This window comes from Gymnoscopelus microlampas, assembly GCF_963454915.1.
Source record: "Gymnoscopelus microlampas genome assembly, chromosome: 6".
In the NCBI taxonomy this organism is placed as follows: domain Eukaryota; kingdom Metazoa; phylum Chordata; class Actinopteri; order Myctophiformes; family Myctophidae; genus Gymnoscopelus; species Gymnoscopelus microlampas.
The window spans coordinates 8,492,220-8,564,308 of NC_139943.1; the positions used below are offsets into that span (position 1 = coordinate 8,492,220).

Consider the following 72,089-nt stretch of genomic DNA (forward strand, 5'->3'; position numbering starts at 1 on the left):
GTTTACTTTGGTCTGCTCTTTTTTCCCTCTACACCTATACCTCTTTGCCCAAAATAGACGATCTACAGTACAAGCAGATCTGCTATTTTCAAATCACCTATGTATAAAATAGGGCTAAAGTGGTTAATGTATGTTTCGTAATAGCATAATTTGCATCTGAAAAGTAACTAGTAACTAAAGTTTTCAAGTAATTGTAGTGGAGTAAAAGTACAATATTTGCCTCTGAGATGTAGTGGAGCAGAAGTAAAAGTATTGGAAATTGGAAATGCTCGAAATACCTCAAAATTGTACTTAAGTACAATAGTACTCACTTTCGAAACTGCCCTAAAGATACACCTTCAGGAGGCTGCAATTCGAAAATGCCCTCTGTCTAAGTCTTAACCTACCCCCCCCCCCCCCATTTATTTTTCTTCTCTCGTACATTTTCTTTCACTCTTCGTACCAGTAACCTGTAAGCTGATTGTATGACATTCTGTATAGTAGTGTGTATATCTGTCTGTCTCTTATATGTCATCATGATTTGTGTGCATGGGGATCTCATCTTAAACAAGCTCAGTGCTTAATGAGTCTCCCAGTTTAGCAGACCTTGTATTGTGAATTTTGTACTTCCATGTACTGATGTTCTCATGTCTTACTAAATAAAGTACATCAATCAATCAATCAATAGTTACTTTCCACTGACTGTAAATAACTGCCTGTCCTTCCAGATACCGCCCCGCCCCCACCATCAGTGACGACGACGTGATGACGCAACACGCACAGCCTCAGTAGCCCCTCCCACATCCTGAATGAAGAGAGAAACCGCTATCCAATGAATATACTCTGATCTGAGTGAGTGAGTGAGTGAACGGTAGCAGCAGCATTGTTTATGGGCTCTTTAGTCTGCTCCTCCATGGCTCCTCAACAGCAGCAGCACTGAAAAACAAAGACATGCCGAGAAGGAGATAACACCTAGTCCTGTCTGTCTGGTCCCTGTCTGTCTGTCTGCCTGTCTGTCTGATCTGTCTGTGATGGAGAAACAACAACAGAAGCTCTTATCCTCTCAGCTGCATCTGAAGAGCAGCCTGTTCTCCGTCTGCCTCAGCCCGGTGTCAATGACATGGAAGGAGCTGCCTCCGTCCGGGAAGAAGAGACGTCTGTCCGGAGGGATCTACCACCCGTTCAGACTCAGTAAGATGTCTATTATTACGTATTATTATGAGGATTATTGATTAGCTCTGGTCCGTAGCGTTAGAAGGAGTTCTCCTTTAACGCTATGGTACTCTCGAGTCGATGCCTGAACACCCGCCGTAGCGCAGGCTGCGTAGCCTCTCTTCTTTAGTTAAAAATAAAAGACACACTTTCGCTACTGACCAAAACAAAGACGGGTTTAAGATGTTGAACGCCTACTTTCCTCAGTGGCAACACTCAGGAACCCCCACCTCACGTCTAAAATACACTTTTTGACCAAAATGTGAAATAATCCTCCGGATGGATCATTCCAGTGCGCCCCCTACAGATCCGGTCAATGGGATTGTTCCGTTATCCAGATCTGTAGGGGGCGCAGTGGAGCAACTAAAACATTTTTCCGTCTGGTGAAATATTTTCTGTTTCTGGCCAAAAGGTGTATTTTAGACGTGAGGTGGGGGGGGGTCAGAGTGTCCCCACTAAGGAAGGTAGGCGTTCAACATCTTAAAACCATCTTTATTTTGGTCAGTAGCGAAAGTGTGTCTTTTATTTTTAACTAAAGAAGAGAGGCTACGCAGCCTGCGCTACGGCGGGTGTGCGGGCAGCGGCTTGAGAGTACCATAGCGTTAAGGAGAACTCCTTCTAACGCTATGGACCAGAGCTATATATTGTTATGAACCCTGGCTGTCCCGTTTAGACTCAGTATGTTATTGTTATGATGTATTGTTATGGTGATCAGTGTGATAATATTGACTCTGCACGGTGAGGCCGAGCAGCAGCAGCAGCCATGAGGATACAATGTAGCGACAACAACATCCCTTTGTTGATCCGCTACTTTGTCATTGTGCGCATGAACACAATGTAGCGACGCAAAGAAGAAGTGTCGCTTGTTGTGAGTGTGACCCCTAAAAAAAAGAACCGATCTATAAGCTAAAAAAGCGTCGCTATAGCTTGTAGAACAGTTCTTTTGCTGCTTGGCAAGCGACACCTTCGTGAGATGGGGATTTAAATATTAATTTGAGTGTGTTTCTGACGTACAGTAGCCTACTACGTATGCTATGCTGGATTGGATAGGTAAATAAAGCGCTGTCCCTTTTATATGATGCTGGTACAGTCCAGTTCATTCATAACATTTGGGGGCTGTCTGCGTATACAGTAGTAGGCCTACGTTACTGTAGTAGCCTTGGATCAAGACTATCATCATAGATGCATTTTTATCAAGTCTGACTTTTACTTTCGTATTCATTACATATGCAAATGTAAAAATCGATAAATACATCTATGATAATCTTGATCCAAGGCTAACGTTACTGAATCATTCATGCAGTTTGTTTGCGTACAGACAGTCTGTCCTACGGTGTCCTTATGTAAGAGCTTAACTGTCTGCCTCCATGTGAGGAAGAGAGCGTGGCCCTGTTGACATTGGCAGACAGCTATATATGCCATAATATGATCATCATCATTATTATTATCATGCATGCAGTAGAAGATATGGGCCTGCAGCGTGTCTGGAAGAACCTGTTATCCATGCCATGCGGGGTGGAGGGGTCGCACACGTGTGAAGCTGTAGGAATGTAACAACATACGACCCCCCCTCCCTCCCCCCATTCCAGCAATGCAAGCATTTTCTAGGCTATTTATTATGACTCACTGACAGCCAGGGCACACAATGCAAAGTAACTGTTTTGAATATTATTCAAATTAGGCAGGGCTGGGTGTATAATATAGAATTCTCTACTTTATGAACAACATAAGAAAAAAATAACATTCATAGGCCTATTGTCATTGTTTAATGCAATAGTAAAATACAATAATTAAACAAACACATACATAAAAATAGTCTTCGGTCTCCTGTCTAGCCTGTATGTTTCAGGGCTGGTTTATGTAAATAGAGAGGATATAGGCTACAACAGGGAGAAACATTGAATTGTAAAAGGAGGTGAAGAGAAAATGTTACAGGGCCGGGTTGAGGTATTTTATGGTCCTCGTATATAATTCTGTCATCAAACCAACTTGACAATTAAAGCCTTAAATCACAATCATGAACTGTCATGAACTAAAGAGGATTAGCTTTTTATACAGGCTCATGTAGTATTACCCACAGTAAATGTTCAAAAGAAAGCATGAGCTCGGGATTAAGCTAAACTTTATATGCCCTGGTCTGTGTCTGGTGGCAATTCAAAGTCCAGGAGTTAATGTTTGACTTAGATTGAGGATTATTAACACAGATAGTGTTTCACACGAGAGGATGCTTATTTTGTAAAACCTGTAAAAAATCCAGTGTCTTATGAGGTTTCTCTTTGAAACACTCCTATAACGCAGGTAGTTCTAATTCATGTTTTTTGCACATTAATTTTGATTGATTGATTGAATACTTAATTAGTCAGAAATGTAATCAGCATGTGGTACAGTAAGACATTTAGGCTAAAAGGATAACACAAAAAAAGTGCTGTGGATGTGTTCCATTGTGATCCTATGTATTCAATTCATCAAACATAGTATACAAATTTAACACAATAATACATGTCATCAACAAATAAACTCTATAAGTACAAAAGGGGGAAAAAATGGCGGCAGTGAATGACAACTCCTTTCAATGGGAATTTACATTGACCTCCCCTTGTGGTCTCCTGATAGATGTTTTTTCAGGCCAGTTTTGAAAGAAACCAGTGATACACATCCTTTAATGGATGGTGTCAGGGTATTACACATTTTGGTGCTAACAGTCTCAACGATTAGACAACCAGGGTTAAAGTGTGATTTGATGAAGTTATTCATAGTCCTGCCCTTAGGGCTGGGGCGGTATGCATTTTTAGTTATCACAGTAATATATCACTGTTTACCGACAGTAACACCGTATCTCCCAAAAAAAAGATAAATAAAATAAAATAATAATAATAATCTCGGTTATGAACTCGACTGCATTACACAACCGCGGTATAGTATAGTATAGTATAGTATAGTATAGTATAGTAGTGGAATACTATTTCATCCAAGCCTCCCACCTGTTATCATTATGATTGTCACATGCTGTGGTGACATTTCTCCAGTTGTCACGACACTTTGACATTTCCAGGGAAGTCCTGTGATCAGCGTTAGTGTCAACCAAAGGGCAGCAGATGGCCTGCTGATTACCCTCCCTTCTTAACCCATGACATGGACCATACAGTAGGTGGCCAGTGCCTTTGACCAGTTTCACTTTCAAAACCTTTGCATCATGCATCATGTCACACAAACAGAATCCGGCACACAACACCAATGGTTTTGATAATGTGGATTGTGGAAGGTAAATGGTGGATTTGTGGATAGGACTCTATGAACAAACTTGTTATATCAACAAAACGCATCGCATTCTGTTTGTGTGACATGCATGATGCAAAGGTTTTGGTCAAAGGTTTTGGTTTTCTGGTCAAAGTCACTGGCCACCTACTGTAGCATCCCTATTCTGAGGTGAACAGACACCCAAAATAGCAGATCTACAGGTTTGTAGATCGGCATTGATCGGCACCTTTAACGACAGTCATTTTTTTAATGCAATTTTTAAAATCTTTTGTAAGCCTATAGCCGAAAAATAGCAGTCACTGTGTGACGCGTTGTCAGCTTGTAGATCAGCTATTTTTCGGTGCATGACGCTGGCACACAACGCTGGCACACAACTAAGTATAAATCATGTTTAACTCAATTCCAATCCCTAAACCTAAACTCTAAATGCCTAATCCTAACATAAAATAACCATTTTTCTTTTTGAGGACCAGGAAAATGGCCCTCACAATAGTAACACACACACACACACACACACACACACACACACACACACACACACACACACACACACACACACACACACACACAGACACACACAGAGACTTAAGTATCCGTTTAAAAATGAGAAAATGGTCATGCCTGAGCTCGTGCAAGCATTCAAAGGTCAGCTCTGTGAGAGGCCTTGTCTGTTTCCACACCAAAACTCCCCAAATCGTTTTGATCTCCTCTTTGTCTGTGGTCGGCTAGAATTAGTCTCACCAGTTACACCACAAGGAAGACTGAGAGAGAAATGTCAGAGGTTCAGCCTAAAATGGAACACTGGAGCACACAAATGAAACTGTGTTTGCACTTGTCTGGAACCCCAATTTAGATGCTAATTACAAACATTGTGTTATGTTGGTTGACAGTTGACACATGCTGGGCTGGCACTAAGGAAGAGTGGGCACCTCGATGTAAAATTGGCTATTTGTTGGTATATAAATAATCTAAAGCATACATGATAAGAACCTGACAGTAACTTTAGGTCTAATGATGATAATGATAGTACCGTGCGTGTTCACATCATACACTTTACATTACTTAATTTTTCTAATATTCTTTTTCTTTTTACATTTTGGACAAAACGGGAAATGTTACATCGAGGTTCCAACTCTTTTTATTTTAGTAGCACTTGGGAGGGTTCATACAGCTTATACTCCAAGCTCTGGATAAGCTGCTCAGTGCTTAAATTGTAACAATGAGCACAACTGTTAAAAAGACATTCCAGCATTACCGTCACAACCGGGCCCATTGTGCTCCTCACATTTTCCCTTGCGGTCGCGAGAAAACCACAATTAGATTGACTTCCTTGGCCTGCTGGCAGCGAGGGCAGGACACTTGGCGCTGATGGCTGTAGTGGTTGTGAGATAAGCTGCGGACTGACTGACTGACTGGCACATACTGTACAGGGACACTTCTTGATTAATAGAATACACAGGACCACACAGGAAACAAGCCCTCAGGGCTTTTTTTGTGTTATCCTTTTAGCATTATTGTATAACTGTCTCTCATTCTGTACTTTTTGTAATCAATCAAGTCTCCTAAATCCCAACAGTTTTCTGAAAAACGTATGTTTCTATATCAGTGGTGCTCAATCTTTTTCATGTCAAGGCCCCCCCCCCCCCCCCCAAAAACTATATGTATTTGGCCGAGGACCCCCATCTCAAAATATTTTGTTCCAGGGGGGTCCCAGAAGCAAAGATTTGAGTTAAAAATGTTTGCTTTCAAAATATATATATTCAAAGATTTGCACACATTTTCAAGATTTTTCAAAAATAGCAGATCTACAAGCTCATAGCACGGCACTCGGTGCCGCGCTATGAGCTTGTATATCTGCTATTTTTGAATAGCCAAAGTGTAAAATAATGCCTTTTTAGCTAAAATCTAAAAATGACAGATGCGTTCCAGGTCTTAATGGGTTAAAGGCTGTTACAATCATGAAATTCTACTTGACGCTTAATTGTCATACCAATAATTGCGATTAACAATTGAATCGTGTTTTTACATTGGACATTGAAACATAACAATAACATTTTTATATCGGTTCGCCTTTTTAGGCTGTAACTTCAAATCGCACAGGGCATAGATATAGACAAATATAACTTCAGGCGGCAGCAGCCACGCAGTATAAATGTAACAGGATGCCAGTGTAGTGAAGTTATTATAGGTTAAGCACCACTTGTGGGGTAAATGAGTCGTTGAGTCGCTGAGTGCCTGTATAGCTGTACTGACACACTAACCTAGTGTGATGAGCAGCACTTGAACCTACACGCTCCACAAGCCACGCTCCTTGTTGGTGTTTCCCTCTAAAGCTCCATGAATATTTGATGATCATTAGATTGACCCATATCCCGATGACTGTCAGGTCACATGATATGTCATAGGGCATAGTGAGGCTATGTTTACATGAACATGGACAACAAGAGAACAATGGTGCGTAGAAGAAGTGCTTCCTTATATAGCAGTGGTTCTCAAGAGTGCGGTTCGGGGACTCCCAGGGGTCCTTGAGAACCAAATGGACCCTTATAGGTCTGTAACTTTAGAGAGTGCACAAAATGAATGGAAACAAATGGACCCTTACAGGTCTGTAACTCTGACAGTGTACACAATAAATGGAACCAAATGGACCCTTGTGGGTCTTTAACTCTCAGAGTGTACAAATGGAACCAAATGGACCCTTACGGGTCCATTTGGTTCCATTTGTACACTCTGAGAGTTATGTGGGTCTGTGGCCTATTATAATGGACACAAAACTGGGGGTCCTTGAAATGAAAAACAGTTTGAGAACCTATTAGCAAAACAGCAGCCTGTGCTCTTCCACCGATTTAAATGCTCATGTCAACTCCTAAAACTGAGTTGGTTGCAAAGGCTTTTATTAGAGATTTGCTTGCCTGTTATGCATGGTTTGGATAATCTGACAAACTTGAACATAAGAAGGGTTCTTTTTGAGAAACACTCCGTTTTGAAGAAAGAGAAATCTTTTAATGTTCATTAATCCATATATCTTTACCCACTTAAAACAGCCCGTCTGCAAGCTCACAACATGTCACATAGTACTGTGTTGTGTGCTTGCAGATGAGCCATTTTCACTACTTTTGAAAGTGAAGAGTAGTTTTAGGGGAAAACAATAATTGCTGGAAAGATTTGCTCAAAATAGGGTCACCGTGGTTAATATATGGGGTCTGATTTGTCATAGTATTATGATTAGCCTATGTCAGCCAGTGCTATTTTCTTTAAAAGGAGTTGTCACTTATGATTTTTGGGGAAAAATACTACAATTTGCAAAGTTCTTTAACAATAGCCACCACAGCAAATTGGGTAGCCTGGCGCTACATGATATTTTAATGTTTTTTTTAACCCATTAAGACCTGGAACTGTGTCATTTTTAGATTTGCGCTAAGAAAGCATTATTTTACACTTTGGGCTATTCAAAAATAGCAGCTATTTTTGAAAATTTGTGACAATGTGTGCAAATCTTTGAATGTATATATTTTTAAAGCGAACATGTTTAACTCAAATCTTTGCTTCTGGGGGGTCCCTGAAACAAAATATTTTGATGGGGGTCCGCGGCCAAATACATATAATTTTGGGGGTCCTTGACATGAAAAAGATTGAGAACCACTGATATAGAAACAAACGTTTTTCAGAAAACTGTTGAGATTTAGGAGACATGCAGAATCGGCTTCAGGTCTCAATGGGTTAATGGTAGATAGGCCTATATTGAGTCATCTTTGAGCTATCATTGTGTATTTGTGACTAAACAACACCGTGGCCTGTTGTCTCAGATGCACACAGTAGCATTATACACTTTATATAACATTGTGAGTCACCTCCATCGAGATGATGGCTACGGCAGTGGATTTATACAGTTATCATAACACAACTGTAATTATCCTGTCATTTCCTGGGTAATAATGGAGCTGCATGTGGACTCTATCGTTGCTGTCGGGTGGAAACCTCGTATGTCCAAAACCGTTACTATTCAGGAAATGGACAAAAAATAAACTGCGTTCCAATGGGTGCAATGTAGTTATTATTTTGTCACAAGCTCTTGTTAACCCATTAAGACCTGGAACGCATCTGTGTCACTTTAGATTTCTTTGGCTATTAAAAAATAGCAGATATACAAGCTCATAGCGCGGCACCGAGTGCCGCGCTATGAGCTTGTAGATCTGCTATTTTTGAAAAATCTTGAAAAAAAATGTTTTAGATTTTTTAGGATTTAGAAAACTTTTTTTTTTGGCTGCCAAAGACGCAGATCTGCGTTTTGTTTAAATTAATTTGACCCAAAGACCAAGGAGATATGATTTTTCGAAGATTTAGACTCCCATCCACTTCCTTGTTAACTTAAAACTTAAAAATTCTGTATCTCGGCTCCTGAGTACTTTTTTATTTTCATTGAAAAAGTCTGGCAGTCTACTGTAGAAAAAAAAATGCTGGCAGCCAATGTGTTAAGAATCGCCTTAGGTCTTAAAGGGTTAATACCCTAGTAGGGCATTTTTTAATTATTTTTTTAAAGCGTGAAATATGGAGATACAAGGTTTCTGCCCGACAACATACGACGACATGCCTCCAAAGATAAATAGTCATTTACCCTATACCGCTAGCTTATCTGTGTGTCATGTTACTTCATTTCGCTGGCCCACACTATCTACCATCTAGCATCTGAAGTTGTCAGGCTCCCCCCCCCCCCCCCCCCCCCGTTTATTTCCCCGATATATGGGCTTTGGACTGAAGCCAATTCATCTCCCAAGCTGAGAGGCAGCAATGTTCAGCCAGAGATATATCTGGGGTGATCACAAGCCTATAAAACGGGAGAAATCTCTCAAAACGAGGCAATTCAAAGGACCTTTTAGTGAAATAATCACCTCCGCAGATGAGAAGGGAAATGGAGGTTTGCGATAAAATAACCTTTCCTTTCTTTTTTTTTGTCGTTTTCCGTGAAGCCTCAGGGCATAATTGATTTCTCTTAGATTTTTTTTTTTTTTGTGAAAGATCATTCTCTGACTGAGGGGAGGAACACGACCCCGAGGTCTCACCCCATAATTGAAATTTCTGGATTAACCCTTTAAGACCGGGAACACATCTGTGTCATTTTAAGATTTCTTTGGCTATATAAAAATAGCAGATATACAAGCTCACCGAGTGCCGCGCTACGAGCTTGTAGATCTGCTATTTTTTTTTTAATTGTGAAAATGTGTGCAAATCTTTAGGTTGAATATATATATATATATATATACTTTTTTAAAGTGAAAGTTTTTTAACTCAAATCTTTTTCCAAATTCACTAAAAAAAAAGACCTCAAAATTTTACAAATGTCTTGTAAATCCTAACATTTTTTTTTTCCTAAAGTTTTTTTTACTTATGTTGCTCATTAATATTATCAATGGTTTTCAAACTTTTTGTGTCAAGGACCCCCAAAATAATATGCATTTGTCCGCGGACCCCCTCCCATCTAAAAATATTCCAGGTACACGATTTTTCTAAAAAATAGCAGATCTACAAGCTCATAAGCTTGTAGATCTGCTATTTTTGAATAGCCAAAGAAACCTTAAAATGACACGCATGCGTTTCCTTCCCGGCCTTAAAGGGTTAAATGGCGCTGCCACTCAATTCCTGTTCTACAATACATGTTTAATATAAATAGACGCTGCGGGGGCTCAAATCAAACAGCAAACACAAAGAAAGATGAAGTGAGGTGCCGAAGGCTGAACAGAAATATATCTTTCAAGACCTTGGACGAGAGCCAGCAGCATTCAGTCAAAAGGTGAACACGTGGCACTTTTATCTAACAGGCTCCGTTTGCATGTTTTTGAGTTTACTGCCGTTCAGTGCTGGCATTTTGCATATTGCTTTCTTTCCCAATACTCTGGCAGTGTTGCCATGTCTGCTTAATATAAGCGACTTTGGACTTGTTTTTCTGTAAAGTCACTTTTTTTTTTGGGGGGGGGGGGCTTGTTTCTGAAGTGTAGTTGCTTATTTGGGCTTGTTTCCTAATGTTGTTAAAACCAGTGGATCTTAAACATTTTCATGGCAAGGATCCACAGATTAATATGTATTTGTCCGCTGACCCCCCATCTGAAATATTTTGTGCCAGAATGTAGATGGGTCCCAGGGACATTTTATGAGTCCCACAAAAATTCACACCCTACGTGGTGCCTGGTCACGGTGCTTGGACCTGTTCGGTGGCCCCCGGGACGGTTTTGTCAAGGGGGGGGGGGGGGGGGGGCAGGGGGTTCAGTGTGGACCTGCTCCTGCTTCTCAAGACCGATACAGACCGATACCGATAACCGATAATACAAATATATATTGTGCTGCTGCTGCTACAACGTGTGCGAGTCTCCACACAGCGGTGTCTAACCGAGTTATACTTCTCCAGTACAACGGTGTCTAACCGAGAGTTATACTTCTCCAAACAACGGTGTCTAATGGAGAGTGTCCATGCAGCTGATTCACAGCTGACAAATATTATATATTATCGGAGCTATTATTAATCGGTTTTATCGGGAAGACGTCATAATTCCTGATATCAAACCAATAATTATCGGGCCGATACTTATCGTGCACTACTAATTTTACCGCAAATTATTTTTATATTTTTCTTTGTTGTTGTTGACAACTCCAGTGCGTCCCATGGACGCCACAAGGGTGTCATGAATGCGTCCTTTCACAATATTGTGCGTCAGCGACGCAGGACGCAGGCCTATGAGCATCTCTGCTCTGGCTATTCCCTCTGTTCCCCAGCCCAGTCCCAGCTAAACATAGAGCATTATTTATTCTTGCTTTAACAGTGGTTGACATCTCGAACAAGTCGAACACACACAAACACCCACATATGTAATTAAAGGTATAGGATGCAACTTTGCCCTGTGTTTACGTAACAAAACAAGAAATACATATTGTTTTTTTACCCATCATTTCCCTCAGTTATGGACCTGCAGTTATTATCAGCCACTGGAGTAGTGTGGTGGTGTTTACCAGCAGAAACACACTGCCCTCTCACTGTGTTTTGGTGTTTTCACTATTGTTTTGGTAGACGCCTAGACAGGGACGTTTTTGCGCAAACAAAACAAACAGTGATAATCTGCTGGTATAGAGGGAGATGATGGGTAAAAGAATATATATATATATATTGTTTTGTTATAAACACAGGCCAAAGCTACATACTCTGCCTTTAACATGAGTTGAAATGAGTTTCCTTTCTTCTACACGTGTGTAAGTGCTGAGAGACAAAGGACACAGGACATTTTACAAAGTCCTTTAACTGTAGATAAATAGACGTGTTGTTGTCGCCAACCCTCCGGAGGGAGGGTCACAGGTGTCAAGGAGATGCAAAGGAGTTTCCCTTTCGTTGCTCAGTGACCTTTCTTTTCCTCAGTAACATTCATTGCCCTTCTCCTGCAGGTTTCTGCCCTGCTAGGTTCCAACGCAGAGGAGAGTCAGGTAGGAGAACACCTCTTGACCACCATGCTGCTGTGTGGTCAAATAACATGGGCCATTAACACCCTCTGCAGTCATTAGTGGAGAATTAACTGCGTGTTGCTTTTAGTGGAGAAAAGTGCTTCCTTCTGTCTGCTGTATTTGATGAAGTAAAAAAAAAAAGAAGCTACAATCCAGGACTTATCTTAATGAATAAAATGAATGCTAGTTTAAGTCTCCCTACTGTTGCATTGAGACATTTAGACCCTGTTGTCGGGTAGGACACAGACTGGTTGACAATGTCATTGAAGCAGAGGGCGCACATACCCGATTAACTGGACACTACTAGATCTTTAGGACATTATAACTCTCCATTGGGAGAGCATGGGACAACGGAAATGAAACGTAAGGATTGTAGCTTTTAACAAGGGAAAGTTTCATTCAAGGAGTAGTTCACCCAAATAATGACTTATTTTCTATCAATTACACACCCCATGAAGCATTGAATTCATGGAGACTTTTTTGTTTTTGTCGCATTCCTAAGCCAATAATTTGATACCAGTAGGATACAGTAGCATCTTTCCGCCAGTAATCAAATTATTGGCTTAGTCCATGAAATCGGTGCTTCATGGGGTGTGTAATTGATAGAAAATAAGTATTTTTTTGGGGTGAACTACTCCTTTAATGGCCAAATATTTTTGTTTTGGCTCATACCTGGAATTTGTCCTCTGCATTTTAAGCCATCCTAAATATTGGGAGCAGTGAGCAGGGCCAGCGAACGGCCCTAAGGGAGCAGTTAGGGGTGCCAGTATATCTTTGCTCAAGGACACTTTGACACCATGCCAGGAGGGGACGACTACTCAACCTCCTGAGCCACCGCTGCCCTGGAAAGAAATGTCTATGCAGGAAATTAGGTTTTATTTTTTATTTATCGTTTTGTGCCAGATACCCCCCAGAAGAGAAGATCTGTGTTTAACCCATTAAGACCTGGAACGCATCTGTGTCACTTTAGATTTCTTTGGCTATTCAAAAATAGCAGATATACAAGCTCATAGTGTGGCACAGAGTGCCGCGCTATGAGCTTGTAGATCTGCTATTTTTGAAAATCTTGAAACTTTTTTTTTTTTTTTCAAAAAACTGTTAGGATTTAGAAAACATTTTAAAGAACCGACTCAGGTCTTAATGGGTTAAAAAAAAGTCCAAAATAAATTCATAATCTTCCAAACATTGTCGAGATTTTTCAAAACAAAATAAAAACATATCAGATGAACAAGCACTGTGAGCTTGCATATCTGCTATTTTTGAATAGCCAACGTATAAATAGATAAAGTGGTTAAACTGATTTCGTTGGGGACCCCCTGGAACCCCCTCCCAGGACACCTGGGGATCCCCGGAGAACCACTGGACTAAACCACATGACCCCTATAGCGTCTCTATTCTGGGGGTGACCATTCGGCGACGATAGTGGATTTACAAGCTCACAACAACGTGTCACATTGAAACATGTTGTGAGCTTATCGGCTGTTTTTGGGGCAAAGAGATTTGGTGTAGACTCGAGGGGCGAGGAAAAAAAAGTGAGGGACGTTGGTCACGATATATAGGGTTCGAGCGGTCGAGCTCAAAACGTGCATAAAACCCCAAATTGCATGGTGTGTCCTCATTGGCATACAGAGTACCAGGGCCAGAGATAGATAGTCATAATAATTATATTCCCCTTCAAACATCAAATACAGCAGAAGCCTGCTTTTGTGAGTGGTTGGTTGTGGTTTGGTTTCTAGTGCAATGTGTGTTGTGACTTGTTGCTTATACTGTACTGTACTCCTGCCAATAACAGGGCCATTTTGGTCACAGTTTATGAAGCTTTCATAGATGCCTTCATAGACTTGTTTGATAGCAATATCATCAGTGTTGGTCAATTCATGCTTTCTGGTTTGTTGTACTTATCTTTTCTATTAATGTTGGATTCATGTTAATGTGTATTTTCAGACCCTTAACCCCTGATACTTAGCGAACCTGACCGTTACTTGGCTCTGTACTTGGTCTGCTCTTTTATCCCTCTACACCAAACATCTTTGCCAAACATAGCCGATCTACAAGCTACAAGCTTGTAGATCGGCTATGTTCGGCTCCCTCCGAATAGGGATTATAGGGTTCAAGTGGTTAATGTAAAAAAAAAAAGTAGTTCCAATCACACAAAGATTTGGAGACCCTCCCTGTAGTAACTCTGAGGACCCCATGGGAGTCCTGTCCTGGACCTCCTGTTGAAGACCCCTGTTCTAATTGCTTCCACTCAACAAAAGCTGTGAGACTTTCCTCAGTCTCTAGAAGCTGAGAGAAGTGTTGAACAGAGACTTGTGAATCAGCTGAAACAACTTTCCACTGTAACAGTGTGGATGTGACACAGTTTCATGCCGGGCCATGCCGGTACATGACTGCTAGGCACGTGCGTTCACCCACGTTGAGCTTTGTGCGGACATGCCCGGGCATATGCTTACAGTATGCTGAGGTACGCTATTGCACCTTTCTAATGTAAGCAGATCTCATTCACTAGGGAATACATTTCAAACACAAGTGTTTGAAATGTATTTTTATTTTACTAAATGTAATAAATAAGGCAATAGTCAAAACAAACTGGTATTATTACTGACTTGCTCACAGTCACACCTCATTAGCAAGTCGGTAATCAGTCATGTCTGCAGTGTATGGATGACATTATGGAATGTGCTGTGTGGGTGTTGTATAAAAAGGTGCAAGGCAACCTAAACAAAAAGGGTCAAACAGGCCTGGTAGCAACCCAAGCAGAACCACCTGCCTCTGGAGAGGAAATACAGAGAATGAGAGGTTTCTATCAGAGGTCCTTCTATACTCCCCCCCCCAAACCCATAACCCTCAGGTATACTCAGTTGGTCGTCTGACGGCCTGCTCCACTCTGGCTATCACCAAGGCTGTTGCTAGCCAACAGTGAGGTGGAGGGGCAGGGCCGTCACAGCGGACCCAAGCAGAGTCCAGAACCTGTACAGTACGCCACGTCTCTGAACCATTAGAAACGTGTCCCTGTCAGTAGGATGAAATAATTAGCATGTGTGTCATAATTGCTATCTTTATATTTTTACAGCATAGCATCATGCCAAACATATGTCTTTAATTCTGAACAATCTTATGACCATGTCAAGCTGCCGAGAGTAAAAACCTTTTTGGCCCGTCTTCTAACCACTTAAATCCTATATACTGCACTTTGTTTACTCTGGGTCCTCAGGGGGTCTTATCTATACTTGACCTGGCTAGCTTGTAGATCTGATCTGATCCTTTCACTGAATCTTCGCCGATAGGCCCAGAATAGGGAGGGATGCTAAGTGTACATGTGTTTTTAACCTTATGTCTTTTCATCAAATTGAGTGACTTGAGTTGCACAGCGATCTGCTCCTGAACTATTTGTTTTTTAGTATCTTGTTCTGACCCGACCTAGTTTTCTCTTTAAGAGGGATGTGGTACCTTGGGGCAGTTTGCCGGTGTCAGGTTTTACCTCATAGTGAGCAGCGCTGTCTGTAAACCGCAGAGTTAAATGTCTCCTAAGCCCTCTCTCATAATAAAAGCACGAACGTGGCCTTGGCACAATTTATCCTTTTAATCTGTTCTGTTCTTCTGAGAGTAGCAGGCATATTGTTGTCCCTTTTGTCTTGTGGAGTGATCGTTTAGCATTGTGGTGCTGTCCGGCAGAAACGTCCATATTCTAACGTTTTGTTCAAATTAACGCCCTACTTGATGATAGTACCATACTACAGCGTCACACAAAAGCATCAAAAATAGCAGATCCACAAGCTCACGATGCGTTTTGAACTTGTAGATTTGCTACTTTTGAATTTGAACCCTGAAAAGTAACAGTTCTGGACATATGAGGTTTCCACCCGACAGAGACGATTTGATAAGGTAAAGTTTTCATACTGGGCTTCCTGTATCTTAAATCTTTAAGACCGGGAAAGCATCATTTGTGTCATTTTAAGATTCATTTGGCTATTAAAAAATAGCAGATATACAAGCTCATAGCGCGGCATGAGCTTGTAGATCTGCTATTTAAAATAAATTGTGAACATTTGTGCAAATCCTGGAATATATATAATTAAGTGAACAGTTGTCAAATATTTTGTTCCAGGGACCCCCAGAAGCAAAGATTTGAGGTATAAATGTCTGCAAAATGTGCACAAATGTTCATGATTATTCAAAAATAGTAGATCTACAAGCTCATGGTGCGGCACTCGGTGCCGCGCCATGAGCTTGTATATCTGCTATTTTTGAATAGCCAAAGAAATCTAAAATGACAGAGATGCGTCCCCGGATTGGATGAGTTAAAACGGCAGTACAATAGTTTCCTCTAGGCCTCAAATCATTAAAACTAAAAGGCCTTTATAGTCGTATTGGCATACTGCCTTTTTAAATGCATGAAAGATGCAGTCATTTTAAAAGCCATCAAAGTTACATCATTGCTTTGATCGTGGGCTCTTGTCTTTTTTTTTTTCAGTTCTCCATTTCCTCTCTGTATTTAAATCACCATACAGAGAGGCCTCTTTGTGAAGCACTGCTATAATATGAGTCTCTTCTCCATTCTCTGTGGACAAGAAAATTTGATCCGCTCATTCCACACCCATGCTGCGCCGTGTGTTATTGTATAAGCGCTGTGGAGGCATCACAGAGGCCATCCCCTCAGGCAGGGCTGCTACGTTATGTTATTTTATGTTATGTAAGCCATTATTATCGCATGTCAGTGACTCATCCCAGTGCTTTGCCTGTGCAGTAATAAGGAAGAATTGTGGCCTGTTAAAGGTAGGCTAACTAAAAAACGTTTGGTTAAAACATGTTTTTTTTTTGTAAAAAGGTTAAAGCACTATATTCTGATAGTAATCATTGCTATGGAGTGTTTGTTCAGTAACAGGGGTATGCCTGTCTCTCCAGCTCTTTAATAAACAGAAAATACATTTTCAGGTAGGTGACACAATGTCAGCCAATCAGGAGAGAGTACCCATTTATCATTGTTCCATTTCCAATTTTGTCTGCTCATTTCTTTGTGTCATCACTTCCAATTTCACTTCCATTTTCTATTTTAATAAAGAGCTGGAGAGAGATGAAGACCCCGGTTACTGAACAACCACTATATAGCAATGAGAACGATCAGAATATAGCTATTTAACACTTATTTTAACCAAAGCAAATCACTTGCCCTACCTTTAACCTGAATATGAATGTGATGAATTGATTCTAGGGGTTTTATTTATTAATTCGTTTTAGTTTTTGCTTGGTTTATGATACGCTAGGCTCAGTATATTGGCCCTTTTTGCTTAAGGTTTGTCAGGAGGCAGAGCTGGAGGTGGCAGAATTGAGGACGCTATGCTACGATTCTCATTAGGAGTGTCAAGATAAGGACAGGATCAGCCTCAGGTTAGAGGGTTTGGGGATCCAACAAGAGAGCTGAGGTTGAGATGTTTTGGACATGTTGCGGAGGAGGGATGATGGGAACTTTTGGGAGAAGGATGCTGTAGATAGAGAGAGCTGCCAGGCAAGATAGTCCATGAGCCAGACAAGATTTCATTATCGAAAGAGTGGGCAAAACCATACCTATATTAAATTGTTTATAGGGTCAATAAGAGTAAATAAATATATGATAAGATTTCCACAGGAGTAGCTTTTTCATGGTTATCACACATTTTCTTATTTTCCCCATACGTACATGACAGGTGAAAAAATGTCAAAATTTAAAAAAGAGTTATCAAAATGAAACTTCCTGAGTTGATTACAATGATTTATCGTATTACAAGTTTTCTGAAATTGTATATTTAAGTATGCAAATTAGCCATTACGAAAATATGCCCAAATTTGTATAACTTTCCAGAATCAACATTGGAACATTGGACAAAGCTAGAGCCATATGAAATCCGTGTTAACGGAATCGCGGACGGAATCGCGGAAATGACCAATAAAAATGGAATTGGAATAAAACACGGAATATTGCAGAATTTGAAAAAAAAAAAAAAATCGCGGTAAAATATTTTTTTTTACCGCGAATTTTTACAAATCCACGGGACACCACCATTTTGCATGGCCACATCCTACTTTATAAACAGTAAAATCCACGTAGAAATAGTCTTAGAAAGACGATAGAAACAATAATACATGCGCGACGCCATTTTGCGCATGCTCAGACCGAAGTCACCGAATTATTTTGGGAACATTTTTGCGTATAACACAACAAGGGCCATGTATGGACTGTTATATCTTGAACATTTATTCATTTCCACTTACCAGACACTTTTTTTTATGGTAAAAATGAGCATAAAAAGCAAAATACAGAATTCAGAAATATTAAAATGGAAAAAACAGAATTTGGGAAAAAATAAAACGGAATTGGGAAAAAAATAAAACGGATTTCATATGGCTCTAGACAAAGCCAGAGTCAACATACTTATTTCCTTTTGTTAAGATGTTGGAGTCAAAGGTTTTTAACGAGGGAATATTCAATATCTGGCTCAATTTTGGGGCTCTGGCTCATGGACTAAGAGGAGAAGAGGAAGACCACACAGGAGGTTTGTGGATGCGGTGAGAGAGGACATGCAGGAGTGGAGTGACCGAGGAAGATGCGGAAAACAGAAGCAGACGGAAACAAATGATCCTCCTGATGGGAATTAGCCAGAAGAAGAAGAAGGGTTTTTAACGATTCCGGTTCCTTAACGATTCCCTCTTTAACGGTCAGATTCCTTAATGGTTCCCTTTAAAGATTCCTATGGGTTCCAAATGGACCCTTACCGTTTTATAACCCATATAAGTATAAGTGTACAAATGGAACCGAATCCCTTACGGGCCAATTTGCATCCATTTGTACACTCTCAGAGTTATTGTGGTCCAGTTTGAGAACCACCGGTATTATTATTGTGTAACCAGCTCTGACAGTGTGAACCGATTCCCATTCATCAATGTTAAGATCCGGTTCCTCCGGTTCTGGATCCTAACCCTAATTATGATGATTATTATTATTATTTTTATTATTATTATTACTATTATTAATGTACCCTTACAAAACAGCAGTGACTAGTACCATCTCGCAGAGAAAGGCTCCTATTCAGCACTTATCTCAGGATGTCTCTTGTGACACACCGACCGTTCTGTGTCCTGGCCTCTTGACAAAGACAACGTCCGCCGCTGTTCCTCAAGCTCGACTGAGCCGCAGCAAGCAAGGTCACAGCCATAAAGCAAGCTAATTCCCTTTTTTTTTTAAGGTGCATTTTCACTCTTAACACCTGACCGTTAACCCTTTAAGACCGGGAACGCATCTGTGTCATTCTAAGATTTCTTTGGCTCTATAAAAAATAGCAGATCTACAAGCTCATAGCGCGGCACCGAGTGCCGCGCTACGAGCTTGTAGATCAGCTATTTATTTATTTTTAATCGTGAAAATGTGTGCAAATCTTTAGTTTGAATATATATATACTTTTTTTAAAGCGAAAGTTTTTAACTCAAATCTTTGCTTCTGGGGATTTTACAAATGTCTTCTAAATCCTAACGGTTGTTTTTTTCCTAAAGTTTAAAAAAAAAAAAAGTTTTTGTTTTTACTTATGTTGCTATATTTTCAATGGTTTTCAAACTTTTTTCATGTCAAGGACCCCCAAAATAATATGTATTTGTCCGCGGACCCCCTCCCATCTAAAAATATTTTGTTCCAGGGACCCCCAGAAGCAAAGATTTGAGTTAAAAATGATTTGCACAAATTTTCACAGATTTTTCCAAAAATAGCAGATCTTGCCGCGCTATGAACTTGTGTATCTGCTATTTTTGAATAGCCAAAGAAATCTTAAAAATGACACACATGCGTTCCCTTCCCGGCCTTAAAGGGTTAAAAGGACAACATAAAAAAAAAGCCCCTGCGCTCCTAAACGCTAACAGATTGCTCTTCCCTTTGGAGATAGAGGTAATTGCTCTCCAGCGAGCGTATCCTAGCGTTTTGTCAAGGTTGGCCCGCGCCGCGCAGTTTCTCATTCAAACACTCCTTAGCCCCCCCCGCGCCCCCCCTCGGGACAACCATTACCCTGCTTAGTTTACTTTCATAATGAGCCAACGGTTGCCTGTTGTGTGAATTGTGTAAAGATAATGCCGCATGTAATTGCCCAGAAAATAATGTCTTTGTGGGTGGTGCAGGTGAGAGCTCTAGAATGGTTTTACGGCTGGCGAGTGCTTTTATAAAAATGTCGTGACAATACAAACAAACTGACAAATACACAGACAGAGAATATGCATATTATACACCCCCCAAGCACAGTGAATTCAACCTTTTTAATCCATTAAGACCGGGAAAGCATCGGTGTCATTTTAGATGTCTTTGGCTATTCAAAAATAGCAGATATACAAGCTCATAGTGCGGCACCGAGTGCCGCACTATGAGCTTGTAGATCTGCTATTTTTGAAAAATCTTGACAATTTGTGCAAATCTTTTAATATACATATATATATATATATATTTTAAAGCGAACATTTTTAACTCCAATATTTGCTTCTGGGGGTCCCTGGAACAACATATTTTGAGATGGGGGTCCTTGACATAGGAAAAGTTGGAGCACCACTGATATAGCAACCAAACAACAAAAATGATATGTATTTGTCCGCAGACCCCCATCTCAAAATATTTTGTTCCAGGGACCCCCGTAGGCAAAGATTTGAGTCAAAGATGTTCGCTTTAAAAGAATATATGTATGTATATATATGTATATATGTACAATCAAAGATTTGCACAAAGTTTCGCACTCGGTGCCGCTCTATGAGCTTGTAGATCTGCTATTTTCGATGCGTTCCCGGTCTAAATGGGTTAACACTACAGTACACCGCATGCATTTTAAGTGCATTTTCAGAGCATTTTAATAATAAAATCAATCGACTCTGTTCCGGCTGGGATCAATGGAACTAATGTAGTAAACGTTCTCGGTATCACAAAGAAAACTCATTTGTTTTTAAAGAAAAAAATACAGTGACTTACAGTGAGTCAGTGACCCCAGAAGGCATTAGAAAGTACCAGGGTTTTAACTTTTTTCTTCCTACAGCTGGCTCACACACTAACTTCTCTTTCTCACTTCCGCTAAGTGAAACTCTGTCCCATGGTGCCTAAAGTTTGTTTGTGTGGATGGAGGCCTGAGCCTGCCATTCACACTTACATCATCACGTTGTTGACGGTAATAATAACTGATGGAGTGTTTACGACGAGACGGTGACCGTGTTTGACAGCGGCTCGTGATTTGAATCAACAGGCGATCTGATCTCCCCCCGCACCTTCCACAAGGTTATGTGTCCTCGAACGCTATTATAGGTTGGTTAAAGGGATAGTTCACCAGAAAAAAACGCGGAACCACTGACTGTCATCGCGACCTCGTTGACATTAATTGTCTGCCTTTAAAAATAGCATGTCTTACCAAAAATACATTGTAAAAATCACACCCAGTGTGAAGTTAGCGGTGCTATTTATGAGTGAAGTTTTAAGTTAATTTCATCATGTGTCTCGCTAGCCAATCACAACACGTCCTACAAAGATAAGTATTCGGACCCTTTGCTGTGACACTTGTATATTTGCACCGCTCGGTGCTCAAAAACAACAGTGGTCATCACAGTGATGGAAGCTCACTTAAAAAAAAGTATTTTTTTTTAAGTGAGTGGTGATATTTATGAGTTATTAATTTCATCATGCGTCTCGCTAGCCAATCACAGTACGTCACAGCCAATCAGCCAATCACAGTACAGCGAAAGACACATTTTCACGACGGAAAGAAAAACTTTCGTCACGGATGGGTCCCAAACCCACTTATAGGAGCGGCTACACCGCTCAAAAAGAGAAGTGCAGGCCTAGACCGTGGCGTCGCGGTCTAGGCACCCTGGTTGCAAATCCTTAATAGCAGTGTGCCGCGGGTTCGCGTCCCGTTCCCGTCGGCCTTTCCTGCATGTCTTCCCCCCATCTCTCTCCCCATTCTTCCTGTCAGACTACTTTCCCTGTCCCTCTCCAATAAAAACAATAAAAAAATACCAAAAACAAATCTTAAAAAAAAAAAAAAAAAGAGAAGTGCACAGGAGCCGAGATACAGGATTAAGTAATAAGTTAACCAAGAGGTGAATGGAGCAGCAAATCTTCGGATCACAATATCTTGGGTTCTCTGTGAGGGAGAAAAAAATGTTTTACGTCAGTGGCAGCATTGGTAAACGGGAATAATTACGTTTTTTACGTCAGTGCCAGTGAATGAGTTTTAAGGGGTTCTCAAGGTGGGGTCCGGGGGACCTCGCAGCGGTCCTTGTGAGTGTTCCCAGAGGGTCCCCAGCAAAGTGTGTTAATAATAATCAAATTGGTTTAACAGCTTTCAACCCTATTCTATGCTAAGGCTTTTTAGAATTGGCCGATCTAGATTTATTTTCAAAACATTTAGAACATTTGGGAGACATGTAGAAAAAGTTTGCATTGTGACGCGTTGTGAGCTTGCCTTGTAGATTTTCACTATTTCTTAAAACAGGGGTCTTCAACAGGGGGTCTGGGAACCCTAGGGGGTCCTCAGAGTTACTACAGGGGGTCCGCCAGAAATCTTTGTGTGATAGGATTTTTCTTTTTTTACATTAACCACTTGAACCCTAGCATCCCTTTTCTGAGGAAAGCTAAAAATAGCAGATCTACAAGCTCACAACGCCGCAAGCTTGTAGATCTGCTATTTTTGGCAAAGTAGGAGGTGTAGAGGGAAAAAGAGCAGAAAAAGTTTATCTGAAACACAATTTTATACAATATAGAGGGGGTCCCTGCTTCATCTCTCTCTCAGCTAGGGGGTCCTTGGCCTGAAAACATTGAAGACCCCTGTCTTAAAAGAAATGCATATATTTTTTGTTATATATTTTGAAAACAGACAGACAATGCACGTGAAACATAAAAAGTCATGAGCCCAAAAAAATCTGTCTGTGACTCAAAAATGGGTCCCAGCCCATTGTTTGGGAACCCCTGCCCTGCTAAAAGAACCCGGCAGGAAGAAAAGCTTTTAATGTGACCCTTTAAAGGAAGGTGATCAAAGCTTTAACTGTGTCTGCACTCTGCAACAATAGATTAAACATGAACCATTAACATCTCTGTCCTCACTTGACTGTTCCATTGTTTATGGTTATAATTCCAGACCTTTTATTGTTCCTTCTCCAGATAAAATCACCTTCATAATCGCCACATCCTCATAACATCCCACCTGCAGCAAGCCTTTGTTTTCAGCGTTGCCAAGTCTGATTATTATAAGCGACTTTAGTCTTGTTTTTCTGTAAAGTGGCGTGTGACTATTGGTGGTTGCTGTTTTTTTTTTGGGGCTTGTTTCTAAAGTGTAGTTGCTTATTTGGGTTTGCTTTCTAATGTTGTTTAAACCAGTGGCTCTCAAACAGTGTGTGTGTGTGTGTGTGTGTGTGTGTGTGTGTGTGTGTGTGTGTGTGTGTGTGTGTGTGTGTGTGTGTGTGTGTGTGTGTGTGTGTGTGTGTGTGTGTGTGTGTGTGTGTGTGTGTGTGTTTTCCTTCAACATTTTTTTTAAATCGCAGATTTACAAGCTCAAGATTGTTGATTGGTTATTTTGACCCATTAAGACCTGGAACGCATCTGTGTCACTTTAGATTTCTTTGGCCATTCAAAAATAGCAGATCTACAAGCTCATAGCGCGGCACCGAGTGCCGCGCTACGAGCTTGTAGATCTGCTATTTTTGAAAAATCGTGAAAAAATATTTTTTATACTTTTTTTTCAAAAAACAGGTTAGGATTTAGATTTTTTTTAAAGAATCACCTCAGGTCTTAATGGGTTAAAATAGCAGATGTATATAAGGTTAAAGTGGTTTATTGGGGACCCCCTGTATGTACTCATATGGCCTACAGTCGCTTCCTTTTGGCTTGTTTTCATAGACCTAGTTGCTTGTCTCTCTCTGGAAAAATATGGCAACTCTGCGTGCAGGATACACTGCCTTCCATTCTCTTCCACTCCCCCCCCCCCCAACGCCACCCCCCCCCAAGCCAGCGGTCCCCCAGCTATAGCTGCAGCCGTACCCGCCTAGCGCCCAAATCAAACCCTTAATTGCTCCATTACAGTTTCCATCTCATCACATTAAAGTTTATTGGCCAAAAAGCTCTCCGACAGGGGTAATTGATACAGTGCAAGCAGGGCCTTGTTTGGCTCAGGCTGGTGAAAACAGGCCAGACTATGGGCTGATTGTGTGTGTGTGTGTGTGTGTGTGTGTGTGTGTGTGTGGGGGGGGGGGGGGGGGGGGGGGGGGGGGTAGAGGGGTTGGGGGTTGCTGTGTGAAATTTCAGACATCTGCTGGGTGAACTTGACTTTTTTTGGAGCATTTTGGACGACTTCCAAAAAAAGTACCACTGGGGTCATTTCTGCCGTTTAGTAGTGTCTTAACCCATTGAGACCTGAAGCCGATTCTACATGTCTCCTAAATCTCAACAGTTTTCTGAAAAACGTATGTTTCTATATCAGTGGTGTGCTCAATCTTTTTCATGACAAGGACCCCCAAAATTATATGTATTTGGCCGCAGACCCCCATCAAAATATTTTGTTCCAGGGGACCCCCCTGAAGCAAAGATTTGAGTTAAAAATGTTCGCTTTTTAAAAATATATATATTCAAAGTTTTGCACACATTTTCACGATTTTTCAAAAATAGCAGATCTACAAGCTCGTAGCGCGGCACTCGGTGCCGCGCTATGAGCTTGTATTTCTGCTATTTTTGAATAGCCCAAAGTATAAAATAATGCTTTTTAGCTCAAATGTAAAAATGACACAGATCCAGTTCTTAATGGGTTAACTCTTAACCACTTCAGCCCTACTTTCAAACATAGCAAAAAATAAACTGTCTACAATCTACATACAAGCTCACAACGTATTTTGTAGCTTGTAGATCTGTGGTTTTTGCTGCTTCTTTTTTTTTGTAAAGGTTTTTAAACAGTTTTGAGAAAACGTTATAAGATGTTTTTGAAAATGTCAGCCTATAATTTACATGCCCCAAAATAGGGACACCAGGGTTACAGTGGTTAGGCAAAATGCGGTGGTTGAAATGAAAACATTCTTTCAGCTGCCGGTCTATCTTTTGAACGAGTATCCTGCAAGACTTTCCCATCGAAATGTTTTAGATTATTCAAGTCTTCTCTGCAATTTCCCCATAATTACATGTTATGTTGGATCGTAAGCACTAATTTGTGTGTGTGTGTGTGTGTGTGTCTGTTAGGTGTGTGCCACAGCGTGCCAGTGTCAGAGATCATAGCAGTGAGAGAGGAGGATGTGGAGAACAACACATCTAAGAATGACGGCAGGTGGCAGAAGATGCCACAGCAGAGACCAACAGAAGCTTACCCCTACGCTTTCACAGGTATAACAGAACAAACTATCCATGTGCAACGCGCTTTATTTATTATTCTTGCACCTTAACTAACGTCCCATATCATGTACTCAGTATAAAGTATATCTGCTGCTATGCTCACGCACCTTATGTCTAACCTCAGGTTCTTTAACCCAGTGGTTCTCAAACTTTTTCATGCTAGGGACCCCCAAATTGACACTTATTAGCCCGCTGACCCCCATTTGAAAAGATAAGCCAGGGGCCCCCATAAGAGAAGATCTTTTCACGGCTCTAGCATTAATTCTCAACCATTTTAATTTCAAGGACCCCCAGTTTGACATGCATTAGGCTACGGACCCCCATGTCAATGTTAATTTAACTCTGAGAGTGTACAAATGGAACCAAATGGACCCGTTAGGATCCATTTTTGTTCCATTTGTACACTCTCAGAGTTACAGACCCATAAGGGTCCCATTTGGTTCCTATCCATCATTTTGCTGGGGACCCCCTGGAACCCCCTCAAGTACCCCTTGGGGTCCCTGGACCCCACTTTGAGAACCAATGCTTTAACCTGTGTGTGTGTGTGTGTGTGTGTGTGTGTGTGTGTGTGTGTGTGTGTGTGTGTGTGTGTGTGTGTGTGTGTGTGTGTGTGTGTGTGTGCGTCTCTGCAGTGTCCTACGTGGAGAGGATGAGGCAGCATCGCTGGCGATGCAGTGAGGTCACCTTCCACTGTCCAGAGGGGGCGCTGTGCCAGCTGTGGGTCAGCACCATCAGAGAGCAGCTTGCGTCACTGGGTAATAATAAGCATCACTGACTTAACATTGACTTGTTGGCGTCAAAAACGGCATCGTCATCATTTTAACATAATGAAGAAATATCATATAGTCTGTATTTCGTTTTTTTCTATTTTCTGAAAAATTGCATGGACCATTAATTCAGACAGTTGGTTCATAACTGGGTAATACTGACACTGACTTAACCGTGAGTTATTAGCCTTAAAAACAACATTATACGATACTTAGACTCTTGGTTTCAGTCCATTAATTGAATTGGCGTAAGTTCCATTGAGCAGGGACGTGCACAGATAGACTTTAGGTGGTGCTAGAGCACATGCCCTTTGCCCTCTTGACCAGAAGTGCCCTTTTGAAAAAAGGGCACAGCAGGGGTCTTCAACAGGGGGTCCGGGACCCCTAGGGGGTCCTCAAAGCTACTACAGGGGGTCCGCCAAATCTTTATGTGATATGATTTTTCTTTTTACCATAACCACTCGAAACCTAGCATCCCTTTTCTGAGGAGAACTTTAGCCAAAAATAGCAGATCTACAAGCCCACAACGCCTCGCGCTGCGAGGCGTTGTGGGCTTGTAGATCGGCTATTTTTGGCAAAGAGGTATAGGTGTAGACTAGAGGGAAAAAAGAGCAGACCAAGTAAACCAAAAAAAAGTATAATTTACTTGAGCACCTGCCCCTCAAAATGTCTGTGCACGCCACTGAGTTCATAACTGGGTAATACTGACACTGACTTAACCGTGAGTTATTAGCCTTAAAAACAACATTATACGATACTTAGACAGTTGGTTTCAGTCCATTCATTTAATTGGCGTAAGTTCCATTGAGTGCTGATACACAGTACAACAGCACTGGAACTTTATATTTATATACAACATTTTGTATGATTCTAAACCATGCTCACAACCTAGCTGTAGAATTACAACTCTCGTAGACGTATTTATGATTCTGACGTTTTCAATATACGAGAGTTGTAGGGTTCATGCCCCATGGAGACATGGACTTTCAGCACTATACCCCGTAGACACTCCAAACATGTACAAATTGAAAATAAAGGTGCTTACCCCAAAGCCCCAAATGTTAACTGTCTCAATGCGGTAGTAGTTTAATGTAATAATCCATATCTTTCAATAAAGAAGTGTTTTAATGCCGTCTGCGGCCGATTCTGTCGGAAGTTCCCAACGGGCGGTAGTGACGGGTAGTGAGGGGGCGCATCCGGTGAAACCCGGAATTACACTAAATGTAAACGGGAAGTAAACAAGGGTGAAAAAATGGCGTTCGGCCACAGACGGCATTAAAAATCTTCTTTATTGCAATGGATTATTACATTAAACTACTACCGCGTAGAGACAGCTAACATTTGGGGCTTGGGGGTAAGCACCTTTATTTTCAATGTGTACATGTTTGGAGTATCTGAGGGGTATAGTGCAGAAAGTCCATGTCTCCATGGGGCGTGAACCCTACAACTCTCGTAGATTGAAAACGTCAGAATCATAAATACGTCTACGAGGGTTGTATTCTACAGCTACTCACAACCATTGTTATGTACGTACTCAGACTGTTCATATGTTGCTCTAATTTTGAAACAACCGAGTTTGTTGCTGGAGCCAAATAAAGGACATTCATCTGGTCTCTGTCGGATGGAAACCTGGAAGTCCAAAACTGTTACTTTTCAGGATTCAAATAAAAAAATTGCAGGTCTGCAAGCTCTAAACGTGTCACTTCGCGCCACGCTTCGAGCTTGCAGATCTGCTATTTTTTGTGACGCTGTAGTATGATCAAGTAGGGCGTTAATTTATGAAAAGAATATGGAGATAGGAGGTTTCTGCCCGACAGCAACGATTTACTGAATCATAAAATACTATGTGAGGGGAGAAATTAATTGGCATAATGAAATTGGGGAGAAAAGGGGGTAAAAAGAAAAAATATATAATAATGAACATGGACATACAAGGTTTCCACCCCACAACAACATTATTAACCCATTGAGACCTGAAGCCGATTCTACATGTCTCCTAAATCTCAACAGTATTCGGAAAAACCTATGTTTCTATATCAGCGGTGCTCAATCTTTTTCATGTCAAGGACCCCCAAAATTATATGTATTTGGCCGCAGACCCCCATCAAAATAATTTGTTCCAGGAACCCCCCCAGAAGCAAAGATTTGAGTTAAAAATGTTTGCTTTAAAAATATATATATTAAAAGATTTGCACACATTTTCACGATTTTTCAAAAATAGCAGATCTACAAGCTCGTAGCGCGGCACTCGGTGCCGCGCTATGAGCTTGTATATCTGCTATTTTTGAATAGCCAAAGTGTAAAATAATGCTTTTTAGCTCAAATCTAAAAATGACATAGTTCCAGGTCTTAATGGTTTAAAATACCTCTTGTGATGTGCTATTTAATGCACCCTCAAAAAGCATCCAAAACAATGATCTCATCACTGCACTTTGTAAAGTTAGAGAGCACTTTATGAAATACAACCCCAATGAAATTAATGATTAAAAAAAAAAGAAAACAACAACCAGACATATTAGAAATTGAAAACGGGGACACAGGAGAATAAAACAGGCCAATGCAGCAAGAATAAAATGGGTCAAAAATAAAGTCCATAAAAGCCTGTCTGTAAAGAAAATGTGCTTTTATAAGTGATTTTAAAATATGAGAAGTAAAAAAAGGGGTGGAACCCGACTGTAGAAATACAAAGGAGAAAAGTAACTAAGTACATTTACTCAAGCATTGCAACATTTTGAGGTCATTTTAGTTTACTTGAGTATTTCCATTTTGTGACATTTTAGAACTGCGACAGCACCACATCTCAGAGCCAAAGGTGTACTTTTCACTCGCAGCTTTAGTTACTTTGTAGATTTAGTTTATCAGTACAAAACACGCATTAACCACAGTACTTTGGTACTGTAACATTGTAATATTTTGATGCCAATACTTTTGGTACTTTACTACTTTTTAATACAGGACTTGTGCTTTGGATAGTGGCTTATTTAGACAGATGCAAGGTTCATTGTTTGCCTGTTATCCTATAGTTTCAATGTACATATCATTGTTTTAATAGTAATTGTTTAGACTGGAATTCTATAGGTTCTTGGTTTACCTGTTCTCCTAGTTTACTGAGGCACTAAACTCATGTCTCTCTGCATTTGATGTATGTGTTTACCTTGTTTACTGTAAGTAGCTCTGGTTAAGAGCGTCTGCCAAATGCCTGAATTGTAAATAGTACTTAGTAACAGAGTATTTCTGTATTGTGGCATTGCTACTTTTACTTTAAAGTAAAAACATCTGAATACTTCTTCTAGCAGCACTGTCTGTGTGACAGTAAGAAGGAGGTTACCCTCATTCAACCTCCCCATTTCTAGGACCCATGCTGCACAAAATGCTGACTACTTGAAATGGCTTTTTACTATTTCTGGCAGAGAAAGCATTCCTCTCCCCACTGTGATTAAAACGGTCCATATTTCTTTCTCTCTGTCTCTCTCTCTCCCTCCCTCTCTCTCTCCGTCGCAGCCACCCGACCCAAGCATCTCCTGGTGTACATCAACCCCTATGGAGGCAAGCAGCAAGGCATGCACATCTACGAGCACAAAGTTGCCCCACTTTTCGCACAAGCCAACATCTCCACGAACGTCATCGGTGAGTCGTCCAAGAAATCATTTGTCATTTATTTCATTTTTTTCTTATAGCTTTTTTTCCCCCCACCCCCTTTCTGTCCCCAATTTAGTTTTTTTTTAAATAATTTTTATCCCACGATTTTGTAACCCTTATTTTTAACCGGTGTCAATTTTATAAGTGATCCTGGGCGCTACACTCCCCTCACCAGCCTAGGGAGGCCAGGGCCGACCTCATGCCTCCTTCAATGCATGAGAGCCAACTGAGCTTCTTGTCACCTGACAGGGGAGAGTTTCCCTGGTAGGACGTAGCGCGTGGAAGGAACACGTTATTCCAACCAGTTCCCTTCCCCTCCATCAGGCGCCCCGGCTGTCATGGGGGAGGCGGTATAGTGACCAGGATTACTACATGCTTTTGTGAGGGTATTAACTACCCTGAGAGACACAGGGAGAACATGCAACTCCACACAGAGTAGGCCCTTTCACCAACCCCACCTAGGGTATAGGCGCTGGTGACGCAGAGGAGAAGACACGCCCCCAGCGTCCCCGGCGGGAATCGAACCCAGGACCTTCTAGCTGTGAGGCGACAGCGCTACCGACTGCGCCACCGTGCCCCCTCCCAATTTAGTTGTTATGCCAGTTATTTCCTCCCCACGCACATTTCTGTGTGTTGTCACTGCTGTTTTATCCTATACTCACTCACCTGCCAATTAGGAGCCCCCACCGGGAGGACATAGAGCCTTCGCCCCACTCCTCCCGCCCAACACTCCCTGCTGACAGGTGCCGCCCCAGTGACAAATATCACCCTCCCCCACTCGGCTTCCCTCCCCCCGAACACGGGCCAGTTGTGTTCTTGTAGACGCACGCTTTTTTTGTTGTTTTTAAATCAAATGAAGATTTCTATTCATTCGTTGATTTCCAGCGACAAACAAGCAAATATGCATATGCATACTATAAGCAGCCAGCGACCACATGCTATAAATAGCAATCCAATTGCGGGCAATAACTCAATATGTCACCCACTCCATACTAGATATCCATATCAGTTAATAGGTTCACTATTAAACACCTCTAGGGAGACTTTCTAAATAAGAGAACAGTGGAAACCAAAAGGTCTTGGAAAATGTATCCACGTTTATTTGTGTCATGATGTCTGTAGATTTGCTTTCATTTCATGACATTTGAACACAAACGTCAAAGGTCAAGGTGAATGTGACCTCACAAACATGTTTATTCAATTCCTTCAAAGTCTTCACTTCACGTGATGCTATGTCATGAAGATAAGCGACAACTAGTTGCCGGAGGCATACAAACACAAATGCAGTATTTCTGGTTTCTTAAATGTATTTATTCTGTCTTGTTTGTTGTTCTTGTTTTTCTACAGTAACGGAGTATGCCAACCACGCAAGAGACCACCTGAAGACTGACGCAGAGCTAAAGAAATATGACGGGTGAGTCCTTGTCATTCTCTGTTAAAGGACCTGTCAAAGCACGTCATCCATTTTCAGCCTGTCTCCATATAATTGGTCCCCGAAGTTACTACAGGGGGGCCGCCAAATCTTTTTCTTTCTTTTTTTACATGAACCACTTGAACCAGAGCATCCTTAGCCCTTAGGTCAAGTTTACTGTTGACGGTTTAAGCGGTTAAATGTCTGAAAATGCACCTGAACATGAATCCAACATATTAAAGGAGAATTCCGGACTATTTTTGTACCTTTATCTGATGTCATTATATTCTCGAACAAGTGGTACTGTAGAAAATGTTCATAACTCCATCCCGAGTCCACCGCAGCAAAAAAACGTGAAAGATAGTCCTTGTGCTAAATCGCATACTTTCTTTCGCTCGAAAATGTATTAATATCTGACGTTCATATTGACAGAAAACTCTCCACAGTGTTTGTGTTAGATGCGCCCCTCCGGATGTCTCGCAAGACGAGATTTCACCCGTGATTTCATCGAAGTCCGCTTGTAAACACTACGGCGACCCATTTGAGACAAAAACACTGTGGCGAGATTTCTGCCATTATGAACGTCAGATATATCAACAACAAAAAAATCACGATTTAGCTCACGTTTTTAGCTGCGGTGGACTCGGGATGGAGTTATGAACATTTTCTACTGTACTACTACTGATTCTAAGTTATAATAAAGGTAAGAAAAAGGCTAGTCCGGAAATAGAAAAGACAATGTGTAAACAAACAAAAAGCATTAAAGGTAGGGTAAGTGATTTGCAATTATTCAAATAATTGCAAAATGGGTCTATCTATGTTCTGATAGTGCTCGTTACTATAGAGTGTCCTGTCCATATAAGGAGTCTCCATGTCTCTCCAGCTCTTCATAAAACAGAAAATGCATTTTCGTTTCAGTTTCAGTTTCATTTCCAATTTTATCCAATCAGGATAGAGAGCTCAATCAGGATGTAGAAACAAGTGAAATTGGAAGTGATGACACTAAGAAATGAGCAGGCAAAATTGGAACTGGAAAAATGAAGCTTAAAAATGGGTACTTTTTCCTGATTGGCTGAGATTTTGACACCTAATGTATACCAAAATGTATTTTATGTTTATTAAAGAGCTGGAGAGACATGGAGACTCCTGTTACTGAACAAACACTCTATAGCAATGATTACTATCACAATATAGTGCTTTAACCTTTTAACAAAATACTTTTTGTTTTAACCAAAAAATATCACTTACCCTACCTTTAAGTTTACACAACACTAATGATAGTGCTATCAAACAAGTCTTTGAAGCTATCTATGAAAGTGAAATGAAAGTTTAATCTGCAACACAAATGTAGTGGGGGTCCCTACTTTATCTCTCTCTCTCAGCTAAGGGGGTCCTTGGGCACTGAGACCCCCTGCTCTATTACAGTCCTGTGTGTGTATAACCTTTGACCTTTCCGTTGGCGTGTGTCAGAGTGGTGTGTGTGGGCGGGGACGGGATGTTCAGTGAGATCGTGCACGGGCTGGTCGGACGCACGCAGCGGGACAACGGCGTGGACCAGAACTGTCCCGACCAGAAGCTGACGGCGTGCCCGCTCCGCGTTGGAATCATACCCGCAGGTCAGAGGTTACACACAAGCACACGCACTTATGTACACACGCATGCACACACACACACACACACACACACGCATTTGTATCACTATAGTAATAATGAAAGAGGGCCCTTTATTTTCAACCACTAGGCATTAACCCTTTAAGACCTGAAGCCGATTCTACAAATGTCTTCTAAATCCCAACAGTATTCTGAAAAAAACATATGTTTCTATATCAGTGGTGCTCAAACCTTTTCATGCCAAGGACCCCCAAAATGATATGTATTTGGCCGACCCCCCAGAAGCAAAGATTTGAGTTATAAATGTTCGCTTTAAAAGAATATAAATATATTAATTTGCACACATTTTCTCGATTTAAAAAAAATAGCAGATCTACAATTGTATATCTGCTATTTTTGAATAGCCAAAGTGTAAAATAATGTTTTGTTTAGCTCAAATCAAAAAGTGACACAGATGCGTTCCAGGTCTTAATGGGTTAAAACAACCTGAATTCCAGCACATTTTTAGGACTATCCCCCTAACCCCCGCCCCCCCCGCCTCTCTCTCTCACTTATGATAAAATACTGCACAGCTCATTAAGAAATGTATTTTGCCGTGCCCTCAGGCAGTTAACATATTAACCCATGTCTGAATTTAACTTAATTAACATTTGGCTTAATTAAGAGCCAGTTGCAAATGGGAAAAGAGGGAGGAGAAAGTACTTTATAAAGTTTTCTTTGTAGGTTTTCTAAGTCGACGTTAAATTGACATAGGTGTATACCATATATAATAAAGTTTTTCAGTCGTGAGATTTTTTATTCTTTGCTTTAATCCATGCATTAACATTGTGGTCTCTTCTCTTCTAGGATCCACAGACTGCATCTGCTATGCAACTGTCGGGGCTAATGATCCTGTGACTTCAGCTCTGCACATCATAGTGGGTGAGTCAAAGGTAGTACAGAAGTATGTAGAGAAGACACTGGAGCAGCTCGGACAATTGAAGCCTCTTTTATTAAAGTACAAAAAAAGTATTGACTGACGTTTCGATCCTGAGGAAGATGCAGTAGCATCGAAACATCATTAAGTCGAATTCTCTCCCTGTCTCTCTCTATATTACTCTGTCACACTTTCACAACAAACTTACATCTTGTTGCTAGGAGACAGTCAGCCTATGGACGTGTGTTCAAACGTACCCGTTGTTGTTGTTGTTGTTGCTAGGAGACAGTCAGCCTATGGACGTATGTTCAAACCTATCTGTTGTTGTTGTTGTTGTTGCTAGGATACTGTCGGCCTATGGACGTATGTTCAAACCTACCTGTTGTTGTTGTTGTTGCTAGGAGACTGTCAGCCTATGGACGTGTGTTCAAACGTACACGTTGTTGTTGTTGCTAGGAGACTGTCAGCCTATGGACGTGTGTTCAAACGTACCTGTTGTTGTTGTTGTTGCTAGGAGACTGTCAGCCTATGGACGTGTGTTCGGTTCACCACAACAACACCTTCCTGCGCTACTCCGTCTCCCTGCTGGGATACGGTTTCTATGGCGACGTGCTGACCGACAGCGAGAGGAAGAGATGGATGGGGCCGGCCCGATACGACATCTCAGGTAAAATGATCACCATATCAACATACGCCACATAGACTGTAAAAATCACACCCTGTGTGAAGAGAGTGGTGCCTTTGATGAGCCCCGTATTAACCCCCGTATTGATGTTGTCATCAATGTTTGTTTATTGGACATACATACATACGGACACACGGACAAAGTCAGATATAGGAGTGGTTGGCACCACTCAAAAAAGAATATGGACGAAGGGAGCCATGACGTCAACCATTGGTTCCTACAGACCCGTTTTGAAGCCACTATTTCAGAGAATTCAATTCTGCCTCTTTTTGGTTTCCGGTCCCGAAATGGAACCGGAAAACGAACGCTATTGGCTGGATGGGGAGCGAGGGTCGGTCTTCACATAGTAGAGCCAGTAGAAGCCCTAGAACAGGGGTAGGCAACCTGCGGCTCTAGAGCCGCATGTGGCTCTTGGGCCCTCTCCTGTGGCTCCCAGTTGCTTGGGCAAAGAAGTATGCAAATGAATAAGAGGTTTTCTTTCTGTTTTTTTTTTTTACTTTAGGCATAAAGTTAGTTATTAAAGTTAAGTTATTAGTAAAAAAAAAGTACACCAGATAAAAATAAGAAACTAATCATTGAAGGAAAATAAAGAATTTATTAATGCTTGGTTTGTTTGCTTTCACCACCAACGTTTCTGGCTTACTGGTATACTTGATCTGCTTTGAGAAATACAATAAACAATAAAAAAAGTTATATTGAAACACAAAAAAGCGTCTCGAGACAGATTTTTAATAATCTTTTGGGACAAAAATGGCTCTTTTGATATTAAAGATTGCCTACCCCTGCCCTAGAAGCATACTTTACTTTATCATAATCTTTTTAATTAACTCATTGACTGCCAGAGTTAAACATTGACTATAGCTGCCCTTGCCAGAGATTCCGAGCGTTTCATACTAACCTTTTGAAAAATCATAGAATATCTTTCTTCACAATGATACACTCAGAGAACGCTTTAAAAGACGTAGCCGAGTCTCGTAGAATCGGAGAAAAAAATGTGTGCCGCCGTTGAATGTGGGTTGTTTTAGCCCCAAAAAAAAAAAAATCACGTTTTTTCAAAACACCGAGTGCCGCGCTACGAGCTTGTAGATCTGCTATTTTTGATTAGTCGAAGAAATCTAAAATGACACAGATGCGTTCCAGGTTTTAATGGGTTACTAGCCAAACTAGTGACTGAAAGCAAGTGACTTACAATAATGATCAAGTGTAAAGTCCAGTCAAATACCCATTGAGTTTAATGGCATGAAAAGATTTCTGCAACCAGCAGGAGGGTGAAATAGTGACACCTTCTCGGCCATTAATGAGAACTGCAGCGTTTTCAGTACTTCCTCATATAGCCTCATTTCCAGCGGTGAATGCTTGCCCGCCTGCTTATAACCAGAGGGGGTCATCACCGGTTCAAATCCTTGGACCGGCTGGGGAAAACCTGGGGGGCAGGGAAAGTAACATGCCTCTGACTAATGTTCCTCGCCCCCTCCAACAATAACTAATGTTCTTTACCTTGCCCTTGAGCAAGGCACTTAACCCCAATTGCTCCGGCCCTGCAGCTGTACAACACTGATGGTGCGTCGCAGCTGCACCGCCCCAGCCTGGCCTCTAGGGGGGGTGGGGGGAGGTTGCTGGTGCTCAGCAAACCTGGCCTGGATAAATACATGCATTTCGTCATCAGTAATTGTCCAGTTTTGCACCTTAGCATGTTACATTGTTGCCATTGTTACTTAGATAAATTGTAGTGCAGTTGCAAATGCACTAATGAGGATGCTGGCAGTGGAAAAAAGTGAATAATGAAAAGGCAGAATTCTCAAGCCGCCTTTACTAATGTACCACAACCAGTGTTCATTTCGTCAACTAAAACTATGACGAAAAATGTTCGTCGACTACCTTTTTTCACTGATGAAAACTAAACAAAAACTAAGCTATGATGACTAAAACTAAGACTATATATATTGACCATTTCGTCAACAAATAAAAACTAGACTAAAATGTTAGTGAGGGACTAGTGGAGAAGTAGAACTAAAAGACAAGTCATTTTATGTTTGGTTGTGCTCCGGTGTTGCGCTCTGAAAATAGCAGATCTACAAGCTCACAGCGTGTCATGCTGCGACGTGTTGTGAGCTTGTAGATCGGCTATTTTCAGCATGCAACTAAGTGTAAAATGAGCCATTACCACGCCATGAAGGCCTGCCAAAATACATTTTTGTTGACAAAATCAGCTGTAGATTAGTCTAAAATCTTACGATATTTAGTCGACTGAAACTAGACTAAAACTAAAACTTTTCAGATGACTAAAACTAAATCAAAGATTTCAGTCAAAATTAACACTGACCCCCACTACAAAATCGTACCAATTTCACCAACACAAAATGTTTTTCCTAAGTTTTGATGTTCCTGTTTTCGTTCTTTAATTAATTTCTTTTCACGTTGTTTCGTTCATATAAAAAAAGTTCACTTGCATCCAGAGGTAGTAGAGTGTGCGGTTTAAACTTTTTATTATACTTGCATGAATAAACATGAAAATCAAGCACTACCAAAAGTAAAACCTCTTTTGCACCGATGACCCTCCAACTAGGTTTGAAGACGTTCCTGACCCACCACTACTACGAGGGGACCGTGTCCTACCTACCAGCTAACGATATCCTGGGGACCCCGCGGGACAGGACCAAGTGTCGAGCAGGGTAAATAAAAGGCCTTATCATTCATAAAAACACTGACCTGGCGTCTCCGGTTGAACGTGAACACAGCTTCTAAACCATTCTTTAGCCCCATGGTCACTGAACCACTGAACCACAACATTCTGACACTTAAACTGCGCTTTTCAGAGAGACAATTCAGTCATGAATACTTTACATTACGGCTGACAATTTCCATTTTCATTTCAGTATGACACTGTATGCACATTGTATTCAATAACAGAAGTATGGCCCTTTCTAAATCCTTTCAGGCCGCGACCCTCCAAAATAATCATATTTGAAATGCCATCTTCCTGTGCATTTAGTTTTTGCCCTGTGTGAAGACTCTGGAAATAATGTACATAACAATGTACACCCCTATCTCCACATTTCAGCTGCCTGATATGCCGGCATAACGGGCAGCTACATTCTGAAGAGAAAGCAGAGAAGTACAAAACGGACAAGGTTTCCGACAGCGGTAAGTCCTTTTCAGATTCAGTCTAGCAGAAAGTTGCATGGTTTGACAATTCCTCCCGTTTTCAATGCAAGTCAAATTGCTTTTTGCTTAAATCTTCTTTGTGTATATTCAGCGGTTACTGTGAAAGTCAAGTATGTACTGATGTTTAAGGCTTTCCTCCAATCTAAATAATTATGGTTTTCAAGGAGAAAGAAAAGAAAACCCTGCATAGGATATATGCTGACCCACACAATCACATGTATTGGACACGCACGCACACGCCCACACACACGCCCACACACACACACACACACACACACACACACACACACACACACACACACACACACACACACACACACACACACACACACACAATGTGCCTCGTTAACCACGTAAACGATATAATAACCTTTTAACGATTTCTTTTTTTGTTTTAACCAAAAAATATCCCTCATACCCTACCTTTTTTAATGTAATGTTTCAGAGGGTGATGATGGCGGTTGGAAGACGATCCGAGGAAAGTTCCTGGCCATCAACGCAGCCAGCATGAGCTGTGCGTGTCCCCGCAGCCCCAAGGGACTGTCGCCGGCCGCACACCTGGCCGACGGGACCACCGACCTCATACTGGTCCGCAAGTGTTCCCGCTTCCACTTCCTCAAGCACCTCATCCGACACACCAGCAAAGAGGACCAGGTACACAGGCTCCTTTTCTCTCTCTTTACATGCAGACATTAACCACTTAAACCATATATCTTTGCTGTCGGGCAGAAACCTCTTATCTCTTACCTCTTATCTCTTTTTGTTGTGTTTTTTCGTGAATGAACGCCCTTCTTGATCATACTACAGCGTCACAGCAGATCCACAAGCTCAAAACGCGTTGTGAAGCAGCACACACACACAAAGCCACACAATTTGAACCCAGAAAAGTAACAGTTTTGGACATATGAGGTTTCCACCCGACAGAGACATTACATTACAGTCATTTAGCAGACGCTTTTATCCAAAGCGACTTACAATAAGTGCATTCAACATAGGCAGGGAACGAAACTACTAATCACCAGAAGTATTAAGTGCATTTCCTGCAAAAAACAAGCAACCAAGAGTATACTGTACCTAGCGCTAAGGTAAAAGTGCAACATATCAGCTACCTACTTTCTTTTTTTTTCTTTTTTTTTAAATAATTTTTATCCCACGATTTTTGTAACCCATTTTTTTCACCCGGTGCCAATTTCCTAAGTGATCCTGGGCACTACACCAGCCCTACACCAGCGCTACACCAGTCCCCCACAGCCAGGGAGGCCAGGGCCGAGCTCATGCTTCCTTCAGTGCACGAGAGCCAACTGACCTTCTTGTCACCTGACAGGGGGGAGTTTCCCTGGTTGGACGTAGCGCGTGGAAGGAACACGTTATTCCAACCAGTTCCCTTCCCCTCCATCAGGCGCCCCGGCTGTCATGGGGGAGGCGGTATAGCGACCAGGATTACTACATGTGTTTTGTGAGGGTATTAACTACCCTAGGAGACACGGGGAGAACATGCAAACTCCACACAGAGTAGGCCCTAGCTACCTACTTTCTTAAACAGAAAATAGCAAAATCAAATGAGCACGAGCTAAAACAAATAAGTGTATCGACTAAACAAGATCCAATAAAACAATACAACAATAATACAAGAGTGCGTACAACTAGTTAAGTAGTAGGCCAGGCAAAGACCAGAAGGACCCTTGAGCGACGAGGCAATCAGTCGCCCGAGGTGGCAGACCGAAGTGGTCGGGCAGGGGTGTAAGCATCGACCATAGCCCGGAGGTAAGAAAGAGCTGTTCCTTTCACTGCCCTATAGGCTAGCACCAGGGTTTTAAACTGGATGCGAGCCGCTACGGGGAGCCAAGACGATATACTTGGTTGATCTGGGTCGAGTGTTATTAGCTTGTAGATTTGTTGTTGTCGGCAAATGACACGTCGTACAACAGTTGAAAAAAAGAATACACTGTTTTACTCAATTTCTCAATTCCTGTCCTCCTTCCAATGCTTCCTTTCTCTTTCTCTCTCGCCCTCTCTCTCTGTCTCTCTCTTTGTCTATCTCTCTCTCTCTCTCTGTCTCTCTCTCTCTCTGCACTCCACAACCGTAGTTTGACCTGGCCTTCGTGGACGTGCACCGCGTGCGTCGCTTCCGCTTCGTGCCGCGCCACTGCCAGAGCGACTCGGACCTGACGCTGGACCTGCATCAGGAGAACGGCAAGCGCCTCTTCAGCCACATCTGCCGGGACCACCCGGCGTGCGGCTGCACCCCCGCCTACAGCAGCTGGAACTGCGACGGCGAGATCCTGCCCCACACAGCCATAGATGTCGGGTATGTACTGTGTATCCTCCCTCCGAATACAACAGCGCTCGCCCCCAAAACACGCTCGCCCCGGGGCAAATCCGGCAACCTTAGAACGGTCGCCACCTGGTATTCCTAAACATAACCTCAGTAAAACTATGCCTAAACCAAACCTTAATCGTAAACGTAACCTCAGTCAAACTATGCCTAAACCTAACCTTAATCCTAAACGTAACCTTATTCCTAAACATAACCTCAGTAAAACTAGACCTAAACCTAACCTTATTCCTAAACGTAACCTCAGTAAAACTATCTTGCACTTTTGAGCTTCAGGCATTACTACCAACACCAGGGTCCAAATGTCTCTATGGAAGCTAGAGTAGCGCCAAATTCACAGCAAAAATGTCAATGCTAGTTCACAACGCTAAGTGCTCCTCCCGATGTTCCCCGGGTTATATGTGAAGAATAGGTGAAGAAACCGTTTGGAAGTAGCACATTTTATAAACTTTTTAACTAGCAGCTGTAGATGTGACATTAATCAAGATAGAGCAACTACATGACCTATTTACTGCCTGAAATGAATAGGTTGTTTACAAAGCAAGCTGCCAGAGACGAGCAACGATTGTCTGTACTTCTCCTCTTCTGGCTGGACAGAGCAGCTGGCCTGGAGCAGTCTCTGCTCTCTACCTACAGTACTGGAGAAACGGGCAGAAACCTTGTATCTCCATATTTTATTATTTTTATATTTTTCCATAAATGAATGCCCTACTTGATCATACTACAGCGTCACACAAAAGTATCAGATCAGCAAGCTCGAAACACAGCGCGAAGTCGACACGTTTTGAGCTTGTAGATCTGCTACTTTTACTATTTTTGAATTTGAATCCTGATAGTTTTGGACACTCAACAGAGACGATATCTGTCGTTTTAAAACTTTAATACTTTCTACTTCTATACAGTTGGTTTCTGTCCATCTCAAGTGTTTCCCAAACAATGAGTTGGGACCCATTTTTGGGGTTGCACAGCCACTTTTTTTTTATGTTCTTTTTTTCAAAACATTGTCACAAATAAATAAGACAATACATCTTTAGCTGTAAATGACATGGTCTGTTAACCAATCCGAATCAAGCATTCAGCCAAGTCATGTAATAAATTGTGTCAACATTTTGTTTTTCTTCGCATGACTTGAAGTTCTCCGACTGATTTCATTTTTATTTTTCATTTTTAAGATTAAATATTATTAGAATGGGTCAAACTAGCAATAGAATAACTATTGCTACATTCTATTGCTTACATTTTTTTCATTGTGAATTGATGTTCAGAAGCATATTCCATAAAAACAAAGGGTGAAAACCTCAATCTGTAATTTATTCTGGTTGGCTTTTTTTAAGAACAGCAAGAACATTGCTTACAATGGTAATACCCAAACATCATAATTAGACATAACTATGCTAATAGTTTAAAAAATAAGTTTCATATTGCACCTTGAAAAATAACTCAATAGAAAAACTTGAAGGAAATTTTCTTTTGATAAATAACAACCGTAGGTTGTTATTTTCTTCCTCTTCACTCGAGGTTAGCCATGAGCCAATTAGCCAGTGTTTTATTCTGTCTTGGGGTTGATATGCCCTGTGGCTGAATCTTGTAAATGAATTCATGAAGTGGGGAAAAACATTAATGCAGGCTTTAGGTGGAGGCATAATTAATCAGGATGGAGAGTGTAAAAAAAAACATTGATGGTCACCTGGCGACTGGCGGGCAGTACTCTGTGCTCCACATTTCTGTGGCGGTCTGGGGCGTCAAACCTTCAACCTTCCTGCCCGGCAGCTCCACGCCAGCATGTAGGTCGAATACACGTTCTCTTCAACCAAGTACAATTACTCAAGTACTGCACTTAAGGTATCATTTTGAGGTACCTTTACTCTGTTTCTATTCTTGTAACACTTTATACTTCTACTCCACTATACCTCAGAGGCAAATATTGTACTTTTTACTCCACTACAATTATTTGACAGCTTTAGTTACGTGTTACTTTGTAGATTTTGATTATGAATACAAAAACATACATTAACATGATTTGAGTCCTCTGTTAAACACATTGCCATCATACTCTAGTTTTAGATCCATGGGCATGGAGTTCCGGAGTGAACTCCGGAAATGAGTTCTTTACTGAGAAAATTAGTTCAAAATTAGTTCTTTACTGAGAAGACAGACTGTCCAAATGAGTTCTTTACTGAGAAGACAGACTGTCCAAATTAGTTCTTTACTGATACTGAGACAGAAATGAGTTCTACATCGACACGTTGTGATCTTGTAGATCGGCTATTTGTGATGCTTTTGTGTGACGCTTCAGTATGATCAAGTAGGGCATTACTTTTTAAAAAACACACACAAAAAACGTACTTATTTCACCACTGCTGCCAACGAAAGTGCTGGGATCAAAAACCACTGTGGGTGTTCTTTTCCTTTTTGCTGATCTCTACAATTTTCTGCAATGTCTGCCGCATGGTAATTGTTTGACCATACGGGCGGGCACGTTTCACTGTGTTTCTTTGCTACTGTGTTTTTGTTGTATGACCTGTTGTGAAGTGCACAGAGAGAGACCCCTCGAGGTGATGTTGCACTATAAATAAAAAATAAACTGAAATAGAATTTCAGATTTTGTTCTAAAATGTCTTCTTTGTCTCTCCCCCTACACCAGAGTGCACTGCCAGTTGATCCAGCTGTTTGCTCGGGGGATCGAAGAGCCGGCGGTGTACGAAGACCTCACCACCAACAACCCGTGTGCAATATAACCCCCCCCGCCCCCAGACACTGGAAATGTCTTAAACTGCGTTTTGGGGAAGGTCACAGAAGGAATGTGTAATTATTTTGATTCCAGTAGCGCAGTGGTTCTCAACCTGTGGGCCGGGGTTTTATCTATCGGCTGCCGTGTTAAGTGGTCAGATGGGTGGACCGTGAACGCTTTGGAGATTTATAAGTAGGGCCCGCTGCTCCAGAAAAGGTTGACGAAACCACTATTTCCATTTTTTCCCCGGGTGCGTACCCCATAGTTGCGTGTGATAGGGATGAAGGTTGAATGGTGTCTGGTGTCTCACTTAATTTGAATACCTAATCAGACCCTTTTAAATACTTAAAAACATGTTTACTGCTTAAAACGCGATATACTTTGTTCGCGGTGGTCCCCCAGGGATCTGTACTTGGACCCCTCTGGTGCGTTGTCACAAATAAACTGTTACAAATACTGTCACCTTTTACCTGAGGCATGGGGAAATAAAACAGGAAAAGAATGGACTTTTATGGAGTGTGACCCTCCTTGTTTTTGATGTAAAGAATAATCTTAAAACCTTTTGACCCCCTAAACTCTTGTCAAATATCTTCCCTCATTCTTTGAGGGTTTATTTTTGTTTGTTTTTTAACGCAGTTATGAAAGGCATTTGTAACAGTAGAGTAGTGCAATACTTGTCAATATTTGTTAAACTGACATTTTTGCACATTAGCCTGTCTGCTGCTTGAGAGTAGTAGTGAATTAAGTGTTTCAAATATAATTAAAAAAGTGTTTTATTTATTAAAGTCATACTTTGTAACTTTGCTTTTTGGAGTGTTTTTGACGACACCTCTGGTTGCTACGTGGTCCTTCCAGCATCTTGTTGCTGTCAAGCAGAAACCTTGTATCTCCATATTGCAGTTCATCAACCAAGACCGTCGCACAAGAGTAGTGAAAATCGTCGATCTACGAGCTCACAACGCGTGAGCTTGTAGATCGGCAATTTTCACTATTTTAAAATGTCCTTTTGAATATTAATAAAAAAGGGACAGTTTTGGACATACAAGGTTTCCACCAGACAGCGACGATATTCTTTGACTGTGATTTACTCACAGGGAAATTCATCACTAAAAACCAGTATTTTAGAGAAGTGATTACGTGGCGATAGTTTTTAAAACTATTGAAAATGTTGCACAGTATGACTTTAGGTACAGCAGAAAAGTAGATTAATAATTATGGAATGTTTTGCACATTTTGGTTTAAAACCTTTATTTTGTTATTATTATTATTATTATTATTATTATTATTATTATTATTATTATGCTACAAAAGTATACCGTGTCAAGTAACAATTGCCTGTGGGTTCATTTCGTGTTTTAGGTTGTGATAACATGCTTTTTTTTTGTATTGAGTAAGTAGTTATATTTCATTTGAGTTTAAAGAAAGGACCCCAGATTAAGTGATATACCAGACACCATCCAGTCAGTTTGTACTATTTTTAATGGGTTCAATATCACCTTAAATTTTCAACAAAATAGTAATCAAACAGCATTTCAGTAGCGTTTTCATAATTACAGCTTTGTAGACGTGGGATGTGGGCTTCATTGAGTCGGACTTAAGTCATGAAAATCCTGACGTGTGACTTGACTTGGACTTGAGTCACACTTAACCCATTAAGACCTGAGGCCGATTCTATAAATGTCGCTATATCAGTGATTCTCAAACTTTTTCATGTCAAGGACCCCCAACATGATATGTATTTGGCCGCGGACCCCCATCTCAAAATATTTTGTTCTGGGGACCCTCAGAAGAAAAGATTTGTCTTACAAATGTTCACTTTAAAAATATATATATTCAAAGATTTGCACACATTTTCACGATTTTTCAAAAATAGCAGGTATATCTGCTATTTTTTAATAGCCAAAGAAAGCTAAAATGACACAGATGCGTTCCCGGTCTTAATGGGTTAACCCCTGTAGTCTTAGAGATCTGGACTTGAGTTACTACCATACTTTGACCACTTTTTCCTGTCTACACCAACTCTCTTCGCCAAAAATAGCAGATCTACAAGCTCACAATTGCTATTTTTTGGCGAATATTCCCCCCCAGAATATGGACACTGGGGTTCAAGTGTTAAGTTGTGAAAATCAAGAATTGTGACTTGGCTTGAACTTGTCCCCAATGACTTGTAACTTGGACTTGAACTTGCACCGAAAGACTTAAAAAAAGAAAAGAAAGCTCTGATTTACAACAAAATGAGCATTGACCCTACCAGTGGAGAAGGACTGCTCATTTGGTTGTCAGATGGACCATTTAAACCCAATGCAGTGTCAGTTTTTTTGTTTTTGTGTGTGAACTGAAAAGAACTGACTGATAAAAAAAATAAATTAGAGTAGGGATAACCAAGGCCAGCTAGCTCTATTATTGCTGCAGTATCATTCCGTATAGTGATATTCTTAAATGTCTGAAATAGCTGTCAAAACAATAGTGTTGAAATATGTGTTGCACTACTAGTGGTGCTCTTTGAGGCGCTGCTCTCCATTCCAAATCTCTTGGTTTGCTCGACAAACGCATGCTGGCTCTTTTCCAGTACAAAGTGTAACCTAACCCACAACCTTCCATAACCTGTACGTTTCCAGAACCCATGAAGTTCTGTTCTGGTTTCCCATTATAACCACAGCCACCCCTGAAGGGAGAGGTACTATAAATGAAAAAAATATATATCATTTCAAAATGTTTTAGTTGAAAATAAGTATAAAGCAGAGGTGTGGACTTGAGACTTGGATTTGAGACGCGACTTGGACTCGAGTCACAAATTTGATGACTTTAGACTTTAAAAGAAATACTTAGACTTCAACGACAATGACTCATGACTTGATTTGCACCCTTTGACGTGAAAAGACTTCAACTCTTTTCAAGTCACCTGAGACCTTCCAACAAGCTTATAGGACTTGTTTGGGACTCGAAACAAAAAAAAAAAAGATTCAGGACTGTTTTGACTTGAGGACTTGACTCAGGACTCGAGAGCAAAGATTTGAGACTTACTTGTACTCGCCAAAAACAATGACTTTGTCCCACCTCTAAAGTAAACGTATAAGAGTTCCGGTGCTCCCAGAACTCAAGGTTATAGTACCAACCTCCCGAGCATGGGGCCCCAAATTAGGTTCTGAGAACCTCTCTATCTGAACAAACAAACAAAACTAATTCAGGAGAACATGTGAAATATGTTTTCACGGCACAGCGTGGTTCGCTTAGTTATTGGAAGTGGTAACGAGCCAGTATTGTGTAAGGTGCAGATGACCCTCCCCCCTCCCTTCCTCCCTCCCTCCCTCCCCTTGTTTGCAAGCTGGCCTTGCTGCATGTGAGGGAAAAAGGTAGCAATTCATGATGCAATTCAACATGCATGTGCTTGTTTTTGCATCAAAATCACAGGGTTTTTAAACATGTGTGTCCATACTGTATACCTGACCAAAATACCAATAATCTCAATTTAGGGTTGCCAACCGTTCCGCTTGAAATAAGGAATCGAACCCTTGTTTGGAAACTGAAAGACGTGTCCCTTATTAAACTGATAATGGGGACACACTTTTGTTCCTTCGTTTTTGGGGGAATCAATCAATGACAATCTTTCAAACAGCTCATATACATGCAGTACATACACTTAAGGTACAGGTACACTTAAACCCTCTAGACTTGGTAAAATGGAACTCAGTTTCTGTCTACACACCAGAATATGGATGCTGGGGTTCAAGGGGTTAATACAATATACAAAAACTGTACATAATATAGGCCTACGGTGAGATTTTATCTTTCTCTGGGCATCCCCTATTTTTCTTAGAAATAATTCCAGGTAGTTGGCAACCCTAATCTCTGTTGCTGTGATGTAGCTCCAATGTTGATGTCAGATTGCTGTACTTCTTTGTCCAGGAACTATATTATTACATTACATAATTAGCACATAACTTAATAACATTGTGTAATAATATTACTTTAAAATATATTACCATTTACAAGTAATATTATTACAGTTAATACAAGTAACCCACTGCTTTCAGAATCTCTGTAATTTATCTTTATGATGCACACTAATAACAATGCAGTTTTGTCCACCATTCACTGTTTAGACTTTTATTAGTTCACAGACCTTGAACTGATAGAGGGCGCTGTTGCTTCTGGGATGTTTGTCTTTCATCATTACACTGAAATTGAGGCTGCTACAATATCCTTATAATATCAATAGCATTACTCCTATTCTATTCCCTTTAGCCTCCTCTTCCATTTCATATTAGGCCTGGTCCTTGTGCGCTCACTACAACAATGTAGCTTCAGTAAGACTACAGCAGACAGTCTTTTACAAACTTTATTCTTCTCCAGTAGGACAGGTTAGCAGTGTTCTGACTATAGTCAGATAACAGACAGACATCAGTTTAGCCAGTAAATCTGACACGTTGCTGCTTGCTATCGACTCCTTAAGCAGTTTTTTTCCAATATGTCTTTCGTGTGTGTGTGTGTGTGTGTGTGTGTGTGTGTGTGTGTGAGAGATAATGTACACCTTATCGACTGTGGAAAATGTTGGCTAGTCAAGTGGATTCGATTTGCGCTGGCTAGAAAACAAAGTGTCTGTATCATTTCAGCAGCAAAGCAGCATGATTATATGTTATACTCTTGTCTTTGTAGCTCCTCAAATGTCTTGTTTGCATCAGCGATTCTCATCCAGAGAAGGTCGGGAAACCGCTGGGTCTGTGTTGTACACGAACTTCAAAGTGAAATCCCAACACTCACCATTAAGACACTGTCAGTGCTGTGTGATCTGTGTAGCTGATGATGAAGGAACCTATTTAGTTTTTTGTCGTACTGTCCTTGGATTCTGTTTTGTTTGTTTTCTCCATTAAAGATGCTGGATCTCTACTATGGCAATATCTGGTTTATTACCTTGTAAAAAGTAAGCCACGTGACTACGTTCTGGGCTCTAACCTCCATTCTTATTCTTTTCCTGGTCTAAGTCATCATAGTTAACTAAAAATAATGGGGGAAAAGGAAAACTAAAATTGGAAAAAAAAAAAAAAAAAAGGACCACTTCACACCCGTTTTCAACGATATTTTCATATAAATGGTCCTCCTCACAAATGCTCATTACAAGATGGCAGCATTTTTGTCTACTCAGTCTGTGTCTCAGAGGAGGGCTGTGGACAGTTCTGAAAAACCCACCTACCAGTGACATCATCGATGGGAAAGCCAAGCTAATAGAAACTGCAGGCTTTCTATTCCTGGAAGCATGCTATAATAGAAGCCATTAACTCTTTCACTGCCAGAATTATTTTGATTTTCTTACCTTTTCCAAGTAGTCACAGAATATTCATCTCCAGTGTGATCGACCCCCTGATGGTTGCTAATCACGGAGGGTTTCACTGTGCTTGCGCACTTTGTGCGTTCGCTTGTTATACGCAGTTGAAAATAGCATTAACCAGGAAGTGGATGGAGCTGTAAATCTTTGGACGTGTTCAGGGGCGTCATGGCCATTCACTGTGCGTAAGACGCGACACCCTCACTTTCACAGATCCGTGATTTCATCCCCCCACTTTTTGAAAATATAAAAAATATATATATATTTTTTTATAATTAATCGGTAAAATCAGGCAAAAATAAGAATTAAATAACCTAACCCTAACCCTAAAACCGAAATAAAGTAACCAAAACACGAAAAAAAACTAACAAAAAACGCAAAAGTTTGAAAATACAAAATATGTTTACATTTGACAGTTACAAATGTTTTTCACACTTTTTCAAAAAATAGCAGATCTACAAGCTCATAGCGCGGCACTCGGTGCCGCGCTATGAGCTTGTATATCTGCTATTTTTGAATAGCCAAAGTGTAAAGTAAGGGGTACAGTTACAGTCCACCGAAACTCCATCCCCCCCCCACCTTCTGAGAGCCCGTGACGTCCCTGGACGACGTGTTATCTCCTGGTTCTGTGTGAAAACGGGGGAAAAAAACGCATTAACGCGTCCATAGCAGTAAAAGAGTTACTGCTACTGATCTTGTATTTCAGTTTTAGTTAACTGAAATACAAATAAAAGTGAGGCGTGTGGCGCTTCTCATACTAGATCAGCGGTTCTCCACACTCTGACAGTATACTGAAGGGTCCACTCTTTAGTCAATTTAGAACCTCCTAAAGGAACCTCCGAGAGGCCCTGGAGGGACTAGATAGACAGTAATCCTGACAATCCTAACGGTAGAGCACATTAATTCATGTCGCTGCTGCTGCTTGAAATACCATGGAACCTTCTAGTCCTTATAGTGTGCACTGCAGCTGCAGCTGCTGCTGCTTTAATAAGCTCAGCAACCAGGGGGACGTTATACCCTGTAAATCCTCCAAACAAAATGGCCGATTTGAAGGACAACACTTGCATCCTTGCCAGCGGCATATTGACCAACCCCTCCCGCTCGCCTGTGCAATTATTAGAGAGTATCCGCTGCCGGCGCCCCCCCCCCGCGACGCCAGGACTCTCTGACGGCGTTTTCATCGCCGTCGTGGCGGAAACCTTGTATCTCCTATATGTCAATGTTTCATTTTTGTTTGTTTTTATGAATGCCATATATACTTTGTCGTTCAAGTTCGAGCGTCACGCAAAAATTGCAACATTTGACATTAAGGCCTAAAATGTATTGGCTATTTTCACAATATTTTTGCATGGAAAAGAAAAACTGACAGAAAGAAAGAAAAGTTTGAAAATGTTTGCCTATAATGATAGGCTATGCCCAAAATAGGATGCCAGGTTGGAAGAGGTTAATGGTTGCAGAAAACACGCGTCTACTCGTATAACATGTGTCACATGATACTATGCAGATGTATGTTGTGATTAAGATGCACTCAGCGTCAGTGCTGATCTAGAATAAGATTACTCTGCAAAAAAAAGAACAATAACGATATACAGTAATGACTGCTGAACAGTACAGTACCGTATACAGAGAGCTCACACAGCAGTAGCGCCTCATTTAACTACAATACCATGCTGGGACTGGCCTTTTACAGTGCATACACACACATTATACAACACCGCTGAATAGGCATCACATAAAAAACATTTTCACACGCACGACGAGGACACACACACACACACACACACACACACACACACACACACACATATCCTGAAAAGTAAAAATGCTGGGAACAGACAAGGTTCAAGGTACAACCCGACTGCAATGATTTCTGCAACACCCTTCGGCCTCCGGCATTCGTTACAAGGCAGTTAGACCGTCTAGTGGAGAACAGTACAGCATTAGTTCTCAGGGGTACTTGAGGGGGTTCCAGGGGGTCCCCAGCTAAATGATGGATAGGAACCAAATGAACCCTTATGTGTCTGTAACGGGTCCATTTGGTACCATTTGTACACTCTCAGAGTTAAATTAACATTGATTTTACAATATAAATTGGGGTCCCAGAGATAGAAATGCCATTAAATGGGGGTCCGTAGCCTAATGCATGTCAAATTGGGGGTCCTTGAAATTAAAATGGTTGAGAACCACTGCAGTACAGTATAACACAGTACAGTACAGTACAGTAGCCTAACAGGTCCACCATAAGCTGCAATCAAACAGATGTCTGCTACAGTCCCATCCATCCCCCAATAGATCCAGGAAGCTCGGCACAAACGCTCCCCATTAATCTGCCAGCGCAGCACCGAGGCCTGTACTGTACCTTCCACCTCCTCTAAAGCTCGTCTGCTCAAAAGTCAACAGCTTGGTGCTGAGCCAGCTTCAATCAAAAGCATCCGCCTTGTGAAGCGCTGTTGGTGGGGAAGTAACCGAGTACCTGTACTCAAGTACAATTTACAATGTAGGCATTTTAGCACAGTGGTTCTGAAAGTGTTTCATGCCAAGGACTCCCAAATTGATATGTGTTTTGCCACGGACCCTCATTTTAATTATTTTGTGGCAGGAAGAGAAGATTTTTGTTAGAAAAATGTTTAATACTTTCAAGATTTTTGTTAGAAAAATGTTTAATACTTTCAAGATTTTTGAAAAATAAATAAATAAATAATTTGACATTTTGAAAAAAGCCGATCTACAGGCTGTAGATGCGACGCTTGTACTGTAGATCTGCTATTTGTAGCGCTGCAAACATATTTCTAATACATTTTGAAAACCTGTGAAATGGGACATATTTCGGCATAATGAGTGCTTTCACTGTTGGTATATTTTTGACGGCTGCATTACTAATAATAATAATAATACCTGGATTTTACGTTTAACTCAAGTCAATGTTGAACCCAGGACTATACTTGAAACAAGAGTATTTATACATTGAGGAATTGCTACTTTTACTTAAGTAAAAAAACTAAACAAAACATAAACACTGGTGCTGTGCCAGAGACAATCACAAGCATCCGTGTTTACTGTGAAGCGAGAGTCTCTCTCATCCACCTGACACACGGTCTGTACGGTGCTTAGCCCATTAAAGACCTGAAGCCCATTCTACAAAATAACTCCTACATCCCAACAGTTTTCAGAAAAACATATGTTTCTATGTCAGTGGTTCTCAATTTTTTTCATGTCAAGGACCCCAAAATTACATGTATTTCTCCGCCGACCTCCATCTCAAAGTATTTTGTTCCAGGGACCCCAGAAGCAAAGATTTGAGTTAAAAATGTTCACTTTACAATTACAATGACTTCTTTTCTATCAATTACACACCCCATGAAGCATTGAATTCATGGAGATGTTTTAGTTTTTGTCTTATTCCTAATTAAGCCAATAATTTGAAGGCCGGCGGCAGTCTCTCCGGTCATCATGAATATCCCCATGAATTCAATGCTTCATGGGGTGTGTAATTGATAGAAAACAAGTATTTTTGTTGGGTGAACTACTCCTTTAAAAGAAAATATATTCAAAGATTTGCACACATTTTCATGATTTAAAAAAATAATAATAGCCAAAGTGTAAAATAATGCTTTTTTTAAGCTAAAAAGAAAAAAATGTCACAGATGCTGCGTTCCAGGCCTTAATGGGTTAACGTGGGGAAGGCTTTATAATACTGTAAGGTGGCTTCCTCCTCCTCCGTCATTGATGCCTTCTCCCTTCTATGAAGTATTATAGGAGGAACACAAGAACCAGAGAGAGCTGCTGACGCCAGCAAAGGGCCAAACGTTCCCCTATGGATTCACTGGTGTTTTTGTTCCCGTCGAAAGGGGCCATTATTCCTGAAGGGATACTGTAACTGTAACTGTAACTGTGTGTGTGTGTGTGTGTGCGTGTGTGTGTGTGTGTGCGCGTGCGTGTGTGTGTGTGTGTGTGTGTGTGTGTGTGTGTGTGTGTGTGTGTGTGTGTGTGTGTGTGTGTGTGTGTGTGTGTGTGCGTGCTTTTGTATCACTATACTTGTGAGGAACCAAATGTCCTCACAAGTATATTAGAATTTGACATTGTGAGGACCACAATTTCCTGGTCCTCCTCACAAGAGAAATGGTTGTCTTATGAGTAAAAACAAACATTTAGAGTTAGGCTTGTAGGCTAATTAGAAAAAAAGGTTCAGTTTGGGGTTATAGGAATAGACATTTAAAGGTTTGGTTTAGGGCTTGAACTTGGGGTTATATTTTTCCCTATTTTATAATTATTATAGTTATTATAATGCGCCGGGGGAGAATTGCCGATCTGCAAACTCACATCGCGTTGTAGCACAAGGCGCTATGTGCTTGTATATCTGCTATTTTCACTGCCGTCCTAAGATTACTTTATGTCCCCACAAGTGTAGTAATATACGTGCGTGTGTGTGTGTGTGTGTGTGTGTGTGTGTGTGTGTGTGTGTGTGTGTGTGTCGTGCGTGTGAACATGTTTTTTATGTGATGCCGATTCAGCGGTGTTGTATAATGTGTGTGTATGCACTGTAAAAAGCCAGTCCCAGCATGGTATTGTAGTTAAATGAGGCGCTACTGCTGTGTGAGCTCTCTATACGGTACTGTACTGTTCAGCAGTCATTACTGTATATCGTTATTGTTCTTTTTTTGCAGAGTAATCTTATTCTAGATCAGCGCTGAGTGCATCTTAATCACAACATACATCTGCATTGTATCATGTGACACATGTTATACCTGGCATCCTATTTTGGGCATAGCCTATCATTATAGGCAAACATTTTCAAACTTTTCTTTTTATCTTTCTTTCTGTTCTTCTTTTCCATGCAAAGATATAGTGAAAATAGCCAAGAAATATTAGGCTTTGATAAATGTCAAATGTCCTAGCATGTTCACATGATGTATACTTAACATTACGTTCAGACCATTTTTGAAATTGATATTATTTTATATTTTTGGAAAAAAATAACACGAGGTGCTCACAATGTTTAGGTGCCCACTCATAAAATGGCACTTAATTCTGTTAATGGATGCTTTGTAACAATAATCAAAATCTACAAAGTAACTTGTGACCAATGTTTTCAAATAAAATAGTTTGAGTGGAGAAAAAAGGTACAATATTGAAAAATATAAAGTAAAAAAAAAAGTAAAATAACCTTTTCATGTGTCTATGAGGTTGATAGAACTTCATTAAGCCCCCTGGTGGTGTTTTTATGGTGTTTTATGTCTTCTCTGACTATTTTGAGTTGCTACTGTACCTGGAGGCTGAAACCTTGAGGGTCAAACGTGCCAATAGAGAAACAGCGCTTTAGTGACAGTAAAAACATACCCTCCCCCTCATTATCATAACACAACAGGTGTGGGCATGAGGAGGAGGAGGGACTAGGACAGGTGGGTGGTGCTAAGGTGGTGGAGGAGGTGCTAAGGTGAGAACCAGGTATACTTAATGAACTGGAGGCGTGTCCACATAAAAACATAATTTCAACAATTTCTGTACACTTTTTTGAAAAAAATATTCCTCCTAGTATAACCATAATACCTGATGATTATATTTTAGGGGGGGGGGGGGGGGGATCACTGAAAAGTACGACACCCTGTCTTTAAGTACAGTACTTGAGTAAATGTACTTTGATATTTCTCCGAGATGTTAGAGAAGGCCTGATTAGTGATAAACAACAATGTGTTGAAACAGAAGCAGAGCCACAGACAATATTGATATTGAATAATGTTTTATTAATTGAGTGGAAACTATTCCAATATTGATTGATTTATTCGGTTGACATCTTTTATTGTCAAAATAAAGCATACTTATGCATGAACACATGTCAAAAGGATCAAACACAACTAAGTTGGACAGCTGGTTTCTGTTCTGCTTCCTTTGAGCGTGTTAAACACAGGAACCGTCAATGCAGAACGTCAAATGAAGATTTTACATCTACATTTGGTATGGTCACAGACCTCATCCCACCGACACTGAGGAAGAAACAGAGACACAAATGTTGCTTTAATATATACTCATGATTACAATATTATGCAATATATATTTGTGTGTGTGTGTGTGTGTGTGTGTGTGTGTGTGTGTGTGTGTGTGTGTGTGTGTGTGTGTGTGTGTGTGTGTGTGTGTGTGTGTGTGTGTGTGTGTGTGTGTGTGTGTGTGTGTGATGCACAATCTATGAAAAGCGCAATGTATATGCACCATTTACATTAAACTGGTATCAAACAGTAGTTATTTCTTATCCGTTCAGTCAAATAAGGCAAGGCATTGTGAGCCTGTAGATCTGCTATTTTCACAATATTTATCTGTGAAACCGAGTCGACCTACAAGCTCACAACGGCGTCGTCCTGGATGTTTTAGTGAAGGGAGAAGAGTCTGGGACGTGTGGAGCGTTATCTAAGATGTTTTAGGGAAGGTTCTGACAGCTTCCCTGTGTTAGCTGATCTGAGTGAGCGGGAGGGAGGGGTTGTAGGGTTGGATCAGGCTTTGGAGATAAGGGGGTGGCATACCTTTGGATGCTTTGTAGGCCAACATCAGTGTTTTGTACTCTGTGCGGGGGGGGGCAGAGAAGGGGGGAGACATGTGAAATGTTTTGGCTGGTTGAAGACCAAGCGTGCTGCGGCATTCTGGGTTATTTGGAGTGCACATGCCGGGAGCATCAGGAGAAGTTTAGGGGTCTGGCGTCTTGCTCAAGAACACTTCGGCACGTAACCCAGGGGGAGCCGGGGATCAAACCGAGAACCGTCCTATTCCTGCTGAGCCAGTGCAGCACCTTATCAGACAGCAAGTTATGTCTCATGTGTTCAGTCAAATATAGGGACAGTGTGTGACAGAGAGCTGGACTTCATTTACATTTACAATGTAGTCCATCATTGTGTCACAGTAATCTGAATAAACGGAGCCAGATAATTCTAGTCATATAAGGTATTTCCGCCCAACACGACAGCAACAACTATATATTTTCACGGCCCCTCGCGCCACTTCAGAGACCCACATAGTGAACTGTCCTCAAGCGTTGGTAAGATAAATGTATGGGCTGCAGGCCCCCGCAGGTGTAATGTTCCGCCGTTTCCCTCCAAATAGCTGAGCTAATGTGGCTGTGCAGTCAGGGCTGGTGGAGGACTCTATTTATTACTCATGGGGGTGTACTGTAGCTTAACCAGCAGCACGACACCGCGCAGGTGATTACCCAACAGCAAGCCCGCTATGGCCCTCCTACCTGGAGGAGGGAAGGAGGGAAGGAAGGAAGGACGAAGAGAAATGTTTATGTATATGTTTAATTATATGTTTAGTCTGGGGGAACACACTGACCTGGTAGTTTGCTCAATTTATCCTTTGGGGGATGATATACAGGCACTGCATAGTGTGAATTCTGAATTCCCATAGAAGTGTTTAATATCGCGTCAAACAAGAACTGCGTTCCAAAAATAAACAAATGATCCCAGCGGTTTGACTCTTATGGATATGAAGCATCAACTGACGGTGAGAAAACGCTAATGTTACTTCCGGCGAATTAGTTAAAGTTATACAATGCAGGTCCACAAATAACGATTTTTAGCAGCCTCTGCTGGTCATTACCGTCACTGCAGGCCGTTCGTTTATTCCTCTGTTACCCAGAATTCCATTTGTTTTCACCGGAAGACGGAAGCGTTTCAAAAAGCGTTCTTTTAATTGTTTTATACGATCTGTGGATCGTTTCTCTTAGCCAGTGGAGCTTTAGTTACCGTGAGCTGTGTTTTCTTTTTCTGTTTTTCGATCTTCAAATCAAACAATCTCTTAAAATCAGCGTGAGTTTCCTTTTTGTTATTAGCGCAGTAGTTCCTGGCCAATCAAGAAACCGGTGCGGTAGTTCCTGGCCAAACAGGAAACCGGTGCATTTCCGCTTCCGTTTTCCGGCCAGATGACGTCATTTTCGCGGGAGAGTCAACCCCGACACCGTTCAATAGAAAATATATAAATAAAAGGCTTTCGGGGGTGAAATTCATGGAGTGGGTGTTGTGAAACATTTGCCACTCACAAAAGATATACAATTTACATTTAGTTTTATTGAAAAAGTTACCTAGTATTACTTAAATTTTAAATTTAAAATTTTCGCCAGAAACAGACTGTATCAAATATAAGTGATTATTATGACTGACTATCATAAACGATACAGAGCCTCCTCCCTGACAATATCGCAGAGACAGTTTGTTTATTTTTCGGACCACAATTCTTATATGAGACGATTCTAAGATGACCCAATGTTATTCTCCATAGAGAAATTACTTCCACGACCCAGGGGATGAACGAGTGACGTCAGGACTTCTGTACTCTATGGGCCTCGGGTCTAAATCAAACAAATGCTGACATGTGGTCGGCTGTTGCGCGATGCAGTTTAATGTGTCCATGTGTAGAGTATTGATTGAGTTAGTGTACAGCACATGTCAGTGCAGAGTATTGATTGAGTTTCTCTACTGTACGTCTGTGTGCGGTATTGACGTGACACGCTGTTTATTGGAGTGTATACAAACTGTGTTAGCCATAAGACGTCATTCACACTTTGCCAACAAGATCCCTCTATTAACGCTTTAAGACCTGAAGCTGATTCTACAAAATGTCTTCTAAATCCTAACAGATTTTTGAAAAAACCTATGTTGCTATGTCAGTGTTTTTTTCATACTTTTTAATGTGAAGGACCCCAAAATGATATGTATTTGGCCCCCATCTCAAAATATTTTGTTCCAGGGACCCCTAGAAGCAAAGATTTTAGTTAAAAATGTTCGCTTTAAAAATATATATATTCAAAGATTTGCACACATTTTCTCGATTTTTCAAAAATAGCAGATATACAAGCTATGAGCTTGTATATCTGCTATTTTTCCTTCCTCACGCTACAGAAACAGGAGATAGGCTCTTGTCCTGTGGGCCACATGACTCGGCAAGGCTTACGGGGGTTCAACGTGGTTTAATGTTTTTATTTGTCTGCAACACTTTATCTTTATTCCTGAGTTTCCACAATTCATCACACACTCAAGCATAGAAACCGTGTTTGAACACAGTTTAACTGGACTCTTTCTATCGATTGTTTTATTCAGCTTAAAGGCTTGGAAAGTAGCACTCCGCAGAGGCAGAGACTCTACTTGCTTTTAAGAGTGTGTCTTCTTGTCGTCTCTCGGTTCGGGACACAGATCTCTCTAACGTCATGAGCTGTCTGTTGGGTACCTTTATTATGTAGTGATGTCCTAGTGTTTCCTGTTTGGCCTTGTTGCAATTGTAGCTCACCTGTGTCTTGTTCAGTTCCAGCCAATCATGTGTTAATTGTCCTCGGTGCTCACCTGTGTCCTGTTAGTCTGTGTCTATTTAAACCTCCCTGTGTTCGGTATCAGCTTGCCATATATTATGGTCAATGTCACCATACGTTCCTGTCTGCTACTTTGAGAGTTTTGAGTGAATAAATCATCATTAGACGTCATCAGTTTGCCAGCTTGGTTCTGCTTCTGGGTCCTCACCTGACACACCGTGACATCTAAGACAGTGGTTTTCAATCGGTGGTTCCGGGGACCACCAGTGGTCCTTGAGGGAGTACCAGGGGGTCCCCAGCGAAATTAGTTAACATGGCTATTCAAAAATAGCAGATCTACAAGCTCATAGCGCGGCACCGAGTGCCGCGCTATGAGCTTGTAGATCTGCTATTTTTTTTTAAACCTTGAAAAAGTGTGCACATCTTTGAATATTTACATTTTTTTAAAGCGAAAATTAACTGATATCTTTACTTCTGGGGGTCCCTGGCACAAAACATTTTCAAATGGGGGTCAGCGGCCTTAATGTGTATCAATTTAGGGGTCCTCGGCATGAAAAAGGTTGAAAACCACTGATCTAAGACCATTACAGTACGCAGCCATCCATAAACCCCACAAATACCCCCGTTGTCCCCCCGTCGACTCAACAGCAAGCCAAGCGTCCGACCGTCTAGACAGAACGGCCGACGCGCTCTGTCCACTAGCTGTTGGAATGGTCTAATATCACACCTCATCAAGGCCCCATCTGCCTACCACACAACGCACTGCAGCGTCCGCTGGGACGTCTGCGATGCATAATGGTATCAGTTAGTGTATTAGCCCATTAAAACCCGGGAAAGCATCTGTGCCATTTTTAAATTGCATATCTACAGTATATAGGCCTATATATTGCATAGCAACATAGGTTTTTTTTCAGAAAACAGTGGTTTAGAACAGTGGTTCTCAAAAATAGCAGATGTACAAGCTCACTTTGTGCCATGTCGCGAGATTTGTTTTGGAAAAATCTTGGAAGTGTTTGAACATTTTCAAACAATGTTTATGTTAATGTTTTGACATAAATCTTCTCTTTTGGGGAAGGGGTCACTGGCACAAGACATTAGTAGAATCGACCTCAGGTCTTAATGGGTTAGAGTCACAGCGAGGCGACAAGCCTCTCTCTCTCTCTCTCTCTCTCTCTCTCTCTGTCTCTCTCTCCAGTCTCCTGGTTGATGGAGATAACTGGACTGAGGCCCCTTTGCTCTGTTGTGGGCCGCGGCGTCATCGATCCTGCGCGACAGATAGAGACAAACCGACAGGCCAGGCGGTGCAGTGGGCCGGGCCAGGCGGACACTCTCTCTCTAGAATGGAGGCCAGCTTGGCACGGCGGGCCGTGATTGTCTTTCATAATTAGTGAGTGTTTTATAATTAGACCCGCCAGCTAATGTGGGGGGGGGGGGGGGGGGGGTTGATGGCGTTCCTTTTTTTAAATTTTTATGACAGCGGCATTCGCCGTTCGTTCCGCCGCAGCAGGTTTGCAGAGGCTGGAAGACCCCCCCCCCCCCCCCCCCCCCACCCCCGTGGGGTTCGGACTAAACGGCAGGTTAGTCAGGTCACTTAATAATAATAAAAAAAAACTTGCCCGTGGAACCGTCCCCCGGTGGCCCCCCCCCCCCCCCCCCCCCCCCCCCAAACATGAGATTCCGGGGCGGCCATTTGGCCGCGTTCCTAGAACATTTCTGTGACACACACACAAGACAAGCCATCACGTTTTGTTTTTTTCGCGGCGGGGACAGCTGGTGCCATGGTGGTAGTGGTGACGGATCACGGAAGGATGTGTGTGTGTGGTTTTGCGTGTGTGTGTGTGTGTGTGTGTGTGTGTGTGCATTGCCTTCATCGGGGAGTCTCTCCGTGACATCTGGACCAAATCCCAAAGTCTCCTGCCGTGGGTTTTTGGCTGCCACCGGTTGACCGACTCCGGCGCTCTCCGGCTGCTCTGCATACGGGCGGCGAGCGGCAGTCATTACTCTCTGCCGCTCCCACTGGGAACGGTGGTGGAGCGGGTTCGTCGTGTCTCGCGTTCTCGCTGACCTAGTACACAGACACAGAGGTTGTAAGACACGTCGAGGGCTTTTTACACGGGCGCGATGTTGTTGGTGCGCCTGTTTGTCCCCGCTAAGCCTTAGCGGGACAAACAGGCGCACCAACAACATTACAACAACTTAGCGGCTACATGGGCAACTGGCGACCCGGGGGCCACATGCGGCCCCCACGTTCCACGGTGCCCAATGTACCCGTCAAACTACTACAATTACGTGAGAGACACCTAGAGGCGCAACACCAGAGGGAGCTCCACTGATCTCATTCCCCCCAGATTTGGCACAAACATGGAGTTAAATTTGTTCTACTGTTGTTGCCACCAAAATGTGGAATTCCCCACCAACAGCCATCAAAAATGTCTTGATGAGTTGAATACATAGGACCACAATAGAGTACAGAAGTGCTGACGTCACCCGTTCATCCCCAGGTTCGTAAAGTAATTTCTCTATGGAGAATAACATTGGGTCATCTTAGAATCGTCTCATATAAGAATTGTGGTCCAAAAATGAACAAACTGTCTTGGCGATATTGTCAGGGAGGAGGCTCTGCATCGTTTATAATAGTCAGTCACTTATATTTGATACAGTCTGTTTCTGGCGAAAATGTAACTAATTCGGCGGAAGTAACATTATCGTTTTCTCACCGTCAGTTGATGCTTCATATCAATAAGAGTAAAACCGCCAGGGTCATTTGTTTATTTTTGGAACACAGTTATTATTTGACGCGATATTAAACACGTCTATGGGGATTCAGAATGGGGGTGGAAAACCGCGAACCAGGTAGACAAACATGGGATGTGTAAATTACGTCAGGCTTCGGTGCTCTATAGAAACAAGGTAAAGGCTTTTTGCGTTATCTTTTTTAGCATCATTGCATAATCGTACCACTGTACTTTTTGCAAACTGTTGATACAGTATTCAATCAATCAGTCCCGTCTTTTTATCAATTATGTCGTTGCGGTCGGGTGGAAACCCTGTATGTCCAAAACCGTACAAGTGCTTGTAGATCTGCTATTTTCAATACTTTTGTGTGATCTTGTACGATCAAGTATAGGGCATTCATTTTTTTTTCCCAACAATATATTTATTGTTTTTATCCTTTTTCCACAAAATATTACAACATTACATTACATACTTAACAGAAAACAAAATGGACAAGTACATTTAAACATTACAAGACAATCACTACATAACAAAAGGATAACACACAATGACAACATGTTTTCCATGGTACTGTATAAAACGACCCCACGCCTCCTGAAGCAACTCTTGTTTGATAGGGCATTCATTTAGTTGAAATATGGAAATATATTTACAATATCAAATTCAGGCCAAAGTTTCCCCAGGACTTTAGCAACTTAGAACCCTTGCATCCCTATTCTGGGCATGTCGGAATAAGCGAGCGTTCCGCGAAAATAAGCAAACATTCGGTGAAAATAGCCGATCTATGCGAACTCACAACGAGTCGGGTAGTGAGTTTGTAGTTGTGAGCTTGCAGAGCGGCTGCTGTATACTACTGACTCACCTGCCAGTGAGGAGCAACCACTGGGAGGACGCAGAGCCTCCGTTCTACTCCTCCCGCCCAACACGCCCGCAGGAGTGTGCAGTGACAAAAATCACCCTCCCTCCCCAACCGACGTGTTTGTGTTTTTCCCCTTTCTTTTTTAATGTCTAATTGCAGTACAGTAATGTATTGACATTAAAAAGACAAAGTACTGATACATAGAAATATGTACTTTAATGAATTATTAAAGCAGGTAGGCTACTCCACTACTTTAACTCGAGTACAAGTTTGACAGAGCAACTTTCACCTGTGGTGGAGTGATAATTGTGTGTGTGTGTGTGTGTGTGTGTGTGTGTGTGTGTGTGTGTGTGTGTGCGTGCGTGCGTGCGTGCGTGCGTGCGTGCGTGCGTGCGTGCGTGTGTGTCCTGGGCATGACGTTAAACTGCCCCGTTGTAACTACCATCGTCAATGTAGTCGGTGCAGTGGATGCATTTGCAATTTCTGTGGACTATGTAGCTTGCATACAAGAAGGCACTTCTCACCGGTTGACTCTACCAACAGACGACGCTACCTGACGGCCCCTCCGTGAACAGCTACCGGGAAGAGAGGCAATAGACCCGGGCCCGGCGGCCTTCCAGCGGTAGGTCCGTCCGCTGTCGGAATAGCAATGGGTGGACTTCCATAGCCTGGCGTAGCTAGACTATATCACTGCGTGGATATGAGTCTGGTGCTTCCATGAGGACGTTTTTCTTCCCAAGGGGCGGGATCAAAACAATAGCCCTTGACGCAATTGGTTAGACCTACAAACCAACTACCAATTACAGTCTCCCATATTCGAATACTTTTTTTTGCACTCGCAGATTCGTCTGGTCCCAGGCTAGGACTTCCAGGCCCATGACAACAACTACAGAGGGCGCTTTAACAAGACTAAGAACTTTGTTCCCTCTGGTGATCCAGCCTAGGGCATAGATTACCCACGGACTTGTTGTTGGAGGGTTTCGCCAACTTGGGATGCCCAAAGACGAGGTAGAAAGGCTGGCAAAGTATTGTGCTGTCTCTGCTGCCATATCACCTGATTCGGATGCTATCAATGCATTGAATGGGAGATTATCACCTTTTATTAGACCATTGAATGGGCGAAGTAGGCGACCTACTTACCTACCCGCGATTTATCAGACCATTCATTGGGTGTTATCAAGACATACTGACCTACCAACGGAGATGACTTAAATAGTTCAGTTTCGGTTTTGGTTTTGGTTGTTTTGGTTTGGGACCATGACGGAGGCGCGCAGTCTCAGGCGAGCTGGAGCCCCGCGAAGGACCACCGAGGGAGCTAAAGCGACGAGTTGCCGTCCTGAGCGGTGCGACGCTCGCCTGAGCCTACTATAGGGCGAGTGACATGTGTGTTGTATCATGAGGACATACATCCATGAGTTTGTGAATGTAACATTTACTGCAACTAAAATATTTGTGTCCCTGTATGCTTTCCCTGTGTGTGGACATAAATAAATTGTTAAACTGTGTGTGTGTGTGTGTGTGTGTGTGTGTGTGTGTGTGTGTGTGTGTGTGTGTGTGTGTGTGTGTGTGTGTGTGCGTGTGTGCGTGTGATGTCCTTGAGAGCGGCTCTTCACGCATGTACTGATGACCTCACCTCCAAGCTGCTTAACAAGTCAATAAATAACACTCAAGTATGATGAAATAGGGGTGTGTGTGTGTGTGTGTGTGTGTGTTTGTGTGTGTATGCACGTGCGTGCTTGCGTGCGTGTATGTGTGTGGGGACCAAATGTCCCCACAAGTATCGAATAATTTGAGAAATAGACGTTGTGACGACCATTTTTCCTTGTCCTTTAAGAGAAATAGTTGTTTTGTGGTTAAAAACATATATATTAGAACAAGATTCACAGTTGGGGTTAGGGTTAGGATTAGGCATTTATAGGATACGTTTAGGGGTTTGGATTAAAAATAATTCCCTATTTTATACTTTGTGGCGATCACGTCGCACTTCAAAAAATAGCCGATCTACAAGCTCACAGCACGTCACCGTTGTGAGCGTTGTGAGCCTGTAGATCTCCTATTCTTAGGCTATTTTCAGCTATTTTCATTCAATGGCGTCATAAAACGTTGATGTCCTCACAAGTATAGTAATACAGGCCTGTGTGTGTGTGCGTGCGCGAGAATGTGCGTGTGTGTGTGTGCACGCGAGAGAGGGTGAAATGGAACAGTCGGCAGATGCGACAGTGAAAATGACCCTGCCTCATTGTCATGCTGGTCCAGATAGCGCCGTAATGTATGGCTGGTATTATAACATCGCAGTCGGGCAGAAACCTCTTATCTCCATATTCTAACTTTTAGCGTTTTTTTTCGTATATCAACACCATACTTGATCATACTACAGCATCACACAAAAGTAGCAGATCGACAAGCTCGAAACGCGACGCTTTGGATGCTTTTGAATTTGAATCCTGAAAAGTAACAGTTTTGAACTTATTAGGTTTCCACCCGACAGAGACGATAACTGTGAGCAAAGACACTACTTCAGAGCGAGAGAGAGAGAGAGAGAGAGAGAGAGAAACATCACGCCAGAGGCGGGGGGGGGGTGTGGGGGGGGGGCATAAAAAGCGTTTGCGCAGCTTTATTTTTCTCCCCAACTGTCATTTTTTATGTAATGAGGCCATTAAACCCGTGGCGTCTCATTTGTCAGTCGCCTCCCCCAAATATGTTTGTCAACAAAAAATAGGCCACGTTCCCGCCATCTTGAGCCCGTTGAAGGTCCTTTAGGAGGAGAGAGAGGCGGCGTCGCTATTGATGATGACGATGATGATGATGACTGAACGACCGTCACGGGGTTCAAAGCCTCTCGTGAACCGTAACCTTATGGTTCCATTTGGTTCATTTGTACACTCTCAGAGTTACGACGTACCATTAGGTATGAAGCGGACTCTCTTATCCAGAGCGACTTACAATAAGCAATATAAGCAGTTACAAATAGTTACAAATAACTGCTTATTGTAAGTTGGGGGTTGAGACAACCTCCAGTATATAGCCTACTTCTTAAGTCCTTACACTGGCTCCCTGTGTGTCAAATACTTTATTTAAAAATACTAAAGCTTTGAATGGTTTAGGGCAGTGGTTTTCAACCTTTTTCGCATCAAGGTCCCCCAAATTGACAAATATTAGCCCAGGGACCCCCATTTGAAAAGATATGCCAGGGACTCAACCATTTAGATTTCTCGGGGGTCCCAATCTACACTGTATCACCATCATCAGTGTTCATTTAACTCTGAGAGTGTACAAATGGAACCAAATGGACCCGTTAGGGTCCATTTGGTTCCATTTGTACACTCTCAGAGTTACAGACATATAAGGGTCAATTTGGTTGCTAACTGTTAATTTGGCTTGGGACCCCCTGGAACCCCCTCAAGGACCACTGGTGGTCCCCGGACCACTGGTTGAAAACCCCTGTGCTATACAAATAAAACTGCCTTGCCTTGCTTGAGTCTAAGTATAGGTACTCCTGGCCAAATATTACTCTAACTAACAAGTCAAAGTTGCTCTATCGATCATGTTGGCCACTGTTTGTAATCAAAGGGACATCAAGGTCAAGTTCAAGTTTATCGTAACGGTACATTGATCAGCGTGACGCGTTCCCAGCATGGTTCATAGATGCAAAGATAATCTATTTGGACCGCTCTGTGGATGTGAGTTGTTGATCCTTTCTGGCCATGACACTTTGCGAGCCAACAGAGATGTCATTTGCAAAGATCATCAATTTGAAAATTACTGTTGTGAATTTAGATGACCCTCCATGCGGTCCTAAAGAGTCTCCCTCTAACTTAGTGGCTCCCAAACCGGGGGTCGGTACCCCCAGGGGGTCCCCCAAATTATTTTAGGGGGTCCCCAGATCATTAGCTTAGTGTGCAACATTGTTTTCTCACTCAACAGTAAACAAACCAACATACAGTATAAGTGTATACAGGGTATAAAGTTAACATTTAAAGACTGTTACCAAATTGGACAAATTGTCGAATATTACGTAAGAAATAGGCAAACATTGTGAAAACAGCTGATCTACAAGTTCGCAACGCCTCGCAGTGCGATGCGTTGCGAGCTTGCAGTTCGGCTATTTTCACAATATTTATCTGCGGAACCGAGTCAAAATAAATGCCTACAATTCCAAGTGCTTGTCAGGGTCCCCAGTTCTAATATGATTATTTTGGGGGGTCGCGGCCTGTTTGGGAACCCTTGCTCTAACTAAGGGTGGTGGTGATTGATGGTTCAGTTGAGTGACAAGCTCGGAAAACAAGATGACGCACCAGGCAGTATCACACCACCAAGTTCTGAAGTTTATTAAGAACATACATTGTGAACACATGACGTGACCGAAAGAGACATAATGGTAAAGAACACAACACTTGCATCTGGTATCATTGTGCACAGACGTCAGTCTCTCTGATGAAGTAGTCGATGGCCATTTCACCAAGCGTATCAGTATATGTGCAGATGAGAGTGACTCAACATGTCATGTCAAGCAGATAAATGTCAGTCCTATAATCATATAATCATAACACTTATACCATTGCCGGGTGGGCTAGTACGTGAGTAATCACTCTTGCGCTGCACCCATTCTTCATTCTTTCTTTATCCACCCACACATCTTATTGTAGGCTATACTATTATGTGGGCTTCTAACACCCTGTGCTAAAAAGGACGATAACAAGGACACCTTTCGTTTTCCGAGAACCATCCATCTTGTTTCTGAGAACATGTTACAGATAATGTACAATGTGCCTGGAACCATGATGAAACCGTGCCCGAGACCTTGTGTGTTCAACATACAGTATACCGTATTTAACGTATTCTCCTCATCGTCCTTTTTATGTTTAATAGACATTGTGTAGAAGTATAGAGCCGGAAGGAAGCTTGTTTATTGCTTATGATATTTATTTAGGGACAAGGAGTTTTACTTCTTCTTACTCCTTTTCAATTGATATATAATTGATTGATTGAATATTTAATACGATTCCATCTAATTGATTTTCATTTGATTTATTATGCTTTTGTGCGAAGTTTGCTATTTTTGTTTATTTAGTTTTTGTCTTATTATTAAGGGTTGAGCATTTCAAATCAAATCAACTCTTCAACTATAAACATTCTGGATCTGGGCCCGCTTGAAAATATCAAGCGTTTGTGGGCCCACCCATCTGACTGGCTTGGATCAATAGAACTTTATCATAACGTGTTTGTCGGGTACAAACCTCATATGTCCCAACCTGTACTTTTTCAAGATTCAAATAAAAAAAATAGCAGATCCACAAGCTCAAAACGTTTTGTGCTCCTGCGCGTTGTATTTCAGAGGGGGTGTTGGAGCCCATCCTCACCACCTGCCATCGATCCAACATATTAAGCCTATAGGATCCATCTGCACAGGCATGGGGTTGAGGCCTGGTCTCGAGTCTGGAGGAGACTATGGCATTGAACGCTGAGCTGTAATCTATAAACAGCATTGTCACATAGGAGTTCCTCGTCTCCCGGTGGGAGAGGGCAGTGTGCGGATGTATTTTTTACCAGTATGTGAATTGGTTGCGTTAAAGCCCTCCTTTTTAATGCAACCAATTGACCCCTTTCATCACATCTTAAAAAGAGCAAGCTGATGCTCTTGCTTTTGAGGACCAAACCTTGGCATGTTGAATCTGCACAGTACAATCCCATGCTACACAGTACAATCGCAGTGTGTCCCAAACTAAATAGCAAAAGTAGCAGATCTACAAGCTCAAAACGGGTCGCTTTGTGCTGCGTTTCGAGCTTGTAGATCTGCTACTTTTGCTGCTTTTGTGTGATGCTGTTGTGTGATCAAGTAGTGCGTTAATTTGCGAGAAAAACACAAAAAGTCTAAATATGGAGATAACAGGTTTCTGCCCGTCAGCAACGACATACTCGTCGGAGTGTATATTTGTCTATAGCTATAATTACATGGACACCAAGTTGAAAGTAGTTATTAACATATGAGTCACACTGTTGCAATGTAACTGACATTTAAGATAGGCCTATGGCAGTGTCAAAATGCAAAATAAAAAATGGAGAAGGAAAAAAAAAGTAGGATGATTGTAAACAGTGTCTCAATAATGCGTAATGGTGGATTTAAATATGTATTTCATTGTCATTTTGTTTTACTACACTGCTAATGTGCAAGTAATATCAGAACATTATGAAGGCTACAAAATTGTACCTCTACATAGCACTCTCTCTCTCTCTCTCTCTCTCTCTCTCTCTCTCTCTCTCTCTCTCTCTCTCTCTCTCTCTCTCTCTCTCTCTCTCTCTCTCCCTCCCTCTCTCTCTGTTCATATATATATATAAATATAAATCACACAGAGAATTGGACACATTCAGTGTGACTTGCTAATTTTATCTTCACTATCAATTTTTCATCAGTGCTAATTGGCTTGGACTTGGTCCTAGTAATTAGAAAGACAAAAAGCCTTTCAATAGAAATGGTTGCAGTAGGCTAGTCACACCCGGGTTCTATCATGTGGTCACACTGCCACCCAGTGGTGAGATGATATGGTTACACTTAATGGGGTGTCACATATGGTCACAGTCACATGATTATCCTCTAGGTCAGTGGTTCTCAAAGTGGGGTCCGGGAACCCCCAGGGTTCCTTGAGGGAGTTCCAGGGGGTCCCCATGCAGCAAAAGTAGTTAATACAGCATCACAATTATTTTAACCACTTTATCCATTTAAACGTTGGCTATTCAAAAATAGCAGATCTACAAGCTCACAGCGCATCACTTTGTGCCTCTGAGGCAGTGGCGTGCACAGACATTCTCAAGTAAATTATACTTTTTTTTCTTTACTTGGTCTGCTCTTTTTTCCCTCTACACCTATACCTCTTTGCCAAAAATAGCCGATCTACAAGCCCACAACGCCTCGCAGCGCGAGGCGTTGTGGGCTTCTGATCGGCTATTTTTGGCTAAAGTTCTCCTCAGAAAAGGGATGCTAGGTTTCGAGTGGTTATGGTAAAAAGAAAAATCATATCACATAAAGATTTGGCGGACCCCCTGTAGTAACTCTGAGGACCCCCTAGGGGTCCCGGACCCCCTGTTGAAGACCCCTGCTGTAAACTGAAAAAAAACAAAATGTTTTTTTTAAAAGGGCACTTCTGGTCAAGAGGGCAAAGGGCAGGTGCTCTAGCACCACCTAGAGTCTATCTGTGCACGTCCCTGCTCTGAGGTGCACTGGGAGGCTCCCCCCTCGGCCCCTCCAGAGTTAGTGTCAAAGTGTCCTTGAGCAAGACACTGAACGGTTCTGTGTTTAGGGCATTTAGGGGTTCAGTCTGAATCCCTAATTGCTTCCGATGAGCAGGTTGTGCCTTGCATGTTTTCCTCTGCTGTCGGTGTGTGAATAGTTGAATGTAATGCACGTTGTAAAGCGCTTTGGAAGAAAGGCACTATAATAATGCACCGTTTACCATATAAAGGACAGCTTCACCCATTTTCAACCTATCTTCATATAATTGGTCTTCGCTAATGCTCATTATAATATGGTTCCATTTTTGTCTACTCATTCTGTGTCTCAGAGGAGGGCTGTGGACAGTTCAGAAACCAGCCTACCAGTGACATCATCGATGGGGAATCCAAGCTAATAGAAACTGAAGGCTTTCTATTCGTGGAAAGTTAGTATGCTATAATGGAAGCCATTGATCTCACTCCTATGAGACACAGACAGAATATGGAACCATGAACATTAATGATGTTATCATAAACATTAGTGAGGACCAATTGTATGGAGATAGATTAAAAATGGCTGAAGTCGTGGAAATACTCAAGTAAAGTAAAAGTACCTAAAAAGTGTGTGTAAGTAAATTTACAACTTAGTTACTTTCCACCACTGCTAGGTTGCATCTGTTTGATACAGATGTTCCGTGTACAAAAGTGCCATTCACCAGAGTATGAAATATTAGAAACACCTGCTCTTGCCACAAAATAAATCACGCACGCACGCACGCACGCTCGCACGCACGCACACACACACACACACACACACACACACACACACACACACACACACACACACACACACACACACACACACACACACGCACACCTTGACTGTCGCTATAGGCCATTATGTCGTCTTCAGTTATGAAGGGCAGATATAGACAAAAAATGTGTGATAGGCTATAGAATAATTATATACATTTTAAGGTAAATTGAACTCAGATAATAGATGAAGAAGCGCTGCAAGGGTCCTTCGTTATGCCAAACTGAGAACAGGTGCTCTTTGGAGAGGGTTTAGTTTCAGGACAAGACTTTTAAGTTCCTTTCCTTTGTAGACATGACAGTGGGACATGACATGACAACTTCTTTAAGTTCACTGCCTTATTTGTTCCGCTGTGATGTCTACAAAGTAAAGTAACTTAAAAGTCTTGTCCCTTATTGAACGTGTATTTATTTTATTGACCATTTTATTCAGTGAAGCAAGCTCTCTTTTTTCCGAGGATTGTAAAACAATACTTTTTAAAAATAAGGTGCAATACATTCACTACTCATACGTGTCTAACTGAGACATGGACAGTGGTGTAAAGTAACTAAGTACATTTACTTAAGTACTGTACTTAAGTACAATTTTGAGATATTTGTACTTTACTTGAGTATTTCCAATTTCCAATACTTTTACTTCTACTCCACTACATCTCAGAGGCAAATATTGTACTTTTACTCCACTATAATTATTTGAAAACTTTAGTTACTAGTTACTTTGCAGATGTAAATTATGATGTTAGAACATACATTAACCACTATAACCCTATTAAACACCTAGGCTGATCTACAAGCTCACAACGCGTCGCATCGAGACGCGTTGTGAGCTTGTAGATCGGCTATTTTCAAATATTTTAGTACTTTACTTTTGGTACTTTAAGTACGTTTTGATGCCAATACTTTTGTACCTTTACTCAAGTACATTTTTAATTCTGGACTTTTACTTGTAACAGAGTATTTTTATATTGCAGTATTGGTACTTTTACTACACTGCTAAGTAAAGAATTTGAGTACTTTTTCCACCACTGCTCCATACGTGTCTAACTGAGACATGGATCGCTCGAACAGGGCAAACCTCTAATCGTCTCTGTCGGGTGGAAACCTTATGTGTCCAAAACTGTTACTTTTCAGGATTCAAATTTAAAAAAAGCAAAAATAGCAGATCTACAAGCTCAAAATGTGTTGCTTTGTGCCACGTTTATGCTTTTGTGTGACGCTGCAGTAGATCAAGTGGGGCGTTAATTTACGAAAAAATACAAAACGTTAGAACAGGGGTCTTCAACGTTTTCAGCCCAAGGACCCCCCAGCTGAGAGAGAGATGAAGCAGGGACCCCCTCTATATTGTATAACATTCTGTTTCAGATTCAACTTTTTTTGTTTACTTGGTCTCCTCTTTTTTCCCTCTACACCTATACCTCTTTGCCGAAAAAATTGTGATCTACAAGCGCTGTGAGGCGTTGAGAGCTTGTAGATCTGCTATTTTTGGCTAAGGTTCTCTTCAGAATAGGGATGCTAGGGTTCAAGTGGTTAATGTAAAAAATATATATTTATCACACAAAGATCTTGGCGGACCCCCTGTAGTAACTCTGAGGACCCCGTAGGGGTCCCGGACCCCCTGTTGAAGACCCCTGCGTTAGAATATGGAGATAAGAGGTTTCTGTCCGACGGCAACGATATACTTTGTACACCCCTGCTGCCCGATAGCGACAATAAGAGGGCATACAGTATACGGTGGAGGCGACATAAGGAATAACGGATGAATTAGAGAAATGCAGCGTAGTGGAAATGTTTAATGAAGTCCCCACGGAACAAACTGATTTATGGATAAACCTGCTCCACCATCCAGATGGCCAACCTACACCAACATGCACCGTATCCATCACAACACCACCACGTCGTCATGACAACTGAATTGGACTGGTTGTTTGACGTCAGAGCTCTGGTAGAGCAACACTACACCAGCTTCAACAATTGTTCCCATGTGCAATAACTCGTGTGGACAGTCTGTCTTCTCAGTAAAGAACTCAACTCGTGTGGACAGTCTGTCTTCTCATGCAGTAAAGAGTTCCAAAACTTTGGAACTCTTTGCCTACGGATATCAAACTGGGGGGTCCTTGAAATTAAAACGGCTGAGATTCACTGCTATAGCCGTGAATCATATCTTTTCCAACAGGGGTCTGCGGGCTAATAAGTGTCAGTTTGGGGAGTCCTTGACATGAACAAGTTTGAGAACCACTGCTAATATTGCACATAACGATGTGCTGATGATACAAGTGTCACAATGTTCCCAAAAAGTACATTTTTGAGTTTGACTTCAGGGAAGAAATAATGCAATAGTCTGATGATGCCAGCTGTAGAAGCTGGTCGGGGTTTGCATGAGAAAATCACAGACACAGTGCACGCATGCACACACACACACACACACACACACACACACACACACACACACACACACACACACACACACACACACACACACACACACACACACACACACACAGTCCGCTTTGATTAAGGCTGGCATTCCCACTGGCAGGAAGTAATGTTTCACCTCCAGGAACTGACAGAGGGCAGACATTTGCTTTGTTGTGCAATGCGGCATACAGCCCAAAAGGGACCTGGGTGCTTGTGCGTGTGCGTGTGTGCGTGCACGTGTGTGTGTTGCGTGTGTGTGTGTGTGTGTGTGTGTGTGTGTGTGTGCGTGCGTGCGTGCGTGCGTGCGTGCGTGCGTGCGTGCGTGCGTGCGTGCGTGTCTGCATGCGTGCGTGCGTGCGTGTGTGCATGCGTGTGTGTCTGTGTGTGTCTGCGACTCTGCGTGTGTGTGTGTGTGCGTGCGTGCGTGCGTACGGTATTGACGTGCGTTGTGATGCCTGACAACACAAGCAGAGAGGTAACATGTGATCTTCTTCAGGAGCCTCTATATGGGAAAGAGAGGGTTAGAGAGAGAGAGTGACAGTAGCCTACCATGAACCAGAGAGAGAATTTTTGAATTTTTAAAATACCTTTATTAACTTACTACAGGATACAACAATTCAGCAAAAATAGATTACCGTGCCTGACATTATTTTTTTTTTAAATACAATGTTACACAAACCACAAACCATTAAAAATAGAGAGTTAGGTCTTCATGCTCCCCTATACCATACACAAAAACCCTCCCACAGCCCATGTTAAGTTGAACACCTCAAGATTGTCCACTGTTCTGTAATAGGCGTGCTCAACCCTAAGGCGGGCCGCCACCAGTCCTTGCACGAGGTCTACAGACCCCACCCCCCGGGTTTTATTTTTCCTGGTTATCCAGATAGCCAGCTTGGCCACCCC

General features: G+C 41.7%; 1 protein-coding gene across 2 annotated transcripts; it reads left to right on the forward strand.

Annotated features, from left to right (window-relative positions):
* Window positions 1-860: 860 nt before the first annotated feature.
* Window positions 861-47,435, forward strand: cerk (ceramide kinase). 2 transcript variants are annotated; one of them, XM_084060423.1, is made up of 14 exons: window positions 861-1,170; window positions 11,875-11,913; window positions 25,139-25,279; window positions 25,921-26,043; window positions 29,557-29,682; window positions 31,042-31,108; window positions 32,576-32,721; window positions 33,563-33,637; window positions 34,147-34,299; window positions 36,884-36,989; window positions 37,379-37,461; window positions 37,928-38,136; window positions 39,570-39,790; window positions 42,462-47,435. In XM_084060423.1, exons 1-14 carry the CDS (start codon window positions 1,011-1,013, stop codon window positions 42,553-42,555), a joined length of 1,743 nt encoding a protein of 580 aa, XP_083916549.1. In that variant the 5' UTR covers window positions 861-1,010; the 3' UTR covers window positions 42,556-47,435. The 2 variants fall into 2 exon arrangements, with proteins under 2 accessions (XP_083916549.1, XP_083916550.1); XM_084060424.1 differs by lacking the exon at window positions 11,875-11,913.
* Window positions 47,436-72,089: the final 24,654 nt, after the last annotated feature.

Coding starts and splice junctions, on each gene's coding strand:
- cerk (XM_084060423.1), top strand. CDS start 1,011: ATGGAGAAACAACAACAGAAGCTCTTATCCTCTCAGCTGCATCTGAAG. Junction 37,462..37,927: donor GGACAAGGTTTCCGACAGCG/GTAAGTCCTTTT, acceptor GTAATGTTTCAG/AGGGTGATGATGGCGGTTGG. Junction 38,137..39,569: donor ACACCAGCAAAGAGGACCAG/GTACACAGGCTC, acceptor CCACAACCGTAG/TTTGACCTGGCCTTCGTGGA.